Source organism: Nuphar pumila, chromosome 16, assembly GCF_984573655.1.
Source record: "Nuphar pumila chromosome 16, dmNupPumi1.hap1.1, whole genome shotgun sequence".
Taxonomy (NCBI): Eukaryota; Viridiplantae; Streptophyta; class Magnoliopsida; order Nymphaeales; family Nymphaeaceae; genus Nuphar; species Nuphar pumila.
Genome location: NC_143264.1, coordinates 25,411,935 through 25,484,023, shown reverse-complemented (window position 1 = coordinate 25,484,023; position 72,089 = coordinate 25,411,935). Strand labels below are relative to the sequence as shown.

The window sequence follows — 72,089 nt, the reverse complement described above, 5'->3', positions numbered from 1 at the left end:
TAGTTTGGACTTTACCTTGCAAACTGCCTACCATTCATTTCTATCTGACTTTTTTATACTCGGATATGAAGTATAATAAACCTGTTGAGCTTGCGAGGCTAATATGAATGGTTTATATGTTCCAAACCTTGATTTATGATTCACCTCCATAATGCCTGAGGCTTTGTCGAGTCTTGTTGCAGTTGGATCAAACCAATGACACTTGAATAAAGTTACCCTATTATTTATGCCTAAGTCAGTCAAGTCCATTATTTCCTCTATAACACCATAGTAATCATGTTCATTTTCACCGTAGCTGCTACCCTTGACACACACACCACTATTCATCGTTGATTTGTTTATACTGTAATCTTTTGTATGGAATCGATAACCATTTATGATATACCCATTGTAGCATTGCACAACTTTGGTCGGACCATTTTCTAAATCACATATTCCTTGATCTTTAACATCACCATGGCGGACCTACGCACAGACATAAACAATGATTGTGATCATGACCAATTAAGTAACTTAGTGTTGTTTACAAGTACAAAATTTATGTTAGCGTCCTTACCAACTATTTCAACCACTCCACAAACTTAGTTTCACGTTCTTTTTGTACTTTTGTATCAGTGAGATGTGAAACTTCTCTTCGCAACTCCAGATCAAATCGTCTGCAAACCACAAATACTTATATTACTGAACCATGTATGCACGTATAGAACATAAAAGGATTTATAATTGTGTTGCGTCTACATGATGTATGGGTCGATCGCTGAGCAATTAAAAAGAATATAGATGTGTGTTGCGTCTTGCTCTCGATCTGTCATGAGCCTTGATCGACAACTACCAAATGCATGCCCAAGTGGTTGAAATATCGACAGCTTGTCAGCTACAGTTACTTGTTCTCCATCATCGTTACGAGGCGGGCATGTGTAACGTGTTGGAATATGAGGTTCAAAGTACATAAATGAGAAATTCGAAATCTCTTCTAAAGTGTACGCCTCACAAATAGAGCCTTCTACTCTTGCTTTATTACGAACCTTTTTTTTGAGGTCAAACATGCATCTGTCAAAAATATACGTTTCAAATTTGAAATATCTGTCATTAAAGAGACAAATATAAAAAGACATACCTTTCAAATGGGTACATCCATCGATATTTCACAGGGACACCAATCCTTAGTTTATATGGCAAATGTATAATCAAATGTTCCATAACATCGAAAAATGATGGTGGAAAAATCTTTTCTAGCAGACAAACAGTGGTGATGACAGAGTCCTCGAGATTATTTATATCAGATACTACGACTTCCGATGCGTACAATGTTCTAAAAAATCCACTCAACTCAGACAATACCCCCCATATAGGTTTGTCTAACATATCATGGATTGCTAGGGGTATCAATCATTGCATAATGACATGACAATCATGACTCTTCAACCCATATAACTGTTCATTGTCAATCTTCACAGCTCGAGCAATGTTAGAGATATATCTATCTGGAAATCTCAATTGTCTCAACCATTGACATACATGTTTTATTTGATCAGGTCCAAGCACGTACTTTGCCTTAGGTTTCAGTACTTTGCCATTATACTCTTTGAGTTCCAATTCTGGTCTTTTACATATTACTTTTAAATCCATATAGGCCTTCGGATTATCCTTCATTTTTCCTTTAACATTCATTACTGTATTGAACACATTATCAAACACATTTTTCTCCACATGCATCACATCCAAATTATGTCGTATCAATAGGGTCGGCCAATATGGTAGTTCTCAAAAAATAGATTTTTTTGTCCAATTATGATCCTTCTCAAATCCACGGAAGGGTGTTGGACTGCGGGCATCTGTTAATACAACTGAAAAGTATCGCAATCTTCTTAGAATCTCTATGCTAGACAATCTTGTGGATGGACCTTCCATTTCAGTTGTGCCTGCTCTAAACGCATTCCTTTGTCATCGAAACGGATGGTCGCTGGGTAGAAATCGACGATGGCACTCAAACCAGCAAAGCTTCCTTCCACGCGTCAATCTAAAAGCTTTGGAATCCTCCATGCAGTACGGACATACCAACCTCCTATGTGTGCTCCAACCAGATAACATACCATATGTAGGGAAGTCACTGATTGTTCATAGAACAATGGCCTTCATATTGAAATTTTGTTTTTTGTGGGCATCATACATGGTAACACCGTCATCCCACAGTACTTTTAGTTCAACAATCAATGGCCTTAAATATACATCAAGATTTTGGCCAGGTGAGGTCGAACCAGGGATCAACAGAGACAAGAAAAGATTTGGACGTTTCATACACAAGCTTGGTGGAAGGTTGTATGGAGTTACAAATACTGGCCAGCATGAGTATGGAGTTGATTTACCCCCAAATGGATTAAATCCATCTGTACATAGACCGAGTCTAACATTTCGCACTTCCATTGTGAAGTTCTGATGAGTACGATCAAAGTGCTTCCAAGCTTCAGCGTCAATAAAATGCGTGATCTTGTTTTCATCGTGTCAAACTTTATTTGCATGGCATCTCATGTGTTTAGTTGTCCTTGAAGACATATACAATCGTTGCAATCTAGGAGTGATAGGAAAGTAGCGGAGCGACTTGTATGAAACTTCCTTTGATCTCGTGCTACCATTGCCTCTTGTCTTTGGCTTGAACTGAGGATGCTCACATGACGGGCATGATATGTTGTTTTCCTGATCCTTGAAATACAACATGCAGTGATTTGGACAAGCATCAATCTTTTTATACCCCATACCTAGAGCATTGACCATAACTTTTGCACGATAGAAATTTTGTGGCAATTTCTCATCTTTGAGCAACATACTCTTCACAATCATGCACAAACGGTCAAAACATGATTGACTCAAATTATACTCGGACTTCAAATTCATTAGTTGAAGAACTGCAGACAAGATAGTGTGACTCTCGCAACCATTCCAAAGTGGCGCATCAGCATCTCTAAGTAAATCATAAAATCTACTAGCTGCATCGTTTAATGATTCTTCATCTACTGCAGTTCTTACATCACTAGTGCTCATAGCAGAACCCAGTTCTGTTCCTGCGGCATCAAATATCAAATTCATATATGGATTATTGTGCACCACATTCACTCGTGCATCAAAATTGTTTCTAAATTCTTCTCTATGAAACATCCAATCTGATAATCACTCACAAAACCCTTCCTGTATAGGTGATGTCTAACGCCATGAGGTTCTACAAATCGATTATTCTTACAAATCTTACAAGGACACCTAATCCGACCTGTGGGATCCACTGTACTGACACTTGCCGTTGCAAATTCAATAAAACTTTCAACACCATCCATATATTCATGTGATAACTCATTGTCCACTATCCTACAGTACATCCATTCACGGTTTGCAGTCATTTTTGTATGATGTTACGAATAATAACCTAACCAGTTAAAGAGAACCATCAGAATACTATGATGAAGAAAATATCAAATTTATCATGCAATATATGATGTCATACAATAACAAGAATTATGATGCATGCATTGATAACTTAATATTTTCATGTGCAAACTATTAATGACACGATACATTCGATTGAAGCATGCTTTCATTATACAATTTCACATGGAAGCCATAATCAAATTGAAAGTAACTACATGCAAGCATGAATACAATTACATCAAACATTGCAATACATCGAAATCATTCATATCAAACAAATGTCAAACATGTACCTGCAACAAACACACTTAAATATTCCACTAACTACTACCATGCCTAGCATGGAATCCGTACTCCAAAAATAAGAACACTTCTATTCTCATACATTAAAATCATGCTCAGCATGATCTCCGAACTCCAACAAAGCAGCCTTTAGATATCAACAACTAAGTGAGTGTGTAAACAATAAAGTGTTACATCCAATAAATTAAATAACATGTGATGCGCTTGTATCACTTACTCACCACGGGTATTTACCCGATTTGCATTGTTTTTGTCACTTACTTACCACGGGTGGCTGAGCACAAGCGGGTTCCGTTAAGAAATCTGCAAAAAACACTATTTTAAAATAAAGTCACCACCTGCCGAAAAAAAAAACCGAGGCAAATGAAAACATCTTGCATAGGCCTTGAGAAGCCCAACACCCAATGGCCTACCGAAACGCATGGGGTCGACCCCCTGTCGGAAAACGCAGGGGGGTCGACCTCCTGCCGGAAACGCAGGGAGTCGACCCCCTGCCGGAAAATGTAGGGGGTCGACCCCCTGCCAAAAAACACAGGGGGTTGACCCCCTGCCGGAATGCAGGGAGTCGACCCCCTGCCGAAAAACGTAAGGGGTCGACCCCCTGCCAAAATTTTACAAATTACTTGCGCATCTACGGGCAGAAGGCTGATGGGGATCGGCAGCCGGCGAACGGTGGACGGTAGGGGCCAGAGAGAGGCCGACGGGACGGATAGGGCGGTGGGAGGGACAGGGCGGCGGGAGGGAGAGGGAGCAACGAAAGAAGAAAAGAAAAAGAGGGTTGGGATTAGGGGTTATGCGTCATTTAGCGATGACTTAGCGACAGATTAATTCCGTCGCTAAGCCACCGTAAATCAAAACATGAAAATGGCGACATAATATATTTCGTTGCTAAATCGCGACAAAATATTTTCTGTCGCAAAAGACGTCGCTAAATGGTGCATCCATTACGACAAAATATCCCCTCGCAAAATCCGTCGCTAATTAGAGACAGATTTTGCGACGGGATATATTCCATCGCTATTTTCATAAATTTCATTGATTATAGCAACAAAGGTGTTTCTCTCGTTGATCCGTCACTAACTAGCGATGGAATAATTCCATCGCTAAATTCCGTCGCTAATCACCTATTTTCTTGTAGTGTTTGGAGCCTCCCATTCACGCCTAATTCTAACTCTCTCTCTCCCTCTTGCTCTCTCAACCCCAGCAGCCTTCCCCTTTTGCTCCAGCCCTTCCATCCACATCAAGCCATAACATCACCACCTACCTTCAATCTCTTGGTGGCAGCTCTTCCAACTCCACAACACATCTTCAGCCACAACCATTGGCAGCCATTGCCACAGTTGCATCTCCCTCTATTGGTGCACCGTAGCAACAGGTTCAGCATCATCTCCAGCCATAGCCGACACTCCACCATCTTCTCCACCACTGGTTCATCACAGCAGCACCACCATCTCCAAGACGCCCAGCTATTTGCAGTCTTCTACACCAAGGCAACAAGCCTACTCTTCCAACAATGCAACCATTGCTCCAGCTACCTGCTACAATCACCTTCAACCAAGCACCTCTCCTAGCCATCTTCTTCAACTATCAAGACCTCCAGCTATTACCTCCAACCAACAAACCAGTAGTTGTCTCCCAGCTACAGCCTTTCTTCCACCATTTCCACAACGACAACCTATTTCACCAAGTCTTCAAGGTAAGAACCCTCACCTTTTATGTATGTGTTTTCTGTTTTTTTATGAAGTTACATGAGGATTATTCATGCCATACAATATGATGAGGTTTTCATTTTTTCTTTTAATGTGGAACCAGTTCAAGATTAGATTAGCATTGGTGAAAAATTTTCTTTCATAATTCGAAAAAAGAAGAAATGTGGATTTCCTATATTAAGGCTATGCAAACGAAGTGATTCATCCATTTAATGGATTGAATCTCTCGTTTAGAGAGTCAAATCAAATGTAGACCATGCCTCCTTGTGTATTTTCTTAGTTTTTATATTTTAGCATTGCATTTCATGGTTTAATTAGTTATTCTATTCATATAATATAGGTTTCATTAGTTTTTTCTAAAATCTTTGGGTTTTGATTTTAGGTGTAAAGTCTATTTGTTATTTCATGTAGGTATTTGCATTTATAAATCTTTAAAATATTATGGTGAATATGACTTTTTGTCTGTGAACTTCTGCCAAAAGTTTGATTCAGTTTAGGTTATGTAGCTCCCTTAAATAAATCAAGAAAAAAAATGGGTTTTATTCCTCTGAATATTCCAGATCTCCCTTTAGCAGGGTTATCGGTCTGAGATCTCCCCCATGGGAGATCCGATTCATTCCCAAAAAAATACAGTACATTCAGGGCAGGATCTACTATTTTCATGTATTTTCTTGGATTTTTATAAAAAATATCTACTACCCTTCAAAAATCGTATTTTCCAGACCCTTGTAAAAATCTGGTTTTCTGTTTGTCATGGTCTAAACCAACCCTAATTGGCTGTGGTGCTTCAATCCGTAGGTCAGATGTCAAAACCTTCAACAGTGGAGTTGTTTCTAGTGAAATCCTCTATCATTTCTCAGAATTTTAGGATTTTTAGGGTTCGGATTCTTAGTTTTCTAGATTTTATCAATTCACTAGCTAAATCCCTGTTAGTTAGGTTTTATTAGAATTAGAGGTCTGAAAAACCTCTGTGTCCATCCAATCCGTAGGTCCATTGTAGAAACAGTCAAAAGAGTAACTGTTCATCTGTGTGTCAGGGTCATCCTCCTAAAATTTCAGCCACTTAGGCTTCTATTTACTATTTTTCCCCAAATGTTTGTGAAAACCTGTCAGTCTGCTCCAAACTCCAGAGTCGCCAGATTCTGATCCGACTTGCCGGAGTTGTAAAGCTCCGACCATAGGTCAAATCCAAAATCTGTAAAAGGAAAAAATCTTTGCCTAACTGTACTATATCACCGCATAAAATTTGGTGAACTTCTATGGTAGTTTAGTACCCTAAATTTGATTTTCATTAGGTTAGGTTTAGAATTTTAGGTAAAAACCTTGATTTTAGGGTTTTAATTAATTTACATATTAACAAAATATCAAAAAATAAATTTTAGAGTTCCATTATATTTTTAGGGTTAGTATAGGTGTCCATGCCAAATTTGAGCCAATCCCAAACTCATTTGCTTTTTGTGTTAGTTAACTTTTCAAATTAAAGGCGAAACTCAAGCGAAAATCAGGCGAAATTCAGCAATTTTGTGATATTTTTACATTTTAGGGGTTTAAATATGTTTATCATCATTTTATATCATATTATAGTTGATTTACATGACATTTTCATTCATTTGAATTTCAAAGTTTGCATTTTTACAAAATTTATTTCAGAAAACCCTAATTTCAAGGCCATAGTCTTGCTATCAGGGGCATTTTGGTCATTTGACCTAAATTTTAAAATTCCAAACTTTGATTTTCTCATCTTCAATCATGTCATGTCATATTATGTTTGATTTATTTTTATTTAGGTTTCAAAATTCCATTTTTACAAAATATCTTTCTGAAAAACCCTGATTTCAAGGCCATGGTCTTATTATGAGGGGCATTTTTGTCATTTTGACCCCAATTTCGAATTTCCAAATATCATTTTCGTATTTCCAATCCAATTTCATCATTTATGTTTATATCAAGGAGGTATAAATTGGGTTTATATCTAAATAATATATGATATTTTCCAATATTTCTGGATAAATTCAGATAAACCTATATTTCTGTGCTAACATGTTTTATAGTTTTGCAGAAATATTCAAGAAGAAGACTTTCATTTATTTATTTTATTCAATTCAATGTAATATCAAAATATATTTAGAACAAGAGTTACATTTTCTGCTCAGAATAGGATGCATTGCATATAGTTTAATTTCTACAAATTTCAATATCTGATGTATCATCCATGCACATTTTTCCAAATCTACTATGGTTGACACGAATGACACATGCACAAGCTCTTAAGGAGTTCACAAACTCGGTGGAATTTGTATTTATGGCCATAGTCAGAATACAAATGAAACCCAGATTTATGATTTTCGTATTAGCCACATTTAGCACACACTCTTCAAAAATGCACTGCATTTTTCAAAATTTCAAAAGGATTTTCTCAATTTCTCAAAGAATTATCTTTCAAATTCATATTCATTCATTCAATTTGCATCATTTTCAAAATCATTTCCCAATTCCATTTCAAAAAAATTAATTTTCTCAGAATTTTCTAAGTCTTTCTCAGGATTTGATTTTCTCAAAAACACTGAGTTTTTCAATGATATTTCAAGCATTTCCTAAGTTCAAATCATGATTTCCCAAGGTTTTTAACATTCTCAATTTCACATTCAAATCCCAAAGTCGATTTTTTTAAAGTCACTGAATTACTTATGAAATTGATTTTTCTCAAAATTCTCAAATCTATTTTAAACACCGATTTCCTTAGAAAAGTAATCCAAATCTCAAAATCGATTTTCGCAAAGTCCAAGTTTTCTTGAGAATCTATTTTCCAATGCAATTTCTGTTTTTTAATAAAATTCAATGATTTTCCCAAGTACTTCTCAAGCATTTTCCAAGTACATCTCAATTTTCCAAAGCAAACATCATATTTCTCAAACTTGCATCTTTTCAAAATTTTATAGCACATGTTTGATTCTCTATGCATTCTAGATAAATAGATCATGATTTAGATAATTAAACTTAGTCAAAGCACACATTTGATCCTTGGTTCAATTACCCCTGGTAAAGGAACTAGGAACGGTTGAACCTCGTACCGACAGGTGGATCCCTTTCCATGGAATTTTCTCATAAATTTTCAAAACGGAGGTGAGTAATTTTCAAAACTTTGGTCGAGTTTGACTCACAAAATCGTCTCTCTCTCTTTCTCGCAGAAGGAGGGGAAATTTTTTGCGATGATAACAGAAGGATGCATTCGAAACGACCTGTTGGGGTCTCCCAGCATGAGCTTTGACTATCGCCCCACCATGGATAAGGTCATCAGGCCTCTGTGGTATATAAAATACATAGCATAATAACCCCCCATAATATTGTATTGATGTCGAAGTCATGCTTCTTCCGCGTACCAAGAGGTGAATGGTTAATATTGAAACAATGCATTAGTTATATGTTCAATGATGAATGAATGAATGAATATGCATTGCTATTATGACTCATGCATAACCTTGTGAAAGTTGTTGATATCAGTACACTACTCAACCGATAGGGCAAAAGATCCATGTTGTATCTGTATAACTAAACTAAGCTCGATGAGCTCTTACTTAGATTTGTGAGATACCGATATGCCAAGTCATGGAGACTTAAGCTATGATGTTCCAACTCTTGCCCTGAAGAGGATTTCATATTTATATGCTAAGTCATAGAGACTTGAGATATATTGTTTTCAACTACGGCCCTAAGAGGCTCCATGTTTTTTCCAACTTTATACTTATTTGAATTGGAATGCTTTCCTACTAGACCATCAATGGTTCTGACCTCGTTTTATGGAAGATAAAGGTATTGAACCTGCGATGTGATATGCAGAGAAGGGCGGCTTCAAGTTTTAGAGTTTCTCCATATTGTGTTGAACATTTCATTTATAAAACTAGTTTTATGGAATATTACTTTTCCAAGCAGTGATGTTTGTAATAGATAACTTATTTTGATAATGAATTACTTTGGTGGTCAATGAGTGCTTGGCCACATACCTGTAACTTGCCCGACATCTTCTAACAAAGATGACTCATTATCGTCTATTTTCGTTGCTAAAATCATTTTCTAAATTCCATTGCAAAGAAAAAAAAAGAAAAAATCCATTGTTTTAAAAATCTTGGGGCGTTACAAAATTGGTATAAGTGCCTAAGTCTGAGAAACCTGATTTGAGATTCATCATGTTCACGATATCGCACTGTAAGTATTACTTTCAAGTTTCTAACCTCAGAAAAATATTTTGTCAAATATTGATGAAAACTTATGACTCAAGGGGTCAACGTGATGTGGCAATAAACATGCCTATCTAAGGCAGTTTATGTAAAAAAAGAAATCCAGTTGTTAGAAACTAGTCATGTTTTAAGTTAGTTGACTCATGTGTGAGATTTTTGTCGCTTATATCTGCCAGTGAGGCGTGACCCTTGTAATTAAAGGCAATGTATGCTTGTTGTGCTGCAATGTGTAGATATACAAGTAAATTTTTACTTTCCTATATATGATCAAAAGACTAAATCACATTAATTGTATATGAATAAACAAATGACTCTCATGACGAGGAGAACCACACCGAGTGAAGAGTTCCACACTTAGGGGTTTATGTTGGAAACCCTCAACAACCTGGTTACTGCTATCCATGAGACAAGCCAAAAATTAGCCCCGCCTTACAACAAGAACACAAGAGGAATTACTTACGAGAAGTTCCTCAAGCCAGACCCATCGGTCTTCATCGGTAGAATTGATCCAGAACTCGCAGAAAGTTGGATCGAAGAAATAGAATATGTGTTAGTAGTGCTGGGAGTGCTAGAAGAAAGAAAAACAAAATTCGACACGTATCGATTAAAGGATAACACATGAATATGGTGGGACACCACCAAAATTATCTAGTTTTTAGAATATTAAGTCATCCCTTGGGGTGATTTTCAAAAGGCCTTCTTGGTAACTACTTCCCGATCCACTCCAGAAACCGAAAGAAGATGGAGTTCTTGGAACTTGAACATGGTGGTATGAGTCTTATCAACGATACTACCAATTTCTAAAACCTCGAGCGATACTACTTCAGGTTATTAGAGACTGACCAGGAAAGAGCTGATAAATACGTTAACGGGTTGAGGGAAGGGTTGTAGTCTCGTATGATAACTGGTATGCCCCAGACTTTTCAAGCTATTATGACGACAACTTCGAGGATTAAGACTAATTGAGAGCAATCCAAAGGGGTTGCAGGAATGAGGTCAATAGCAAGCAATGAGAACAATAAGCGGACATTCCCAGGTGGGTAGGAATCATGACCACTTTTCCATAAGAGGGAGTTCTGAGGAAAGAACTTTCCTCCACCAGCCGATGGGCTCCCGCAGATAGAGGAAGCCATTGAGCCTTACTAATAGTTCAATTTTCGTTGCCCGAGGTGTAGCACACATCACTTTGGAGAGGCCTGTTCCCGCAATATAGGGGTTTGCCTATATTACGGCAAATAAGGTCATCATATAAGAGAATGTCGCAAGAAGGCTTCAGACCATCAATAGAGAAATATGAGATCTATATGACCCTCCTAATAAACGCAGAAACGTCTCCCATTCCAATGACCGCCACTACCAAAGGCAAAGCAGAAACCCATGGTGGGTCATGTATACGCTATATCAATCGAACAACTCACAAATAACGACCTTATCAAGGAAATCGAGTACCCTTGATAGGTAGAAGTTATGTTGGGTAAAAAGCAACCGAAAAATAAAATAAGATCAAATGAATGCTTGAGCCTAGACAGGTGGCTCATGACCTTGTGTATATTCATCTGAATCGATATGTATTTGTTCCCAAATTAATAATCAGAAATCTTGGACTTGTCAGATTGAATTTGTATATGCTTGTGCCTAAATTGGTCGCTATTGAACCTATGAGTGTGATTTGATACTGAACTCAGATATGAAAATGATACCCTCATTGATTATAGATCATGATATGAGGTGATAATTGAAACGAATTTGATAACAAACTAGATGAATGATACACCATACCTACTTAGACACCTTGCAAATAATTGCATAGTAGTTTATTCGATATTTGACTGGGATAGATAAATTGATATACTAGTGAAAGAAATGTCATATCTACTTACTCTTGTTGTCGATAGCATTAATAATCCAATATGCAGGAGAAATATCACAAGCTATTCATGTGGTACTCGTAACAAAATTTTGAGGACAATTTTTTTTAAGGGTGTAATGATATAAGACCCATAAATTTTCAATAAAAATTCTGAATAAAACTAAAAGGTATTTTATGTAAAATTATCATATTGACTCAAAATGCAAAATAAACAAAATTCAACGATTCAATTATACTTAGGACGTATATATCCTCGATGATATATGGTTAAATAGTCAGGGAGCCATAACTCACTCCCTGGACAAAATTAGAAGATTTTGATAAGCCGATACGTTTCATCTCATCGATATGAAGAAAATGGTGTACTTATATTTTTTCATAAAAATGTCATCGAAACTCCAAAAATATACGGGCTCCACAAAAATATCTTATAGTCCCTACATAAATATCACATTGAATTATTAAGTGGGCCCCATAGGGACATAAATATCATTTAGTTACCTTGCCACTAAGTTTAGATCATGGATCAGGTAGGCTATCTAGATCAGACCTAGACCCCATGTTGATCCAAGATTCACAATTTTGCCTATAAATAAGAGGAGACCCCTCCTTTTAGAAAAAATAGTAGCCTCTCTCTCTCTCCTTTTTCTCTCTTCTCTCTCTCTCTCCTCTTTCTCTTGGTTCTAGACTATGTTAAGCCTAGTTGACTTAGATCAAGCCCACTGGTAGTGAGCTTGGACCTGCCTAGCCTAAGCTGAGCTCAGTTGGGTCGAACCACTTGACATACTAGGTTAGCTTTTCTCTCTCTCTTCCTTTATTTTGGTTTTAGCCTAGGTCAAGCCACTTGACCTAGACTGAGCCTACTTGAGGTGAGCTTGACCCACTGACCTAGACCGAACTCAGTTGGGACAAAACCCCTTAGTCCTGACTACTTGACCTACTCTACCATTTTCTTGACTAGGTCTATCCCATCTGACCTAGCCTAGCCCACTTGAGGTAGGTTCGAACCTAGTTGGACCTAAACTAGGTCCAATCTGGTTTTGGTTTAAACCTCATGGTATCGCTACACCATTGAGTTGAGCAAGAGACACTCTTGGTTGTGACCATAATGGACATAAAGGATGTGTTGACCATGACCTAGGAGTGCCTCAATGCCTCGTTGAGCCACCACCGCCAATCCTTGGTAGGTTTGCACACCAAACAATGCCAAAACCTTGCTTGTTTTGATATATACATATTTGCTTATGCATTTGATATTGCCATCACCGAACAGTGCCAAGGCTCCTGCTTTCTATAATATATATGTATTTGCTTATATATTTGAGATTGTTGTCGCGCCGAACATTGCTGAGGCTCCTATTTTCTGCAATATATTTGTATTTGTTTATGCATTAGAAATTGTCGTGCCGTCGAACGGTGCCAAGGCTCATGCATTTTGCAATATATACATATTTGCTTATGTATTTGAGATTGTTGTCGTGCCGAACGGTGCCAAGACTCAGGCTTTCCATAAGATATATGTATTTGCATATCTATTTGAGATTGTCGTTGCTTCGAACGGTGCCAAGGCTCTTATTTTTTTGTAATATATACGTATTTTCTTATGCATTTAAGATTATCATCGCGTTGAACGCTGCCAAGGCTCCTACTTTTTACAAGTTATTTAATCTGGTTTCACCCATCGGTTCTTACATATGCTTTTATATTTGCCAACGAGTTATATTATCCACAAGCTCCCACTTTTACTATATATAGTTGCACATAAGTAAGTGTACAAATGAAGATCCACTCCCTATCACCAAATGTGATTCTAAATACCCATCCTCATTCAAGACGTTGTTTGACAAAAAAAACCTATTGAAAAGGTTTCACTTTTTAAGCAAAATTGCTTTTACGTAAACATCTAAGTCACTTGCGTATGACCTAACTAAGGCCTAGGTTTCCAATAAACCATGGCAGATGCAAAGTATGCGCAACAGTGTGCATCTATCTTCGAATAAGCGTAGCGCTTTCTCCGTCAAAGAGAGGAGGTGCTTCCAAATTTTCTGAAAAGTTGTTCACCAAGCTTTAAAGAGCATTGCACTTTCTCTGTCAAAGAGAGGAGGTGCTGCCAATTTTTCAAAAAAGATGTTCACCGAGTTTAAAACAACGTAATGTTTTCTCCATTAAACTGAAGAGGTGCTGCCAAAATTCTGATAAGTCACCTTCTGTAATAAAAAGGAATGTCATGCTTCTTCCTTCAAATAGAAGAAGTGTTGTCAAAATTTTTGGCAAAATACTTGCTTGAGCTAGTATGAATGGCACGATGATGCCCCCATTGTTAGAACCCTGTCTGGATGGCTCATTTCACTTTTGCCTTGAAAGATACTGCACACGTAAGGGCCAATGCGCCAGAATACCCGTTGTGCCTTGATTAGGTCAGTGTTTATTGCGACTACATACGCCGAGCAGTCGATCCAGAGAGATCATTGTCTATGTATGCCCATGTAAAACATTGTATTACAATAAGACTCGTAAGGGTTGTTATGCTGGAGTTGGTTGTCCACTCGCAAGGGGTGAAGCACTCGTGAAGGCCGAGAGCAAGGTCCTGCAAGTATATGAATAAAACATAACGGTAGTCCCTAAACCACACAGGCAGCTCGTGCTTTGGAATATTAGGTGGGGTTTAGTACATATTCCCTTGGTGCAGAATGCATTGGATTGCTTGTGTGGCACTCAACATCCTAATAAGAAAGGTTATGTTGTCGAACCCCTTCAGAACTTGCGTTCACCATTGCATGACGGTGATGGTACCACCTCGAGTGACCTGTATTATGTTATGAACCAAAGAGTTTAAGCGACCTCCCGTCACTTGGAGGTTTGGAGGTCGGGTTATCCTTAAGATCTAGGGATTTAACCCCGCTACTACAGTAGAAGGATGCATCCGAAATTGCCTGGTGGGGGGTCTCCCAGCATGAGCTTTGACTGCCACCCCAGTATGGACAGGGTCATTAGGCCTCTGGGGTATATAAAATACATAACATAATAAACCCCTATAACATTGCATTGATGCAAAAGTCATACTTCTCCCATGTACCAGGGGGTGAACGATTAATATCTAAATAATGCATTAGTTATAGGTTTTGCGATGAATAAATAAATGAATGAACATGCATTGTTATTATGACTCATGCATAACCTTGTGAAAGGTGTTGATATCGATTAACTGTTGGACCGATAGGGAAAAGAACTCATCTTGTATCCGCGTGACTAAGCTAAGCTCGATGAGCTCTTGCTCAGATTTGTGGGATACCGATATGCCAAGTCATGGAGACTTAAGGTATGATGTTCCAACTGTGGCCCTGAAGAGGCTTCCGTATTTATATGCTAAGTCGTAGAGACTTGAACTATGTTGTTTTCAATTACGACCCTAAGAGGCTCCTTGTATTTTTCAGCTTTATACTTGTTTGAATTGGAATGCTTTCCTACTAGACCAACGATGGTTCTGACCCTATTTTATGGGAGATACAGGTACTTAACCTGCAATGTGAAATACGTAGCAGGGCGACATCAAGTTCCAGGGTTTCTCCAGACTGTGTTGAACATTTCATTTATAAAACTAGTTTTATGGAATAGTTCTTTTTCAAGCAGTGGTGTTTATAATAAATAACTTGTTTTGATAAATGGAATACTTTGCTGGTCAATGAGTGCTTGGTCATATACTTGTGACTTGCCTGACATCTTCTAAAACCAACAACTCATTATCGTCTATTTCTGTTGTTAAAAACCTTTTCTAAATTTTGCTACGAAGAAAAAAAATCCATGAATTTTTGACCAAGTTTTGTTTTGGAAATTCAAGGCATTACAGATGCGTTCTACATGCTTAATTTTATAGGAATCAAATCTTGGGTCATCGAATATGCAAGTAGGTTTTTTAACGTTTAAAAAATTGACAATCAAAATATCCAAGTCTTAAAAAATCATGTTTGTCATTGAAAAAACACGATCCAAGTGTCATTTTCTAGTAAATCGTATGTGTCGAACACATTTGTATGGTGAAATTTAAGTAATACATGGGGAAAACCGTTCGAAAGCTCGATTAGCGTGGTGGTTAGCTAGAAAATAGGTTAGCAGCTACCACCCTCTCTCTCTATATATATATATGTGTGTGTGTGTGTGTGTGTGTGTGTGTGTGTGTGTGTACTAACCAGTTTTTTTTTCTTAAATCTGAATGTACAGATGTGTTTGACATGGTCAATTTACTAGAAAATGACACTTGGATTGTGTTTTTTAATAAAAAACTTGATTTTTTAAGCTTTGAATATTTATAAAATTATTATATCGTTGATTTTTAAACCTTATAAAAACCTGCCTACATATCAGAATTAGATTATCCAAGAGTAAATTTATTTAAAGTCAAGCATGTAAAACACATTTGTATGGTCATATTTAAGGAAAACATAAAAAAAAACTTTAAAGGCCCGGTTAGTTGGCAGTTAGCCAAAAAAGTGATTAACAGCTACCAGCTTCTCTCTCTCCATATATATATATATGGGGGAATGAAAACCTCCCCAATGAAAACCCTCCCAAATGTCCCTAATGGATTTTTTTTGGTATTTAGTGATTTTTTTTTTTATCATACAGATGTGTTCAACATGATTGATTTACTATAAATCAACACTTGGATCATGAATTTTAGATTAAAAAATGGTATTTGGAGCCTCCAAAATTTACAAAAATTATACGCCGTTGATTTTAAAACTTATAAAAACCTATCCTTGTATCAGAATCAAATGTTGCAAGAGATAATTCCTATAAAAACAATTATATAGATCACATCTGTATGGTCAAAATAAAAAAAACACCAAAAATTCAATAAAATGTCCATTAAAGAGGTTTGGGACGATTTTCCACTAGGGAGGTTTTCATTTCCCTATATATAATACATATATAGGGTTTATATTTGATACATGTGATTGTACCTACAACCTAGTTTGAATCTCATGATACGAGTTATTTTGACACAATCTAACATCATAGATGTGTTCAGCGTGATCGATTTAGTAGGAATCGACTCTTGGATCATGTTTTTCCAATGAAAAAATATGTTTTTATGAGTTAAATAAAATTGATGCTTTCATAGCTGTTGTTTTTTGGATTGTTTGAAAAACTTGTATACAGGTTGGTGATCCAAATGCTATTTCCTACTTAAAAAAACATTTAGATCACATCTAACACTTGTGGATGTAGCAAATCTTAACCCATACATACCAAACAAGGGGATTTCACCTCATTTGCTAAGTTGTTTTCATATGCAAACGATTGTAGAAAATCTTAACCCATATTTATATATAGAAAAATTCATAGTTGTGTAATCCTTAGGTGTGCAGATACTAATGAAAACACGCTGGTCATCCATCACATGCGTAATGGATGGACAACATGCAAAATGGTGTAAAAACTATTATCTTTAGCATTTTTTACACAATTTTTGGCTTTAGCGGCGATTCTGGACCGCACTAAAGGTCCCAGTTCCGTTCTAAAGCCCCTAGGTGATGCATCTAGCATTAAACAAAAGGTTTTTTAGTGACAATCTAGAATTAAACTAAAGCCTAAAAGTGCATGATTTTGATGCTTTTTCAGTGTTTTTTATGGAAACAACATTGAGTGTCCATCACACGTGTGATGGACGCTAAGCACCATCCCGTTTTTCATTGAAGCAACATCCCATTTTCATTGCACACCTATGGATTGCACTACTATACATGTAAAACTCGAGATTTTTCTTTAGAAATTAAAATGAATAAATGATGAACTTTATCTACATCTATGACATGAGTGTAATTTCTTAGTTTTCTTGAAATTCTTGAAATTCTTGATTTTCTTAATTTTTTTAGTTTAAATTATTATGAAATTAAGTCCAAGTTATGAAGAACATTGCAAGAATAATTGTAAAATTTAAAATATATGGACTAAACAAGAAAGTAAATGATTTGTATATGTTTAGATTATAGATATTGGATTTGGATATAAATTCTGACATTCAGATTCAATATGGATTTAGACCTCAAATTAGATAGTGGATTTAACTAATGGTATTTGGATCTAACCCAATTAGGTTGGATATAATCCATGACATTTGGATTTAATTAGTGATGGATTGGGTTGAATATAACTCATGATATTTGGATTCAATCTCATTGGATTGAACTCTAAACAATGTTATTATTGTTTCAACAAAATTTTTGGCCGATCAGTGGCTCATCTATTAAATCAGAGTCAACCTTGATGTTCCTCATTTCAAGGGCATCAAAATCAACTATCTACATGCCCAAATTGATGTTAATTTGAACATTTTATCATTGACCAAAGTTCATGCCTAATTATAGGTCAAAAATCAATGTTTTTTAATGTCGACTAAATTTTCTTGTCAATCTGTGTGCGTATGGCTAAATCTGAAACTACTACGACAATCTACGTTTCAAGGACTATCGAATCAACTGTTTAAATGCTAAATTATGTTAAGTCTATGGGTCTGTAGGACTCTTGGAAGGTTACCATATTACTGGAGCTCAAGCCAGGATAAGAAGTCTCCACCTTTCTACTCTATCTCAAGTAATTTTGAAATTCAATGAATTAGGACTCATAATTTATTTTTTTATTTTATTAATAAAAAAATTAATAGATATTAACATCTTATATTAGAGATGTGACTCTTATCTAAGTCCATCTATAAATAAAGGCCTTCATGAGGAGGATTAACAAGGTTAATTCTCTCAGCCTCTTCCATTCTCATTAGAATTCTTCTTCTTCTTCTTCTTCTTCTTCTTCTTCTTCTTCCTTAAGGTTTTTCCAGCAGCCATTAAAGTTTTTCCAAGGTGCTAGGATGAGAGGCAAAGATGTTGGTGGTTCCAAAAATATGTTTTCGGTAGGATTCATCCTACGCGTAGCATAGATTGAATGCAAACTCATAAACCGTGTTTTAATTCAATATCATGGTAGATCCATAGTGGATCAGAACTGGAATAGGTTTGAAAAAGGTTTTGAAAGTATTTTTAATTCAATATCATGCTTTAAAACAAATCTACAAATTCGTGATTGTATAGATTTTTACCTTGAATCTTGTTCTTACTCCATTGATCTTGCATGAGTTTTAATCTTAGTTATTCTGTTAGCAATTTTTTATCTTGACCTATTTTAAAAAAAAATGATATCTCTGTAAAAACCAAACCAATAAATAAAAATACTAAAGTGTTTTACACATTCAGAGATTGAATTTAGAATCTTGGTTCATTTCGTTTGAAACAATTTTGAGGCCGAAACATCTATTGCAATAAATCACAGGTTTTTTGCTTTGTCTGCAGAACTGTTTTGACCAATGAATTTAATGATTGTAAAGACCCAACCAAGACTGATCAAAATAAATAAATAAAAAATATGGGTAAAAGGCAAGATATATAATAAGATCCTATAAAAAGGTTTTTGTTAAAAGATTTTTTCGTAGATCTGGAGAAAATTTTCAAACCGGGATGAATTTTTGCAGTTGACAAGATCTGTCTTATATTTTTCCTGAATAGGGTTTAGTCTCAAAGTTTTTTTTATTTTATTGTAACGAATTTTTTGGTTCTATTTCTTGGATTGTGTTCCTGAGATATGAGGGTAGTCTAAGTAAAATTAGGAGAGTGTGATTCAGTCCCTATGATTTTTGATAAGTTTTCCAATACCGGGTTAATAGGGATCCGAATTTGCACATTATGACATGTATGGATGCTTAATTGTATTTTACATTATGCAGCATGATCATGAATGTTTATCTTGAAATTTGAACTGATATGCATGCAAATCGAATCTATTTTATGTTATTCTTGATTTATAATCATTCATATGACACGCAAGTTAACGAACATCGAATATCATAAGGCATGATCAGTGTGAAGTAAATTATTATACATGTTGTTTCTTGTTTAAGCATGATCATGAATTGTATGTGGTTGCAGCCTTTATATATGCAAGCATATTGATTATTTATGCATGATGACATATGAGACTGCATGTTAGAACATGATATTTAAGTATGATGATTGTACTATGTAATGTGCATAGGCATACTTGTATAAATTATATATGTATGACTTGAATAACGAAGGTAGGAAATACATATGCTTGAGGTTTAGATATTTTATATTATAAAATGCATATGTTTTGAATTTTGAGATATAATTGATTCAATTAATCAAATACTCATGTTTCCAGGTTCAATTTATGAATGTATTGATTTAAAATAATATAAAATATAATGTTACATGTGGCTATGTTGCGATGTCAATGTATGTGATGATGTGATTCTATGTGATGTTGAAATACCACATGAGCTGAGGTTATGAATGCATGTGATAAAAGTTTAAGCTGAATGACGAATCTATTGGGTCGTAGAACCCTACTGATATGTTAACATGTGATTACATGTTGAATTGCCATATGATTATAACCTATGATGTGATACATGTTAAATGTATACCTGCTTGTACCCGAATTGGTGGCTATTGACCCAATGAGTGGTTAACTGTGTTTATACATGTATGACAATAGATCTATTGAGGAACTGTTCTAAATTAAATATCTGTGAGGGTATGCATGACCAAGATCAGGTGATCCAGCTAAGGCGGTAAATCTTCGTAAGGAGGTAAATTGTCCAAGATTATGTAACCAGCAAAAATGGTAAATTCCTATGAGGAAGTGTATTGTCCAAGACCAAGTAATCTGACTAGGGCGGAAACTACCTGTGAGGTTATATATTACCAAGACTAGGTGATCCAGAGTGAAACTTATTTTCAAGATATGGTGAATTTCTGAGGATGAACAAAGAAAGTAAATTCTAATATACCTGATTAAGGATGTAAGTTTGTGATTACCCATGTTGATTATGATATAATGTTTAGTACGAGATATTGCTGAGTAGGAATCGATTCCTTAGACCACTGTTAAGTTTCTCTCTCGGTTAAAAACTGCTTCAATGGATGTTTGGCCTGACTCTTCAAATCAATGGGTTAATTAAAATATATAGCATAATAAACCCCCATCTGATTGCTGAGTTAGGATTAGGTCCTGAGTATGTACCCTTCAGGAAAGAAAAGAAAAATAATGCATTAGATTAGGTTCACTAGTGGTTAAATGATTCGTTAAATATTGGCATAAATTTTTATGCATGTCATGTATAATTTCTAGTTCATGCATATGTTGGCATACATGGATCTTTTTCATTATCGTCTTAATTACTAATGATATATTGCATGTACGTTACTTGATGGTAAGAATAAATTATTGTGTAATCTTGTATACTTAAATTATTATTGTTGTGATCTTTAACTGTGTTGAGTTTATAGGTTATAACATGATATGATTTGGTTGTATTGAGAAAGATGTATGCTTTGTGTATTTGCGTTCTTTCCATACTTATGTATAGGGTGTTTTCTTACTGAGGCTGTGGCTAATGTCCTTACATTTTAATATTTTAGGTAACAAATAAGGTAGAGGGCAATGACATGAGGCTCGAGGCGGCGTCACGAGGGTCATAGTCCTTTAGGCTGTTGGATGGACTAAATTATTTTATTTACTTTATTTTTCTTTCTTTAGTCCTGTAAACTCTGATATTTGAAAGACTAGTATTTAATTTATTACAATTTAATTGATGATTTGAATCTATTATTCTAGTCTTTCAAGTGTGTGTTGGTAACCCACCCAAGGTTTGAACCGAATCTAAAAAGAGTTTTCATTGTGTTCTAAAAAAAATCGTGTAAAGTGATTTAAAAAAAAAATCCTAAAAATTTCAGTTTAAAAAATTGGGCCGTTACAACACATCACTATATATATATATGTGTGTGTGTGTGTGTGTGTGTGTGTGTGTGTGTGTGTGTGTGTGTGTGTGTGTGAAAAGGTAGTAGTTGCCTACCACTTTTCTAGCATATCGTTAGCCTATCGTGAGTGAATGAGTGTTTTCGGGTTACTTTTTGCAAATCTAACCTGGTTAATGTGTTTGACATGGTTGATTCGCTAGGAAACGACGCTTGGATCATGTTTTTTAGGTAAAAAAAATGCAATTTTTTAAGCCTTGAATATTTATGAAAATCTTAATCCATCAATTTTTAAACTTTATAAAAACCTTCAAAATTGGAAGATCCAAGAGTCGATTACTATAAAAATCAAACATATAGAATACATCTATATGAGCAGATTTAAAGAAAACATGGAAAAGACCTTGAAAAGCCTAGTAGGCTGACGGTAGGTTAGAAAGGTGGTCGGCGGATATCATCTCTCTATATATATATGGGTAAATATTAGGGGTGTCAACGGGTCAGATTTACCCAGACCTGACCTGGACCAAACCCTATAGGGTCCGAGTATGATGACAAATAAGAAGACCCGGGTTCAGACCTTAAGGTTTGATTATTACATGGTTCCAGGTATAGTTTGTGAAATTTTATACCAGACCTAGGCCCGACCCAAGTTTCGATTAAGACACATAATTTTTTAATGTAAAAATGATAAAAAAATATTATTTTATCGGGTATGGTCCAGGTCTGGTTCATGTAATTCTTATTGGGTTTGGGTATGGTTTCTCTTATGGTAGACCCGATTAGGCTTGGGACCGGACCCAAGCGATTAGGCTTGGGTCCGGTCCCAATTAGGCTTGGGTCCGGTCCCAATTAGGCCAGGGTTCGGACCTGATACCATACCGTAAAATCTGGTTCAAATCTGGTTCTACCTGGGTCTGAACCAAACCCGACCCGTTGACAACCCTAGTAAATATTGATTACTGATGAAGGTAAGGAACTAATGAGTAGAAATCACTCTTTTCTTAAAAAAATTTCTATTTTTTTGTAGATCAAATGTTATGGATGTGATCTACATGGTTTAGTAGGAAACTTACTTTGAATCATGTGATTATAACAAGTAATTAGGTTTTTAAAGGGGTCTAAAAATCAATGGACCACAATGCGCCAAAATTTTATAACTCAAAAGATCACATTTTTACATCAGAAAAGCATGATCCAAGGCTTGATCTTTAACAAACAAACCATGTTGAACACATCTATGTAGTTAGATTGAGTTGATACAACTTGCACCTATGATTTATAGCTCATTAATTCCTTACCTTTATTAGTAGCAAATATTTTTTATATACTGTGCCACCATAACTTATGACAGAACTCACTTGATTTATGTAGCCCTATGCTCCAAAGACAAAATCTGACCTTTGGATCATATTTAACGTGTTGTATTTACTATTATCATGTGTTAGAGTTGACTCTAACATGACGTTTTATATCTTTTTTGAACTACCTTTGTCTTCAGGTATTGTGAGCCATTGATTTCTCACCATCTCAAAAGTATAATCTTGTGGTGTGTTAGACATTATGAAACCTCCTAACATAGTAAATAATCATGCTAAACACATCTCTACGGTTAGATATAACATTTGGGTGGCAAGATCCTTACCAACATGGGTGGGTACTACCATTTGGTATCATGGTATAAAACCACCATATATTTTACCTATTATATAATTTACTTATTTATTTATTTGCAACTAATTACTATATTTACATTTTAATTAGACAATCATAGGTACAAGTAGTATTCGCACAATCTGACTTTATAGATGTGATCTGCACGGTTTGTTGCAATGGATTACATCTTAAATCATATTTTTTGATGCAAAACTGAGTTGTTGAGTCATGCAATTTGGATACATTGTAGACTATTGATTTTTTAATTCCTTAAAGAAACTAGTTACATATTGCAAAGACATGATCCAAAACCTTTTTTCCATGAAATAAACTATGTAAGTCACGTCCGTACAGTTAGATCTGCAAAAAAGTTGAGAAAATATGAAACAAATAGCGATTTCTACTAGATTATATGAACAAACAATTGTAGCATACATGTTTGTGTATTACCTTTTGATTTAAATGACTTCAATGTTCAAACTCATTTGCTGATCAAAGAGAGGAGATATTCAAATTTGGTTAGATTCTATACCCAATAAAGTGATTACATTTGGTAATAGCACCATGATGTTATGTTGCCTCAAAGTAATAGGTACATGTTGTTTTAAACCAATTAGGCCTCATGCATGTTCCAAATGATAGTCATTCGCTCTTGAATCATTTTTTGACTTTTTTCACAGAAAAAACATGATTTTATGAGTTGAGAAAACATCGCACATTGTGGACCACTGATTTTTAAAGCATTATAAAAAATTATGTATATATCATAATTGGACAATCAAAGAACTGATTCTTATTAAGCAAACATGCATGTTATGTCTGTAAGGTTAGTATCATGAAAAATAACAAAAAAATAAAAAGAAAATGAGGCATTTGTACCTCATTGCACCATGAGAGAATGTGATTCCCCAACAAAACCTTGACTCTCTCTCTCGCTCTCATAAAGTTTACATGTAATCAGGGTAGAATTTAGTTCATATCTAAATGTTATAAGATCCAATGTTGTCAGTATCGAATCAGACATGTATCGTTTGACCAATGATTCAGGTGAATCGGCCGATACCAATTCTCAAGTGAATCGTTATGAATCAGCCAAAAAAAATAAAAAATATTACATGTCAATCAGAACATGACAGCGTGTTAAATCTATTAAAATAATGTTAAAATTAATAATTTAAAGCTATTTTTTTACATTTATTAAAAATAATCTATTCAGGTCAATATCGTATCGAATTTTCTGGCTATACGATATGGGTGCACTGGCATCTTTTAGTGCTCGAAGTTTCTTGTCTTCCTCTAGCCATACAAACCCATAGTCACTACAATGTCATCATCAACGAGCATGAGCTCATATATTTTGACTCAAAAAGGAGAAAAGACACAGAATGTGCTTTGGCCAATACTTGGGTAGAACCTGCATATAAGTATCAATTATTGTTTCCACTTGCCAATTTTTTGCCTATATTCCACCTCCTCTTGAAAAGATGACACCAAATAACCTTCTTATTATCACATGCCCTCAGCATTTTAGGGTAGCACCAATCTTACCAAAAGCATGTCCTTGTTGAGATTTGCAAACCCATTTTCATATAAAAAGGTAGGCTCCTTTTCTTTTTTTTGTGTTTCCAAACCCCTTTATGAAGTTCCAAACATAAAGTTTTTGCTTTGCACAATGCTTTTATGCTTCGAGTGCACTTCAAAAGAATGTTTCTTGACTCAATCATGGAAGAATCTTTTTTGTGTCTTCTCTCTAATATGATAGTAGCATAGTACGGGTCGGGTGCAATATGATTGCACAAAAATTGTGAGTCTTGGGCTCCACACTCGACAGACCCTGTCCTCAAGATGGAGGGTGATCAGGTACTTAATGCACAAATACTTGTGCAATCATATTGCACCTTATCTTTTGATGTCTTCTCCTTGGCCCTCTTTTGATGTTTTTTGAAAAAATCTAAAAAAAACTTGTTAAATGTTTCACATATTTACAGATACAGTTCAATGACTGATGGATTACAAAGTAGGTATGAAAAGATCGCAGCTTAACTATGTTGATTTAACCCTATTCAGAGCGAAGCAATGTTCTCCTCTCGAAGAGGGCAGTTAGCTACATCTTGTGTTCGGGGGGTCCCAATGAGCACCACGTATTTAAGCATGTGTGTCTCGTATCCCCATGTTTGTCAACATTAATTAGCATTGGAGTTTGATGCGATTGCAAAGACTTAAGTGCCCTCTCCTCCATTGGTGCAAAAAAAAATGACAATTCTAAAAAAGGAGTGGTTGTAAAGACTGAAGTGCCCCAAAGATGATTATTTAAGACCCAGTCTCTGCACTGTAGGATTATCCGAGAAAGAAATCTCTCCCGGAGAAGAACATGAACATCAACCCTCTCACTCTCTCTCTTCTCTTTCTGCTTCTGTGCACATTCAGCAGAAGATCCTACATTGCTCCATCAAACACCGACTGACGTACACATTGACTGTTGTGGAGCCTGATTCAGAGTTTTTACCCTTACAAAAGAAGGGTTTGGGGGCTCCTCCCAACGTGGGTAGCATCATTCAACTAAATGAGTTGTGGATCTTGATTCAGAGTTTTTACCCTTACAGGAGAGGGATCTGGGGGCTCCTCCCAGCGTGGGTAGCAGCATTCAACTTGAAGAGTTGTGGAGCCTGATGCAGAGTTTTTACCCTTACAGAAGAGGGGTCTGAAGGCTTCTTCCTAGCGTGGGTAGCATCATTCAACTTAATGAGTTGTGGAGCTTGATTCAGAGTTTTTGCCCTTACAGGAGGAGGGTTTGGGGGCTCCTCCCAACGTGGATAGCATCATTCAACTTGATGAGTTGTGGAGCCTGATTCAGAGTTTTTGCCCTTACAGGAGGGGGGTTTGGGGGCTCCTCCCAACATGGGTAGCATTGTTCAACTTGAAGAATTGTGGAACTAGATTCAAAGTTTTTACCTTTACAGAAGAGGGGTCTGAAGGCTCCTCCTAGTGTGGGTAGCATCATTTAACTTGATGAGTTGTGGAGCCTGATTTAGAGATTTTGCCCATATAGAAGGGGGTTCGGGGTCTCCCCCAGCGCGGGTCCCGTATAATTTTTTGGGGGCCTTGTATAATTTTTTTATTTTCTTTCCCTCTTTTAACTATCGAAAAAGACCAATGAAGCATTTTGTTTAATCGTGGGGCTAATATTTCCTTCGGTTGTTTCTTGCTCGAGGTTTTCGTAACACCCCTTCCCACGATTTTTCTATTTTTCTTTTTCTGTTTCTTTCCCACGATTTTTCAATGACTCTCTTACAATGATTTTTAGTGTTGTCGGGTCTCCAACGAGCTCCACAACGATTTATAGTGTTGTTCAGTCTTTCAACAATAATTTGTAGTATTGTCGGGCCTTCCTACAGCGATTTGTAGTGCTTTCGGGTCTCCAACGAACCCCATAATGATTTATAGTGTTATCCGACCTTCCAACAACGATTTGAAGTAATGTCAGGCCTTCCTACAACGATTTGTAGGGTTGCACAACACAGAATAATAGAGGTCTGGTTTTTAGTTAAAATGGAGAATGAAATGACCATAGAAATCGCTGAAAATTTACAGGAATAAACTAAACTCAATAATGAAGACACTATTTTTTACGAATTTGGAATATGACCTCCGGCTAGAGAGATATGATCCTGACAAGTTGGTCCTAATTTGAGTAGCGATTTGCTTACTGAATAACACTACAAATCGCTATAGTGATTTGCAGAAGACACTACAAATCGTTGTTGGAAGACCAAATAACACTATAAATCGCTGTGGAGCTTGTAGGAAGGCCCGACAATGCTACAAATCGTTGTTAGAAGGCCAGATAACACTATAAATCGTTGTTGGGCTCGTTGGAGACCCGCGCCGGGGGGGAGCCCTCGGACCCCCTCCTGTAATGGCAAAAACTCTAAATCAGGCTCCACAACTCATCAAGTTGAATGATGCTACCCACGCTGGGAGGAGCCCTCAGACCCCTCTTCTGTAAGGGTAAAAACTCTGAATCAGGCTTCAGAACTCTTCAAGTTGAAAAATGCTACAGTCAGTGTGCAGGTCAGTCGGTGTTTGATGGAGCAACGTAAGATCGTCTGTTGGATGTGCACAAAAGTAGAAAGAGAAGGGAGAGAGAGTGAGATGGTTGATGTTCATGGCTTTCTCCAGGGGGAACTCTTTGTCTCCTTTGATTTCTTCTCTAGAGAGAGAGAAAGTGTTTTACAGTGTTTTACAGAGAAGGAAAAAGAAGAAGATGACGATGAAAAGTTCAAACAGACATTTTTGATGGCTCAGGTTCGTTTCGCCGGATGACCATCGGATTGCCGGCTCACCATCGGATCGTCGACTCACCATCGGATCGCCGGATCACCATCGGTGAAACGATTAAGGTTCGTTTCGCTGTGTAGACTTTTAAGAGTCAACATCATCCTCGAGTTTCTGGATGGAGGACATGTTTGTCCTTTTTTTGAACCGTTTGTTTTTTCTTTTTTGAATGAAAGGCATTTTTGTCATTTTCTCAAATCATCGTTTTATGAGAAGAATAGGAAGAAAAGGTACTTAAGTCTTTGCAACCACACCAGACTCCAATGCTAAGTGATGTCAACATACACGGGAATACGAGCCCCATGTGCATGTATATGTGGTGCTCATTCAGACCTCCGAACACATACGTGGGATTCAGTGAATCATCGGGGGAGAACATACATCACCCTCTCTATTCAGAGCATGGTTATTCATTGTAAAAAGGCTGAGGGGTTGGCGTAGTGGGATGGTGTCTTGTCCCTAAATGGGTGGTAAGGTTCGAATCCCATGGGCGTCACTCCTCTATGCAAGCCGACACCCAGCATAAACCCCAAGGGGTGGAGGTCCTAGCCTTGGAGTTTTACACTGCTAGCATGAAGAGCATAGTATGGTAGGCGGAGCCAGCGCTTCCAGATCTTTGTTCGAGTTATAAATAAAAAGAAAAGAAAAGATAAAAAAAACCTTTACTTTTTTTTTGTTATTTCTGCTTTTGTTTTCCTGGTTAAACGTTAGCCTTACTCCTTTTTTGCCGTTTAGACTCAACTCATGTTCAACTAACATGTATAATGAATGCTCTGCTCAGCTCAGCTCGTATAGGCTAGCTAACTACTAATAAATATATTTAATATATTGAAGTGTAGACAGTTGATAAGTTTGGCATACAAGTAACAAATTTAGAGTTTAAACATATTGCTTATGATTTCGAACAATGTATTCATTTCATAAATAAACTAATTTGAACTTGGCTCGGTAAGTTTATTGCATAGTAATCTTAGGGTGGGGGTCACAGACACCCAAGCTCTTTTGGAGCCCACCTGCACACCTAGTGGGAGTCGAACTTGGGACCAAGGGGTCCGTACAAATTCTATTATGTTTAAAATTGAAAAATGTACACATTTTATTTTTTTGTAACCAAGTCAGCTCGAGCTAGGCTCAATTAACTTTGGCTTGCCACCCAAGCGGGTCTTAGTAGGATAAAAAAGCTTATTGTCAATAATGGCAGATCTCAACAGGATATCGGGGTGTTTCCAAGGTGGGACCCATATACTAGGGGTCCCAATTTGCTCAGCCTTACAAACTAAGGGTGTCAACAGGTCGGGTTTGGTTTGGACCCAGGTGGAACCAGGCTTGGACCCAATTTTTGGGAATGGTATTGGGTCCGGACCCAGGTCTAATAACGTCCACTATAAGAGAAACCATATCTAGACCCGATAAGAACTACATGAACCAGATCCAGACCATACCCGGTAAAATAATATTTTTTATCATTTTTACATTGAAAAATTACGGGTCTTAATCGGAACTCGAGTTGGGCCTGGGTCTGGTATAAAATTTAACAAACTATACCCAGATCTATGTATTAATTGGGCCTTCAGGTCTGGACCTGAGTCTTAATCGGGTTTTCTTATTTATCATCATACCCAGACCGTATAGGGTTTGGTCTGAGTCGGGCCCGGGTCTGATATAAAATTTAACAAACTATACCTGGATCCATGTATTAATTGGGCCTTCAGGTCTAGACCTGAGTCTTAATCGGATTTTCTTATTTATCATCATACCCAGACCCTATAGGGTTTGGTCCTGGTAAACCAGACCAATTGACACCCCTAATCCAAACACTGGAACTGGTTCGGTATTTTGAAATTCCAATGCGGGTGGGAATCTGACTTGTACAAGAGAAAAATTGACAGCTTACCTGACCAATAAGATGGGAGTCAAGTCATATTCATGGGCCCGGACAACTATTGCTTCTACAACTCTACAGGATGTCACGGGGTTGGATGTAACCTGATATCAGACCCGAATCCGATTAGTTGGATTAGGAAGTAAAATACGGATCCAATTAAAAATGGATTAGGTATTAATTTTCATTGAAATCTGACTAAAATCCGAATCAGAGTAAGTGTAATTATCGGGTTTTGGACTAGTCAGATCTGGATTTGGTTCTATCTTTTTCCATCCGACTCTGAATCTGATTAAGTCAGATTCAGTAATGCATAGATCCGACCCCAATCAGACCCGTTGCCATCCCTATACAAGACTCCCTTAGCAGGATCTGGAAAGGGTTCACCAAGGTTGAACCTGGACCTATGTCCATATCATGGTTGATCCAAAACGAATCAGAACCTAAAATGGATTCGATGAAGTAGATTTATATCTGGATTCAGTTCTTATATGATGTTAATAGATCCAGTAAAAATAGGCTGAAAACATGTATCGGGTCGGATCCGGTATCCAAACCCATAGTCAATCTTGGCCTCGAAGGGCAATGCAGTACTGGGGCCCACCTAAAACGTATAGCCCCGGTGCACGTTACCGTCGCGGCCTTTTCCCCGTCTGAAATCGACTGAATTTAGTTGGCCGTATACAGCGGGGCAAGATAAACTCAAAAGATCGCCGATCAACTACAAAAAATCTCAAAGGCATTCCCGCCAACTAACGCAAATGCTGCGTGACGATAACGTGGCATCTTTAGTGTCAGAATCGAAAGTAGACACGATTCTTTGACACGTAGAGATATTATAACGGTGTAAAACGATATTCTGTATTTTAAAAATATTTCAACAAAAATACAACTTTATGAAGACATGTTTTTTTTTATTTTAAAATAAATTAAGTCCTCATGTCCACAGCTTTGACAAATTTTTTTAGTAAAAAAATCAGAATCCAAATTCTCATGACAAATTGAAAAAATTTTCTTGAATTATCTAGAAAAGGAAAAAATAAATTAAAAACAAAAAATCATGTTTATTATTTTATAAAAAGAAAATTTAAAAAAATAATAAAAATAATGTTTGGCATTTATATCAAAAATATTGGCTACCAATCTCTTTAACTCTTAAATTTTTTTTTTTTAAGCAACCCTGATTAGGGGTGGCAATTTCTGACACGACCCGCCAACCCGCCTCTTAGGCGGGTTCGGGTTGGGCTTAAGCCAACCCGTTTAATAAACGGGTCGACCCGCGTAACCCGTTTATTAAACAGGTCGGGTTCGGGTTGGGGGTATGCCAACCCGCCAACCCAGCTGACCCGTTTAATAAACGGGTTAGGCGGGTGGGTCAACCCGTCTGCCAACCCGCCAACCCGTCAACCCGACCCGCCAACCTGAAAACCCGTTTACCCGACCCAACCCATTTATTAAATGGGCTGGCGGGTCGTGTCGGGTTACCCGTTTATTAAACGGGTCGGGTTCGTGTTTGCCACAGCCGACCCGTTTAATAAACGGGTCGGGTTCGGATTGAGGTATGCTGACCCGCCAACCCGACCCGATTGCCACCCCTAACCCTGATATTCTTTACTATGCTGGTGTCCCATAGGGATGGCAGTGGACCAAGGCGGAGGACAAGGTCTCTACCCCTGCCTTATCTCAAAATCGAAACCTCCATCCTGGCCTTCATCTTTGCACGGGATGTATTTTAACTTTCACCCCCGTTTTGTGTCTTTCATCCTGGATCCAAACGGGGGTGACCCAAACGAGGGTGAGGCAGGTCAAAGGAAAGCGTAAGTCCATCCCCTTGTGGGGATATATTTTAATCTTCATCCCCGGTCCAAGGTGAGGTGGGGCGGGCCCCGGTGTCCCCCGTTCCAGTGCCATCCCTAGTGTCCCATTGTTTATATATATATAAAAAAAAGCATGGCTGAAGTTGCATTAAACTCGAGTCTCGTGTCGGGTCGTATTCATATCATTGTGACGAATCCCAAAAGATGGGGGGAGGGGGGATGACTGCCCGAAGACGGAAGACCACGGCGTTCCAAAGGATCGCCGAATTAATCGTCAACGGTCATACGACCCGGTCAGCGTCTTCCCTTCCCATTTTCGTTTGCAGCGCAGTACAGTACGTTTTTTCCGAAGGGTAGGGCGTAGTACAAAATCCACAAACTCTCCCTCGCAGATAAAAGCCCCATTTTTTGGCCATAATGATTTATTCAGAAGCCCTCGTTCCTCAAATGACCATGTCCTCTCTCTTGGCCCTCTTCCGCTCCTTCATCGCCGCCGTCCTCCTCTCGGCCGTCGCCGTTTCCGCCCACGGCGGCGGATCCCACGACGATGATGACGCCGGAGGGGGTGCGGCGGAGGCGCCGGATCTCAGGGCAAGGGGTCTGATCGTGGTGAAGATCCTGTGCCTCATCATCGTCTTCGTGGCGACGTTCGTCGGGGGGATCTCGCCCTACTTCTGCAAGTGGAATGAAGGGTTCCTGCTTCTGGGGACGCAGTTCGCTGGAGGAGTGTTCCTCGGGACGGCGATGATGCACTTCCTTTCGGACTCCAACGAGACGTTCGGGGACCTCACCAGCAAGGAGTACCCCTTCGCCTTCATGCTCGCTTGCGCCGGCTACCTCCTCACGATGCTCGCGGACTGCGTTATTCTGTCGGTCTACGAGAGGCCGGCAACCGGAAGGGGCGGGGACGTTGAGAACGGGAGCAAAAGTGAGGGTTTCTTTCTCTTACTTTTCTGGCGAATCCGTCTTTTTCTTCAGTCTTTCGAATCTCAATTTTTGTATAAAATTGTGGCTTTTGTTTCTCCTTCTCTTATCCTCTACTACTACTGGTACTACTACTGCTACGACTGCTTCTATTTCTGTCGATTATCATCTTCGTTTTGTACAGTAAATACGTCCTTGCCGTCTTTTTTAGAAATTAAAAACTTTATAGTTTATCGTGTAACCTTTTCTTTTATTTATTTTTGTGGATTTAAGTGCAAAAGCTGAATATATATTTGTGGAAGGTTTGGAGATGATAAAGTTTTTTTTCTTCTTTTTTTTTTAACTTTTTGGCATTAGACAATAAATGTGTTGATTTCTTCTTTTCAGATCCGAAGGATGAAATCTTTCCCTTTGTTGGCATTAGACAATAAAGGTTGTTCTTTTCTTTTTCTTTCTTTTTTAATCAGACAGGCATAAGCTTGATACGTGAAAAGTTTAATTCTTATTTATTCAATTTACTAATGAAAAATGGTACTCGGTGGACGTATGTTCTCAAAATTAACAAATTATTTAAATTAAATAATAAGACGCACATTTTTCTAGTGAGTGAAGACGGCCGTGTATTTTTAAATGTCGCCAGTTATTCTGTGCCTTGAGGTTTTCTCTAACAAATAAAGTATTCAACAGATTCTGAACATGACTGTTTTATTATTTAGAAACTCCATTTACCTTCGTCTCTCTCTCTCTCTCTCTCTCTCTCTCTCTCTCTCGATGCTTGTCGTTTTTACTGGCGCACATCAGATTGTCTTGAGTTATATATATTTGTTAAGGAGATTCTTAATTATTTACGTAAGGTGTGAGAGTATATCTGTAAGACCCGCAGCTCTAGCATGTATCTGGTTGGTGTGGTAATATGCAGTGCATTGCCTTTTGGAGGTTTCTTGGTTCGGAATTCTGAATTTTACAAATTTCGTGGTTCCCTTTCGCTAGTTCCATTCGTTCTGCGACTTTGGATCTGAAAGAACCTATATATTATATTTGATTTTTTAATGTGAATGGACTATGATGGGTGGTTGAAACCTCTGTTTTCAAAATATATAATTTTTGTAATTTCAGAATAGAATCAATAGATACATTAAAGCCATGAACAACTTCAGTAAGTAAATACTTACATGATTTCTTTAAGTGTCTTTTATGATGGGGAAATGTAACAAAGATGACTGCTGAATGCCTTTCAGTAGGATTTTCATGTCTCATGAATCTTGTGTTCTCTAGATTTGCTCTAAAGGGCAGAGTTCAAATGATTGGCGTATCAATTTGCGCTTGTTAGTCTGTGAAACTATGTTTCCATTACAAACTCCCTGATTTTTCCGTGTGTCGTCTTGTTATTTTAGAGAATGGCTCAATGGAAAAGCCCACAGTGGATGATGCATTGCTAATTAAGTAGTGATGCTGTAATGCAAAAGACCTTCTAGGGAATCTAGAATTTCCAGGCTTCCTGTGAATACTTTTGATATCTGTTTGTGTAATTGTGTTCTGTTTCTCTTGGAAGACCTTGTAGTGTCACCACCTTCTCTATATAATGATTGAGAGCATTATTGTTCCATCATGCATTTTCTTTGCTCTGTCATGGTTGAGAAAGTTATCTTGCATTAAGTTGTACTACTGATTATGAGATATAAATGAAACACATTCCATTTTCTCAAATAACTTTGTCTCTGTCTGCATGAAATGCTGCCCTTATCTGATCACAGTTTGGAACTGAAAGAGACTGAAGACAACACTTTTTTCCTTGTAGGGGCTACCGAACAACTGAAAGATGGCAGCCATGGTGGGCAAACTCATTCAGCCATTCAGGTTTGCCTTTTCGTCTTTGGTTGGTGATAGTTGGTAGATTAGCTTTCTGACTGTATTTCTAATTTTATATCTTATCAAGTGATTTTAATGAAAATTTTCTGTGAGAAAATTTTAACTGTAAATAACAAAGTCGTACTGGCAAGATCCAGTCAGCCAACCATGCATAGTAAACCTGGCAGTTAAACCATCTATATTTATGTCCTCCTTGACATCTCATTACTGGTACACATTTGATTGCATTTGATTTCTTATGGGCAATGACACGGTAACCAATAGCAGAACCTAAAGATCAAGCCTGCATTCTTGTGCTGCTGCGTGTACAAAAAACAAGAGTGTCTTTGGATCAATGAAAAGGATGGAGCTTTGGGGGAAATTTTAACATCACATGGCAGAAGATGGTCTTATTTTTCAAACTTAACATGTTGGTAAAAAAGAGGTTTTCCATTTTTATTGGTCTAACATGAGGCCTTTGGAACTCTTTTCCTGTGGATTATATGTGGATATCCAAAGTGCAAAAGGGGTATCTGTTAGAGAAATAGTTGAACAGAATTTTGCAAATTTTCATTATATTTTGGTGCAAGGTGAACATAAATGACCTATAGTGGCCTTTGACAGTGTTGAGGTTGACCAGAATGATTTTTTACCCTTCGAAGTCATTAATGATTCTCCTTGAGATTTTCTTTCTTGTATGATGTCTGGTATAATCGCTGATCCCTCTGTCTAAGTGAAAGTGGTCCTGGGGAAAAATTCTTTCGTGTCAAAAACTGAGCTGGGATACCTGCTCTGTCCATGCCCGTGTATATTCCTTGATATAGATGAGGATTTTTTTTTTGGTAATATTAAGAGGTTCTGGTTTCATGAATGCCAGTTCCAGGTGTTCTTTAACATTGGTTAATAAGATCTGAAGGTTTTATCATTTCCAAGGGATACAAATTCATAATAGGCATATAGAGATTATGGCATGACAAAATAACATCGAAAGTGTTGATTTTAGAAGATGAAATGTCCAACGTTCTTTCATTGGGAACTAATCGGATTGTTCTGAGCAGGCCGCACTTTGGAAGAGGTTATTTGTTACCAAGCCGTCTTATTGGGAATAAAAAGAGCATCTCTGAATACTCAGTTTCATATCATAAGCTAGTTTTCAGCAAATTGCTCAAGTTTTAGCAAGAGCTGTTCTGTGGGGCGGCACTGGGCCATATTGATTGGTTGTAAGGCCTGATAGAGAATGTTGTTTTTGGGGGATGATACCCGTTCGGACGGGGATTCAAACAATTCGTTCACTGTTCAAGGGAACACGGCATTTCACCTGGGGAAAGACAGAAAGACATGAAGTCAGCCTTCTTAAGAAACATTTGTGCCACTATAGTACCGATGGAAGTTTGAGATTGCCTTTTCTTTGCTGATTATGTGCCTATATAATTGTCGTAACCTTCAGGCTTTCATACCCTGTTTCAGTATTTAGCTCTATAGACTCTTTGTCTTCCGGTTTCTTTTATTTTCCTCTAATGGACAACTCTTTTGCCTTTTTGCCTCTCTGAAATTTGACATCACTAGGCAAACCTTACACCTGTCTAGCATCTGATTGCAATGTGCCTTCTAGTAATTAGGACTTGATTGACCACCGATTATTAAAGCTAGTCATTATGTTTTTTCAGGGATTTTATTCTTATTATTCTCTAAAAATATATTATCTGATGATGTAGCCGCAGGGTCAACATCCAGATTGCCCTTATTCATCTTTTTTATTTTGTTTCTTTCTTGAACAGATGAATGACAGTGTGGATGGGCAATTTCTAAGATCATCGGCCTTAGTCGGTGCGACTTCCCTTGGCGATAGCATCCTGTTGATTTTTGCCCTTTGCTTCCACTCAGTATTCGAAGGGATTGCAATTGGAGTTGCAGGCAAGTATTGGTTATGGTGCTTTTTTCTTTTGATATCGTGAAGTTTGAATATGCCAAACATATTTTGTTGATTTAGTGTATGGCTTGTGAAAGCATAGACTACAGAAGGTGACGAAGGTGATGGTTATGTATGGTCACGGTCATGATCATCTCTATAATCCTACATGTTTCAGATGGAACGACATAAATAATATTTTGAGAAGATAAAATCAATAGCCTAGATCTTACTGAAAAGATGCAGAAAAAATAGATGATCTTAAACATCCAAATGCCTAATTTCATGCATGTTAGTCTTAGAGTATAGAATGAGGAAATATTTACGAAGCCAAAAAATGGATCACCGATATTGCATCCTATTGTCAGATCTACTTTTAAATGGCAAGATTGATTACATCTGTTTGAAGTTTGTTCTCCTACAGCATGGCCAGCATAAAAGAGAGTAGAACTCTTTGAAGAACCAATTGGCAAATGTGCATCTATAATTCCTTGTAGAACCAATCGCTCTAGTCAGAACTAAATTGTTGATCCGTTTTCTGCTAATTTAATCTAATTTAGTTTTATTTTTGCATCTGGTGATTATGCTTTTCAAGTAGCTGATTCTTCTGTTTGTTCACTTTGTGCATTGTTGCTGGTTCCAGAAAACAAATCTGGCGCATGGAGAGCACTATGGACAGTCTCTTTGCACAAGGTATTTGCAGCCATTGCTATGGGTATAGCTCTACTGCGCATGATTCCAGATCGCCCCTTGTTATCCTGCGCTGCTTATGCCTTTGCTTTCGCTATCTCGAGTCCGATTGGTGTTGCCATCGGAATTGTGATAGATGCTACAACCCAAGGTGCGGTGGCGGACTGGATATATGCCATATCAATGGGTTTGGCATGTGGTGTATTTATCTATGTATCAATAAACCATCTGCTCGTCAAAGGGTACGTGCCACAGAGGCCAACTCACCTTAATTCTTCATTCAACAAGTTCTTGGCTGTGCTCCTGGGAGTTGGTGTGATAGCTGTGGTGATGATCTGGGACACATGAAAGAACAGTGTGCATTTGTTGGATCGAGCTCAGATCTGGCAGGCTAAGGTGCCAAAAAGCTAACAGTCAGGAATGTCCTATAGTTGATCCAGCCCTCTGCAGCTTATTTTTTGCTTTCATAATTGTATACAGTGAAGTATGTGGTAGATATCATCCAAAAAAGTATGTGGTAGCCTCTAGCATCTCCATATATTTACTGCTTGGGAGGTATTGAAATGTGGAAAGAAATAGAAGAAATTAGTGCCCATTTACATATTCTTTACAGCTTCATAAAAGCTACCGTCTCAGTGAGTGCTAATCTTGATTCTTGGCATAGACCAAGTTAGTGACCTGTAATCGTGCTTAGAATGTGTGGTTGAGCTGGTTGTAGGGTTGCACAATGAGTCAAGCTTCTCATGAGAAGCTATGGCTTGGCTTGATAAAGCACCTCTCAGGATCCTTTACCTGATTGATGCGCATCCAAATTCTGGGATTTATTGGTTTTAGAAAGGATCAGGTTTGGGATCGATTCCAAACATGATTGGGTTGGGTCGGTCTGTTCTTGAATGATTGGCTTGAGGGGGTGTTTTACTGCTTGTCTAAGCTTGGACAGAACAGTGTATCCAGTACAGTTATGACAGTGTTTTTGTTCAAGACAGTTCCCCAAGACCATTTTAATTATTATTATTTTTTAATACCATCCATCCAGTCCTCCGTCCACATTGTTTTAGGTGTCGGTTAAAAAAAAAGGCATATCCACCGACACGGATGCATGGAACAACGCATCTGCAGTTTGACGGAGGATAGAGGACATGCATTCAAACGATCCCTAAGAGTACAAAGCAGGTTATATGTTCCCCCCCTCCCTTGAACAGGGCAGTTAGCTACATCTCATGTTCGGGGTTCCAAAGAGCACTACGTATGTAAGCATGTGCGTCTCGTATCCCCATGTTTGTCAGCATTAATTAGCATTGGAGTTTAATGCGATTGCAAAGACTTAAGTACTCTCTCCTTCATTGGTGCCAAAAAAAATGACGATTTTTGAAAATGAGTGGTTGTAAAGACTTAAGTGCCCCGAAGATGACTCTGCACTGTAGGATTATCTGAGAAAGAAATCTCCCCTGGAGGAGGCCATGAACATCAACCCTCTCACTCTCTCTCTCCCCTTCTCTTTTTGCTTCTATGCACATCCAACAGAAAATCTTACATTGCTCCATCAAGCACCGGTTGACCTGCACATTGACTGTTGTGGAGCCTGATTCAGAGTTTTTACCCTTACAAGAGGAGGGTTTGGGGGCTCCTCCCAGCGTGGGTAGCATCATTCAACTAAATGAGTTGTAGATCCTGATTCAGAGTTTTTACCTTTACAGGATGAGGGTTTGGGGTCTCCTCCCAGCGTAGGTAGCATCATTCAACTTGATTCGTTGTGGAGTCTGATTCAGAGTTTTTGCCCTTACAGGAGAGGGGTCTGAGGGCTCCTCCCAACGTGGGTAGCATCATTCAACTTGAAGAGTTGTGGAGTCTGATTCAGAGTTTTTACCCTTACAGAAAGGGGGGGGGGTCTGAGGGCTCCTCCCAGTGTGGGTAGCATCATTCAACTTGATGAGTTGTGGAGTCTGATTCAGAGTTTTTGCCCTTATAGGAGGAGGGTTTGGGGGCTCATCCCAGCGTGAATAGCATCGTTCAACTTGATTCATTGTGGAACTTGATTTAGAGTTTTTGCCCTTATAGGAGGAGGGTTTGGGGGCTCCTCCCAGCGTGGGTAGCATCGTTCAACTTGATTCGTTGTGGAGCCTGATTTAGAGTTTTTGCCCTTATAGGAGGGGGGTCCGGGGGCTCCCCCCGGCACGGGTCCCGGGTGTCGTGGTAAAAAATGCACAGGGTATCGTGGTCAGAAAGACATATTTTTGTGCCCCGAAGATGATTATTTAAGACTCAGTCTTTGCACTGCAGGATTATCTGAGAAAGAAATCTCCTCTGGAGGAGACCATGAACATCAACCCTCCCACTCTCTCTCTCTCTCCCTTCTCTTTCTGCTTATATGCACATCCAACAGAAGATCTTACATTGCTCCATCAAGCACCGACTGACCTACACATTGACTGTTGTGGAGCCTGATTGGAAGAAATTAATGGAAAATCCAACAAGGAGCATGCCAGAATCAAGATGTGGATGTCAAGCGAGAATGGTGTTGTGCAACTCAAATAACACAAAATAATAGGGGTCTGGTTTTTAGTTAAAATGAGGAATGAAATGAGAATAGAAATCACTGAAAATTTACAGAAATAAACTAGACTCAATAACAAAGACACCACTTTTTACAGATTTGGAATATGACCTCCGATTAGGGAGATATGGCCTTGACAAGTTTGTCCTAATTCGGGTAGCGATTTACAGTGATTTGCTTACTGAACAACACTACAAATCGCTATAATGATTTGCGGAAGACACTACAAATCGCTATAGCGGTTTGCGAAAGAATCTACAAATCGCTATAGCGATTTGCTGAAGACACTACAAATCGCTATAGCGATTTACGGAAGACACTACAAATCGCTATAGAGATTTGCGATTTGTAGTGTCTTCCGCAAATCGCTATAGCGATTTGTAGTGTCTTCCGCAAATCACTATAGCGTTTCGTTGGAGACCCGAAAATGCTACAAATTGCTGTAGGAAAGTGTTCTCGTCGCGAAAATTTTCCCCGTCTTCCATTCCTTGCAGAAGAGAGAGGGAGAAAACGCTTTCGCGCTTCAAACTTGACCGGATTTTGGAAATTGTTTTGAAATACTCGCCTCCATTTTGAAAATTACGGGAAAATCCATGGGATGGGGCTCGACCTGTCGGTACGAGGTTCGACCGTTCCTGCCGCCTTTAACAGGGGTAATCGAACCAAGGACCAAAATTATGCTTGACTTAGTTAAATTATCGAAATTATGTTCTATCCTAAATGCACAGAGAATTCAGGCATGTGCTATGAGATTTTGGAAAATGTAAGTTGAGAAAACATGATGTATGCTTGGAAAACCTTTGGAGTTGAAAGATATTTCTCAGGGAAAATGGTGAAAGTCAATTTCTCAGGAAACTCAAATGAAAAGGGTTTTGAAATCATGAGAAAGTTCATAAAGATGTGGGAAAATCATGAATGAATGAAAATCCTGGGAAAATAGAAGTGATTCTTGAGAAAAAGGTGAACATTTGAAAAAGGAAACACTTCTCGGGAAAATTCGGACTTTGAGAATTTTCTTAGGAAAATGATGGAAAATTTATAGGAAAACTCTTTGGAGAAGAAAAACTGAACTTGGGAAATTGAAATCCTGGTAGTCTTAGCCTTAAAACCCTTGAAAATTGATTTTTGATTCTTGATAAAGATTGGAAAACTCCTTTTGAAGATCTTAAGGAAATAATATTTTCCAGGGAAAATCGAGGGAAACTTTGATCTTGGAAATCCAACTTAGAAGTTTCTTGAGAGACTAGTTTCCATGGAAAACTGTGAAAACTTAACTTGGGAAAACCGATTTTGGAAAATCCTCAGAGCTTCTTGAGAAATCGATTTTTTTGAGAATGAAGTTTTCTTGAGAAAATCATGGGAAAACCAATGATTTCATGATGCAAATGATATGAGTGAATGAATGCATTTTGGAAGATTTTCTAAGAAATTTGTTGGAAAATGTGTATTAAGTCAACATAAATCCTTCACATATTCTGACTGTGGCCATGAATATGTTCTGAGTTTAATCGATTTAATGCACAATGCTTTGAAAACATTGGAAATATGATGTGCATTTTAAGATAGCCTAAGAGTGTAGGCTCAATGTGACTAATAGAAAGATGATGGATTTGGGTCTCGTCCATATTCCGACTAGGGCCGTAAATATGGATTCCACCGAGTTCATCAACTCTCTAAGAGTTGGTGCACGTGTCATTCGTGTACATCCATAGTGCTTTTGAAATAAAATGCATGAATCACATAAGCAGGATATTGCATAAATTCAAACTATATGATATGCATCCTAGTCTAAGCAGAAGATTAAATCTCTTATTCCAAAATTTACATTATTACATCTCTAAATAAATGAAATAAAGGGGAATTGCAGACTTCAGCTCCTTCATTTGAATGTCCCTGCCAAACTTAGAATAAGGTTAGCTCAAATATGTGGGTTTTTCCAAAATTTTCTAATAATATCATGAAATTATTTGATTTAATTGGATATAAACCCTATTCTCATGCTTCCTTGATATTTGAAATGATGTAAATGCAAAAAATTCAGTGGAAAATAGTTTGAAATTCGGAATGGTGGTCAAAATGACCAAAATACCCCTAATTATAAAGTTATACCTTTAAAATCAGGGTTTTTTGAAGGAAAACTTGGTGAAATTGAGATTTTGAAATTCAAATTGAATCAAATGATGATGAAATGCAATATGAGGCATAATGACATGTTGCTAAACACATTAGAACTGTAAAATCAGAATTTGACATTTTGCAATTTATCTAAAATAATGAATTTTGCTTGTTTTTCGCTTGGATTTGGGTCCCGCGGGGCCCTGTTTTGATGATATGGCCAAACCGAACCTCAAATGGATTCTAAATTACACCAAATTCGGTATGAAGCATATTCCTACTCTGATAAACAGCCTAGAATGCTAAAATTCACGAAATAATATGATTTAAATGCTAAAATTTGAAGAAAATCCTAAAAATGGTGGATTTTGCCTATGGATCCGAACCAAATGCAATGCTTAATATGATAATGCAATATTTACACCATGAAAACTTCTTATAATTTTCAGACTGCTAAAGGACCCAAAATAGAACATTTTTTATTTTTACAACCTCGGGATTTGAGCCATGGTGAGTTCGGTAACATGGATTTGGTTTTGACGGAGGTAAAAATTGACCTAATCTAATATGAAATGCTAAATAAATAGAAAACAGCCATGGAAATTTCTAATATTTAACAGAGATGCGCACGACACCTATATGAATAACTTTCATGTTTATGACTTTGGCATTTGATCAACAAAAACACAGATAAAAATATAACTTTTTCTGCCTAAATCAACAGGACAGACAAATGTGACAAAACAGAGGACTGACAAGAAAAATCCGAAACAGGTATCACAGCTGTTCTAAAAATCACAGCCTTCCAGATGCAAACAGAGGACATCTCGGGCATAACTTTCACTTTTTACAGTTTTAGATTTGGAGCAACACACAAAGAGAACTCGTAGCCCTAAGTTGATCCAAAATCTTAGAAGCCCAAATCAGGCTCTGACACGTGTCCCGAGCTCTCGGATTTTGTCAGGTATTAAAAAAAATCAGAGAAAATCATGTTAAACACTAGACATTCTCCCGCGTTCATAACATCTTTTGGATCGAAAATCGGATCTCTCATGAAGGAGATCTTCATTTTAAAAGTCGGAAAAAAGTTTTTAAAACGCATCCTGGGTAACAAAACCCGACTTGCCATTTTGCATGTTTACTGCAGTAAACAAATTTACATGCTTCCGAATTTTTGGCACCCTTTTAGAGACACCTAAGGGAGCATTTCCTGATTTTTTTGGAATTTTTAACAAAATTTACACGCATGAAATGACGTGTGGACTGACTGACAAAAACAGAGAGTTATTGAAACTAAGCAGAATTGAAATAAATGCTAAATTAATCCTAATTAATTCATGAAGCATGCTAAATTAACGAAATAAAATGCAAATTAAATCTAGATAAATGCGTGAATGCTAAAAATCATCAAGGAAGCATAATCATGTAGTTTTATATATGTCGTTTTATGAGAATAGCTCAATCCATCTCTCGGATGAGCTCTTTCTTCAAACGACGCGTGAACCGAATTATGAGATGAAATCAAGAGGAAAAGAGGTGCATCTTGCTTCGTTGGGCAGCGTTGAAGCTCTGGAAATGGATTGCTACCAATGGTTTCGTTTGTCCTTCGCTCCGGGCTTCGGATGGTTCACCAAAATTGACCTATGCTTGAATCGAATTGGCCACTGCACGAACTTCACTGCACCTTCTCCAATGAGCCAAAGGGGGCGTGAATTCCAAAGTTCAAAATCAGATTTTCAAGAAGGCTAGGTTGAATTTTCAAGTTCACAAGAGCTAAAAAAAATGGTCCCCCTATGTTGGGCGTGGAGCCTTGTTTTTATAGATTTTCTAAAAAAAATTGAATTTCAAACAGGCTCAATCTGAGCCCTCCATGTGGCGCCATCTCAAGGGTGCTATTTTGATTTTTTGAGAAAATAAAATGAGAAATTTTGTGGGTGAGACACCTCAGCAGAATTTGAAAATTTTCAAAATTGGGTTTGCTTGATTTTCTCTGCAGGAGGCTCCCAGATGGCGCCACCTCAGAGGGTGCTCTCTTGGAGTTTGAAATTCAAAATTGCCTTTTGTAGGGAGCCCTCAGGTGGCGCCACCTCATGGGGCTATTTTTATTAAAAGAATAAAATAAATAAAAGAGAGGAAGCCAAGTGGGGCTCTGGATTGGGGCCACCTCAAAAGGTGTTCTGAGGTGTAAAGCTGAAAACAATAGGAGCATGCCATGTGGCGCTATCTCTGGAGGCTTTTGACATGTGTTAGAAAGACAGGAGTGGAAGAAGCAGATTGTGCCACCTCAGAGGAATTCAAATCCTACTTTTTCTGCAAGAAAGGAGAGGCTGACATGTGGCACCGCCTCAGAAGGAGATTTGAATTTCAAATGGCGGTTGGCCCTGGAGGAATGGAGGGTGGACATGTGGCGCCACCTCAGGGCGGCTCCTACAATGCCATGTGGCAGGAGAACAGGACTGGAATAAGCAGAATGCGCCACCTCAGAGGGGGGGGGGGGTTTCCTACTTTTTCTGATGCAAGGAGGTCTGGACATGTGGCGGACAAGTGTCAGCTGTCTGGAGAAGTTGTCTCAAATGGTGCCACCTCAGAGGAGAATTTGAATTTAAAATGGAGGTTGGCCCTGGAGGAATGAAGGATGAACATGTGGCGCCACCTCAGGGTGGCTCCTACAATGCCATGTGGCAAGAGGGAGGAAAAGGAGGGAAAGGGACACGTGGCACCATCTCAAAAAATGAATTTAGGGAGGAGACTTCAGGATTTGCGCCACCTCAGCCTGGAGTTTGAATATTTGAATTGTTGTTTTTTTCTGAAGGAGGCAGAAAGTGACATGTGTCACTTGCTTTTTCTGAAGAAAGCAGAGAGAGACACGTGTCCCTTGCTTTTTCTTAGAAGAGCAGAGGGTGACATGTGTCACTTGCTTTTTCTGAAGAAAGCAGGGAGTGACATGTGTCTTCTACTTTTTTTGAAGGAAGCTGGAGATGACATGTGTCATCTACTTTTCTGAGAAAAATAGGTGGGAGACATGTGTCATCTGCTTTTTCTGAAAGGAGCAGAGATTGACACGTGTTGCTTGCTTTTCCTGAGGAAAGGAGAGAGTGACATGTGTCACTTGCAGGAGACATAATTCAAATGGTGCCACCTCAGTGAAAAATAGTTTAAAATTCGGAATGGTGGTCAAAATGACCAAAATACCCCTAATTATAAAGTTATACCTTTAAAATCAGGGTTTTTTGAAGGAAAACTTGGTGAAATTGAGATTTTGAAATTCAAATTGAATCAAATGATGATGAAATGCAATATGAGGCATATTGACATGCTGCTAAACACATTAGGACTGTAAAATCAGAATCTGACATTTTGCAATTTATCCAAAATAATGAATTTCGCTTGTTTTTCGCTTAGATTCGGGTCCCGCGGGGCCCTGTTTTGATGATATGGCCAAACCGAACCTCAAATGGATTCTAAATTATACTAAATTCGGTATTAAGCATATTCCTACTCTGATAAACAGCCTAGAATGCTAAAATTTATGAAATGATATGATTTAAATGCTAAAATTTGAAGAAAATCATAAAAATGGTGGATTTTGCCTATAGATCCGAACCAAATGCAATGCTTAATATGATAATGAAATATTTACATCATGAAAACTTCTGATATTTTTCATACTGATAAAGGACCCAAAATGGAACATTTTTGGTTTTTACAGCCTCGGGATTTGAGCCATGGTGAGTTCGGTAACATGGATTTGGTTCTGACGGAGTTAAAAATCAACCTAATCTAATATGAAATGCTAAATAAATATAAAAAAGCCATGGAAATTTCTAATATTTAATAGAGATGCTCACGACACCTATATGGACAACTTTCGTGTTCATGACTTTGGCATTTGATCAACAGAAACACAGATAAAAATATAACTTTTTCTGCCTAAATCAACAGAACAGACAAATGTGACAAAACAGAGGACTGACAAGAAAAATCCGAAACAGGTATCACAGCTGTTCTAAAACTCACAGGCTTCCATATAAAAACAGAGGACATCTCGGGAATAACTTTCACTTTTTACAGTTTCGGATTTGGAGCAATACACAAAGAGAACTTGTAGCCCTAAGTTGATCTAAAATCTCAGAGGCCCAAATCAGGCTCTGACATGTGTCCCGAGCTCTCGGATTTTTTCAGATATTAAAAAAAATTAGAAAAATTTGAGAAAATCATGTGAAACACTAGACATTCTCCCTCGTTCAGAACATCTTTTGGATCAAAAATCGGATCTCCCATGAGGGAGATCTGGATTTTACAAGTCGGAAAAGAGTTTTTAAAACGCATCCCCGGTAACAAAACCCGACTTGCCATTTTTCATGTTTACCGCAGTAAACAAATTCACATGCTTCCGAATTTTTGGCACATTTCTAGGGACACCTAAGGGAGCATTTCCTGATTTATTTAAAATTTTTAACAAAATTTACACGCATGAAATGACGTGTGGACTGACTCACAAAAACAGAGAGTTACTGAAACTAAGCAGAATTGAAATAAATGCTAAATTAATCCTAATTAATTCATGAAGCATGCTAAATTAACGAAATAAAATGCAAATTAAATCTAGATAAATGCGTGAATGCTAAGAAACATCAAGGAAGCATAATCATGTAGTTTTATATATGTCGTTTTATGAGAATAGCTCAATCCATCTCTCGGATGAGCTCTTTCTTCAAACGACGCGTGAACCGAATTATGAGATGAAATCAAGAGGAAAAGAGGTGCATCTTGCTTCGTTGGGCAGCGTTGAAGCTCTGGAAAGGGATTGCTACCAATGGTTTCGTTTGTCCTTCGCTCCGAGCTTCGGATGGTTCACCAAAATTGACCTATGCTTGAATCGAATTGGCCACTGCACGAACTTCACTGCACCTTCTCCAATGAGCCAAAGGGGGCGTGAATTCCAAAGTTCAAAATCAGATTTTCAGGAAGGCTAGGTCGAATTTCCAAGTTCACAAGAGCTAAAAAAAATGGTCCCCCGATGCTGGGCGTGGAGCCTTGTTTTTATAGATTTTCTAAAAAAAATTGAATTTCAAATAGGCTCAATCTGAGCCCTCCATGTGGCGCCATCTCAGGGGTGCTATTTTGATTTTTTGAGAAAATAAAATCGGAAATTTTGTAGGTGAGACACCTCAGCAGAATTTGAAAATTTTCAAAATTGGGTTTGCTTGATTTTCTCTGCAGGAGGCTCCCAGATGGCGCCACCTCAGAGGGTGCTCTCTTGGAGTTTGAAATTCAAAATTGCCTTTTGTAGGGAGCCCTCAGGTGACGCCACCTCATGGGGCTATTTTTATTAAAAGAATAAAATAAATAAAAGAGAGGAAGCCAAGTGGGGCTCAGGATTGGGGCCACCTCAAAAGGTGTTCTGAGGTGTAAAGCTGGAAACAATAGGAGCATGCCACGTGGCGCTATCTTTAGAGGCTTTTGACATGTGTCAGAAAGACAGGAGTGGAAGAAGCAGATTGTGCCACCTCAGAGGAATTCAAATCCTACTTTTTCTGCAAGAAAGGTGAGGCTGACATGTGGCGCCGCCTCAGAAGGAGATTTGAATTTCAAATGGCGGTTGGCCCTGGAGGAATGGAGGGTGGACATGTGGCGCCACCTCAGGGCGGCTCCTACAATGCCATGTGGCAGGAGAACAGGACTGGAATAAGCAGAATGCGCCACCTCAGAGGGGGGGGGGGTTTCCTACTTTTTCTGATGCAAGGAGGTCTGGACATGTGGCGGACAAGTGTCAGCTGTCTGGAGAAGTTCTCTCAAATGGTGCCACCTTAGAGGAGAATTTGAATTTAAAATGGAGGTTGGCCCTGGAGGAATGAAGGATGAACATGTGGCACCACCTCAGGGTGGCTCCTACAATGCCATGTGGCAAGAGGGAGGAAAAGGAGGGAAAGGGACACGTGGCACCATCTCAAAAAATGAATTTAGGGAGGAGACTTCAGGGTTTGCGCCACCTCAGCCTGGAGTTTGAATATTTGAATTGTTGCTTTTTTCTGAAGGAGGCAGAAAGTGACATGTGTCACTTGCTTTTTCTGAAGAAAGCAGAGAGAGACACGTGTCCCTTGTTTTTTCTGAGAAGAGCAGAGGGTGACATGTGTCACTTGCTTTTTCTGAAGAAAGCAGGGAGTGACATGTGTCTTCTACTTTTTCTGAAGGAAGCTGGAGATGACATGTGTCATCTACTTTTCTGAGAAAAATAGGAGGGAGACATGTGTCATCTGCTTTTTCTGAAAAGGGCAGAGATTGACACGTGTCGCTTGCTTTTCCTGAGGAAAGGAGAGAGTGACATGTGTCACTTGCAGGAGACATAATTCAAATGGTGCCACCTCAGGGGAGACAAGCCTACCTTTTTCTGGAGGGAGCTAGGAGTGACACGTGTCTCCTACTTTTCTGAGAAAAGTAGGGAGAGACATGTGTCAGGCTACTTTTCTGAAGGAGGGAGAGGTTAACACGTGTCCTCTGCAGGAGACACACTTCAAGTGGCGCCACCTCAGAGGAGACAAGCTCCACTTTTCCTGGACAGGACAACCTATGACACTTGGCATCTCTTGGTGATCTTTGGAATGACACATGGCGCAGGATGGATATGGTGGATACTGACACATGGCAGATAAATGGGAGGAGAGAGAAAAGACACTTGGCATCGAAATGGGAGGAGAGAGAAAAGACAAGTGGCACCAATCCAGGGGACAAGGCTGTTATATTTTTGGGTTTTTCAAAATTCAAAATTTTTAAAAGAAAAGCCTGTGTGACACCACCTCAATGTGGGTCCCACATTGCTTCTTTATTTCAATAAGGATAAAACAACAAAACCTCTTTTTGGAATTTTTATAAAATCTGAACTAATTGGTAAAACATAAATTTTTGAAAAGAGTTGGCCTCTGTAGGGCGATTTTGTAAAAGAAGGATTTTGGAAATTGCTGACAAGGCGGCAAAATCTGAGATAAAGTCGATGAAATCCATATTGAAACTATCCAGATCGTTTTCTTGAGAAAATATTTTGAAATTCAGAGTCCTGGGGGTAGAATGGGAAGAATTGATAATTTTGAAGACCCAGGGTTTTGAAATCGATTTTGAAAAAAGTTGAAATTCGAATCTAGATTGAAAATTTTGAAATCGAGAGTTCTGGATCTCGAAATGACATGTTGTGCAGTAAAGTGATATGAAATGCTCACGCAATGCTATGTAATGACATGTCTTATGAAATGTAATCCTGAATAGGGATTTGGAGATTCTCGTCTCCTGTTAGGAGTAGAATTTTGAACATCTGAGCTAAAAATAGAGAAATTTTGAGAGTTGCAGATGTAATTTAGACTTCTGTAAGGTCCGGGCTCAGAAAATGAGCATTTTGCCCTCCGGCGATTTCAGAGGCTGGAAGCTGATGCTTGGTGGAAGTGTTGGAGAGGTGAATGAAAATTTGGGGTGTTTAAAGATGCCCCTCTTTGCTACTAAGCCGGCTTGTGGCCGAGCTTAGTGGCAAAGAAAAACACACCAAATTTGGGCTATATAAAAAAAAAACGGCCCTGTTAGAAGGATCTGACTCGGTATGAAGAAATTAGCCCGAGGAAGATGGTAGATATGAAGCGAAGAATAAAGAGGAAACGATTGGCTTTATGAGAGTGAAATTCAGGTTTTGCCCTTAACCTGGATGAGACAGAAATATCTCGCATGGAACGAAGCTCAGGTTTGAACCCTTGACCTGATTGAGGAATGAAATATCTCATCGAAATGAGACTCAGGTTTGTACCCTTAACCTGATCGGGCAGAGAATGAAATACCTCTTTGAGTGAGGCTCAGGTTTATACCCTTATTCTGATTGGGCGGAAACTGGAATATTTGGAAGGTGAATAAGACAACTTTTCTTGAAGAGGAACGAGGCGACGAAAATGGAATTATAAGAGGCAATTTTGGAAGATGATCAAAACGATCATTGTGAAATATGAATAAGGTAAGTATTAAGACGACTCATTCGACAACGTGAAAGATGGACATGGCAATCTTTTGACAAGAATAAGGTAACTCTTTTGGCAACGCGAAAGACAGATAAGGCAAACTCTTTTAGAGAAGAGTAAGGCAACTCTTTTGACAACGCAAAAGATGAATAAGGCAATTTTTTCCAACAAAGAATAAGGCAACTCTTTCGGCAATGCGAAAGACAGACAAGGCAAACTCTTTCAGAGAAGAGTAAGGCAACTCTTTTGACAATGCAAAAGATGAACGCTGGCGATCTAAAGGAACAAGGCGATTCTTTCAACAACGCGAAAGATGACAAAGGCACTCCCTAAGGAACAATGTGATTCTTTCAACAACGCGAAAGATGACAAAGGTAATCCAAAGGAACAAGGCGATTCTTTCGACAACACGAAAGATGACAAAGGGTAATCCAAAGGAATAAGGCGATTCTTTCGACAACGCGAAAGATGACAAAGGTAATCCAAAGGAACAAGGCGATTCTTTCGACAACGCGAAAGATGATAAAGGCAATCCAAAGGAATAAGGCTAGTCTTTCGACAACGCGAAAGATGATAAGGCGATCCAAAGGGGTAAGGCGATTCTTTCGACAACGCGAAAGATGATAAGGCGATCCAAAGGAGTAAGGCGATTCTTTCGACAACGCGAAAGATGATAAGGCGATCCAAAGGAGAAAGGCGATTCTTTCGACAATGCGAAAGACGAATAAGGTGATCCTTTTAGAAAGGAGAAGACGAATCTCTCGACAAAGCGAAAGACGAGTAAGGCGATCCTTTCAGAAAGGCGAAGGCGAATCTCTCGACAAAGCGAAAGACGAGTAAGGTGATCCTTTTAGAAAGGCGAAGGCAAATCTCTCTACAAAGCGAAAGACGAGTAAGGTGATCCTTTTAGAAAGGAGAAGGCGTGTCTCTCAACAAAGCGAAAGATGCTAAAGGCTATCCTTTCGGAGAGAATGCTAATCTTTCAACAACGTGAAAGACAATAAAGGCTATCCTTTCGGAGATAAGGCTGATCTTTCAACAATGTGAAAGGCGACAAAGGAAAATCTCTCGAAGGGGTCAAGATACATCAATATGGACATCAAGCTCTCACTTAACGTCAGGATAGCTAGAAAATATTGTCAAAATGTTGAAAATTTTGTTGATTCAAAGTAATTGAAAATGATGCTCATTGTCGTGAAAATATTCCTTCTTTTCTACCTGAAGTATTACCTCCAAACAGGGTTGACTTAATAGAGTCAAGATTTTGAATCCAAATTGCTTGCGATTGACCTTCTTCAAAGAAGTTATCAATTTCCTTGATATGAACAGGAAAGATAATTTGATATTATGAAAGCAATTGATGAAAGAGTATTGATAATAGAATTTCACAAATTTAAAGAAGATTCTTGATAGATTTGGCAGTTTGATATTCTGGGAGCTTCTCTCATGATAATCTTTCTACACTCTTTCGGGCTCTTTTGGGCTTTGGCTACATTCTCCTTCATTTTGAAGGTGTTCCGACTTTTCCTCTCTTGCTCTCTTTTTGAAAAGGGTACGTCACAAACTCTGTCAACTTGAAGATGTTTCGATCCTTCTTTGACGGTATTGGCTTATTGGCTAGAGATTTTTGAAGGATAGCTGAAATTAAATATCTTTTAGGGATTGTCGGTAGGTTCATCGCATCTGCCTTCATCTCGACAGTGCTTTGGACTTTCCCTGGAAGGATCTATCACAAACTCCGTCATCTTGGAGATGTTTTAAATCTTCTTTGGCCCCGGGGGTCTACTCGCTTAATTCGCCTTCATCTTGACGACAAGTGAGAGATCCCTTTTGCGGATATTTAATTGCAGCTTAAGTGATTTTGAGGAGACAGTGCTTGGATGAATTCTCTCTTTTTCTAGCGCTCAGGATATTTCCACTGCCTCATTTTCACAAGAATGGTCTTTAAAAATGTGCCATTGACTGCGATCAATATCAATCATCTATGGCTTTACAAAACATTGAATCTTCTTTTCTAGCCATATCGAGGATTTATCCTTCATCCTTTTGGTTTGCCAATAGAAAGAATTTGGATTTTGAATCCTTCTTCACAAAAGTTTTGCCTTTTTGGAAGTAATATTGTAGGTAAACTGAGGTAAAACTTTATGGAATAAAATTCTGAAATCAACAGGTAATTGATTGACAAATTGACAAAGTGTTCTTGAAATCCTTAGTAAAAGAGATCGCTTGACATCCGAGTTGACACATCCCTGACGATGGTACTCAATTTTGAAGGTAAGTCCTGGCATAAGGCTGGATTTTGAAGGTAAGCCTAACTCAAAAGTTCGTTTTGAAAGACCATCTGAATCAGGACTCAGGTTTTACAGGGAAAGCTGAAAGAATCGAGTCGAAACTCGAGTCTTCGAAGGAAAGCTAGGAAGTTTGGTTTCTAAGGAGATAAAGTTCGGGTCGAAACCCAAATCTTCAAAGGAAAAACTAGGCCAATTCAGATTTTTGAGTCGAAACTCAGATATTCAAAGGAAAGTTCGAGTCGGGGCTCGAATCTCAAAGGAAAACTGAGAAGTTCAGATTTTGAAGGAAAGAAAACTTGAGTTAAAACTCAAATCTTCAAAGGAAAGCTGTAAAGTTCGAGTCAGAGCTCGAATCTCAAAAGGAAACTGGAAAGTTTAGATCTTGAAGGAAAGAAGACTTGAGTTAAAACTCAAATCTTCAAAGGAAAGATGGAAAGTTCGAGTCAGGGCTCGAATCTCAAAAGGAAACTGGAAAGTTTAGATTTTGAAGGAAAGAAAACTTGAGTTAAAACTCAAATCTTCGAAGGAAAGCAGGAAAGTTCGAGTCAAGGCTCGAATCTCAAAGGAAAATCTTTAATCAGAAGATTGAATTTTTGAAAATCGATAGTGCGAGAGCTGGGATTGAAAGTTTTGGGAATGGCCAGTTCGAGGACTGGATTACTTGACTTGCAATGAAAAAGACCATCATATTTAGATGTATGTGGTCTGATTTTCAAGATTAACCCCTTATCCTGAACGGGGATATGGATAGAAATTGGAAAATCATGGAAAATGATTCAGGTTTATCCCTTAACCTAAAGGGGAAAAAAATGGATGCAGAATTAATGCAAAATGGAATGCAAATGCACATGAAATGTAAATGAATGCAAAATTAATGTGAGTGGGTGCATATACATGCAAAATGAGAGATTGGTTTATCCTGCCTGCATACAGAATGTTTGAAAACAAATTTTCAAAAGATGCCCCAGTGTAACTGGGAAGAGGGAATAAAATTTAAAGAAGGCTCTCTACAGGACTCTGCAGGGCAAAGACAGGATCAAATTTTGAGGAAACTTTTTGGATTTTTGGAGGAAAAATATTAAGGAAAATATGGTAGACCATTGGAAGAGTATCCCATTACTAGGGATTGAGTCGTCATAAGGATTACGACAATTGTGTTGTCATCCTTTTGCAAGGGAAATGAACAATGGAAAATGTGCCTTGTTACCTAGGCGAGGTCGTCAACCACGAGAAAAACACTATTTTTGAAGGAAAGAGATATTTCTTGGAAAAACAATCCGCAAATAGATTTAGAATAAGGAGAAGGCAAAAGAGAAGATGGATAAACATTTTTCATTGCAATAATCAAGGTATGCCTGAGAAAAATAAGATGAAGAATTTTGCAAATAGACAAAAGAATTGAAAATCCAATGAGAGAAGACATGATTTTTTGAAAAATTGCAGGCAGGATAAAAATGCAACTGAAAATTCAAGATCCAGTAGAACGGGAGAATAGAAAATCACCTGGAGTTTTGAAAGAAATTGGATATTTGAGAAAATCATCCAGGGTTTGAGAAAATAAAGGGAAAAGATGAGAATATGGATATTTGAAAATATTTTTGGGAAAATATGAGGGAAATAAAGGTAACATACAAGCAATCACACCCTGCACAAACATTTATGCACATTCAACACTCCCTAAAAGGCTAACTCTAGATGCATTATTTTGAAAACAACTGTAGGACCCTAATCCTAACTCTAGGTTCAAATCATCTTTGTCCAATCCAGTTACGTTGATATACCCGAATTGAAATCCGAGGTACGTGGCATATAATTTCAACTCCGGTTCTAAGGTAAGGTTTTCCAACATCCTTGAGCGCCTACCGATATACTTCGGACTGTGGCCCGCGGTACGTGGTAGGGGGGCGTTAACCCAAATAATTGGCCCAGTTGTGAGGCTCTGTCCCGAACTAGGGTTCTGGAAGAGAGCCCAGCAACGTGAAGATCGGGTAATGATAGGTAAGGGAGATTTTGAAAAATGATCACATGCAAGAAATAGAGGGTTCTAAATCCTAGAGAGATAGATTTTTGAAAATCTTTGAAGAAGCACACATTGTTGCATTCAGATCCTAAATTGAGGAGAGTTGTATTTAGACCTAAGTCTATGTGAGCATGAAAATATCTCCTCAATATAGTCCTACCAAACCATGCCTAGTCTATATGCAGTCAATGTCAGCTAGGTCAGAATCTAGGCTCCTAGGTTCGCATGATATCAAAAGTAAAGAGCTGACATTTTGTGAACATAATTTCGATAATTGAACTAAGTCAAGCATAATTTTAATCAGACAATGACAGGTCCCATCTCGGTCGCCAAACCTGTTATCGTCGCAAAATTTTTCCCCGTCTTCCCTTCCTTGCGGAAGAGAGAGAGAGGGAAGCGCTTTCGCGATTCAAACTTGACCGGATTTTGGAAATTGTTTTGAAATACTCGCCTCCGTTTTGAAAATTGCGGGAAAATCCATGGGATGTGGCTCGACCTGTCGATACGAGGTTCGACCGTTCCAGCCGCCTTTAACAGGGGTAATCGAACCAAGGACCAAAATTGTGCTTGACTTAGTTAAATTATCGAAATTATGTTCTATCCTAAATGCACAGAGAATTCAGACATATGCTATGCGATCTTGGAAAATGTAAGTTGAGAAAACATGATGTATGCTTGGAAAACCTTTGGAGTTGAAAGATATTTCTCAGGGAAAATGGTGAAAGTTAATTTCTCAGGAAACTCAGATGAAAAGGGTTTTGAAATCATGAGAAAGTTCATAAAGATGTGGAAAAATCATGAATGGATGAAAATCCTGGGAAAATAGAAGTGATTCTTGAGAAAAATGTGAACATTTGAAAAAGGAAACACTTCTCGGGAAAATTCGGACTTTGAGAATTTTCTTAGGAAAATGATGGAAAATTTATAGGAAAACTCTTTGGAGAAGAAAAACTGAACTTGGGAAATTGAAATCCTGGGAGTCTTAGCCTTAAAACCCTTGAAAATTGATTTTTGATTCTTGATAAAGATTGGAAAACTCCTTTTGAAGATCTTAAGGAAATAATATTTTCCACGGAAAATCGAGGGAAACTTTGATCTTGGAAATCCAACTTAGAAGTTTCTTGAGAGACTAGTTTCCATGGAAAACTGTGAAAACTTAACTTGAGAAAACCGATTTTGGAAAATCCTCAGAGTTTCTTGAGAAATCGATTTTTTTGAGAATGAAGTTTTCTTGAGAAAATCATGGGAAAACCAATGATTTCATGATGCAAATGATATGAGTGAATGAATGCATTTTAGAAGATTTTCTAAGAAATTTGTTGGAAAATGTGTATTAAGTCAACATAAATCCTTCACATATTCTGACTGTGGCCATGAATATGTTCCGAGTTTAATCGATTTAATGCACAATGCTTTGAAAACATTGAAAATATGATGTGCATTTTAAGATAGCCTAAGAGTGTAGGCTCAATGTGACTAGTAGAAAGATGATGGATTTGGGTCTCGTTCATATTCCGACTAGGGCCAGTAAATATGGATTCCACCGAGTTCATCAACTCCCTAAGAGTTGGTGCACGTGCCATTCGTGTACATCCATAGTGCTTTTGAAATAAAATGCAGTAATCACATAAGCAGGATATTGCATAAATTCAAACTATATGATATGCATCCTAGTCTAAGCAGAAGATTAAATCTCTTATTCCAAAATTTACATTATTACATCACTAAATAAATGAAATAAAGGGGAATTGCAGACTTCATCTCCTTCATTTGAATGTCCTTGCCAAACTTAGAATAAGGTTAGCTCAAATATGTGGGTTTTTCCAAGATTTTCCAATAATATCATGAAATTATTTGATTTAATTGGATATAAACCCTATTCTCATGCTTCCTTGATATTTGAAATGATGTAAATGCAAAAAATTCAGTGGAAAATAGTTTGAAATTCGGAATGGTGGTCAAAATGACCAAAATACCCCTAATTATAAAGTTATACCTTTAAAATCAGGGTTTTTTGAAGGAAAACTTGGTGAAATTGAGAATTTGAAATTCAAATTGAATCAAATGATGATGAAATGCAATATGAGGCATAATGACATGCTGCTAAACACATTAGGACTGTAAAATCAGAATTTGACATTTTGCAATTTATCCAAAATAATGAATTTTGCTTGTTTTTCGCTTAGATTCGGGTCCCGCGGGGCCCTGTTTTGATGATATGGCCAAACCAAACCTCAAATGGATTCTAAATTACACCAAATTCGGTATGAAGCATATTCCTACTCTGATAAACAGCCTAGAATGCTAAAATTTATGAAATGATATGATTTAAATGTTAAAATTTGAAGAAAATCCTAAAAATGGTGGATTTTGCCTATGGATCCGAACCAAATGCAATGCTTAATATGATAATGCAATATTTACACCATGAAAACTTCTGATATTTTGCATACTGATAAAGGACCCGAAATGAAACATTTTTGGTTTTTATAGCCTCGGGATTTGAGCCATGGTGAGTTCGGTAACATGGATTTGGTTCTGACGGAGGTAAAAATCGACCTAATCTAATATGAAATGCTAAATAAATAGAAAACAGCTATGGAAATTTCTAATATTTAACAAAAATTCTCACGACACCTATATGAACAACTTTTTTGTTCATGACTTTGGCATTTGATCTACAGAAACACAGATAAAAATATAACTTTTTCTGCCTAAATCAACAGGATAGACAAATGTGACAAAACAGAGGACTGACAAGAAAAATCCGAAACAGGTATCACAGCTGTTCTAAAACTCACAGGCTTCCAGATGCAAACAGAAGACATTTCGGGCATAACTTTCACTTTTCACAGTTTTGGATTTGGAGCAACACACAAAGAGTACCCGTAGCCCTAAGTTGATCCAAAATCTCAATGGCCCAAATCAGGCTCTGACACGTGTCCCGAGCTCTCGGATTTTGTCAGATATTAAAAAAAATCGGAAACATCTGAGAAAATCATGTGAAACACTAGACATTCTCCCGCGTTCAGAACATCTTTCAGATCGAAAATCGGATCTCCCATTAGGGATATCTTGATTTTACAATTCGGAAAAGAGTTTTTAAAATGCATCCCAGGTAACAAAACCCGACTTTCCATTTTGCATGTTTACCACAGTAAACAAATTGACATGCTTCCGAATTTTTATAACATTTCTAGGGACACCTAAGGGAGAATTTTCTGATTTTTTTGGAATTTTTAACAAAATTTACATGCATGAAATGACGTGTGGACTGACTGACAAAAACAGAGAGTTACTGAAACTAAGCAGAATTGAAATAAATGCTAAATTAATCGTAATTAATTCATGAAGCATGCTAAATTAACGAAATAAAATGCAAATTAAATCTAGATAAATGCGTGAATGCTAAAAATCATCAAGGAAGCATAATCATGTAGTTTTATATATGTCATTTTATGAGAATAGCTCAATCCATCTCTCGGATGAGCTCTTTCTTCAAACGACGCGTGAACCGAATTATGAGATGAAATCAAGAGGAAAAGAGGTGCATCTTGCTTCGTTGGGCAGTGTTGAAGCTCTGGAAAGGGATTGCTACCAATGGTTTCGTTTGTCCTTCGCTCCGGGCTTCGGATGGTTCACCAAAATCGACCTATGCTTGAATCGAATTGGCCACTGCACGAACTTTACTGCACCTTCTCCAATGAGCCAAAGGGGGCGTGAATTCCAAAGTTCAAAATCAGATTTTCAGGAAGGCTAGGTCGAATTTCCAAGTTCACAAGAGCTAAAAAAAAATGGTCCCCCTATGCTGGGCGTGGAACATTGTTTTTATAGATTTTCTAAAAAAATTTGAATTTCAAACAGGCTCAATCTGAGCCCTCCATGTGGTGCCATCTCAGGGGTGCTATTTTGATTTTTTGAGAAAATAAAATGGGAAATTTTGTGGGTGAGACACCTCAGCAGAATTTGAAAATTTTCAAAATTGGGTTTGCTTGATTTTCTCTGCAGGAGGCTCCCAGATGGTGCCACCTCAGAGGGTGCTCTCTTGGAGTTTGAAATTCAAAATTGCCTTTTGTAGGGAGCCCTCAGGTGGTGCTACCTCATGGGGCTATTTTTATTAAAAGAATAAAATAAATAAAAGAGAGGAAGCCAAGTGGGGCTCTGGATTGGCGCCACCTCAAAAGGTGTTCTGAGGTGTAAAGCTGGAAACAATAGGAGCATGCCACGTGGCGCTATCTCTGGAGGCTTTTGACATGTGTCAGAAGGACAGGAGTGGAAGAAGCAGATTGTGCCACCTTAGAGGAATTCAAATCCTACTTTTTCTGCAGGAAAGGAGAGGCTGACATGTGGCGCCGCCTCAGAAGGAGATTTGAATTTCAAATGGCGGTTGGCCCTGGAGGAATGGAGGGTGAACATGTGGCGCCACCTCAGGGCGGCTCCTACAATGCCATGTGGCAGGAGAACCAGACTGGAATAAGCAGAATGCGCCACCTCAGAGGGGGGTTTTCCTACTTTTTCTGATGCAAGGAGGTCTGGACATGTGGCGGACAAGTGTCAGCTGTCTGGAGAAGTTCTCTCAAATGGCGCCACCTCAGAGGAGAATTTGAATTTCAAATGGAGGTTGGCCCTGGAGGAATGAAGGATGAACATGTGGCACCACCTCAGGGTGGCTCCTACAATGCCATGTGGCAAGAGGGAGGAAAAGGAGGGAAAGGGACACGTGGCACCATCTCAAAAAATGAATTTAGGGAGGAGACTTCAGGATTTGCGCCACCTCAGCCTGGAGTTTGAATATTTGAATTGTTGCTTTTTTCTGAAGGAGGCAGAAAGTGACATGTGTCATTTGCTTTTTCTGAAGAAAGCAGAAAGAGACACGTGTCCCTTGCTTTTTCTAAGAAGAGCAGAGGGTGACATGTGTCACTTGCTTTTTCTGAAGAAAGCAGGGAGTGACATGTGTCTTCTACTTTTTCTGAAGGAAGCTGGAGATGACATGTGTCATCTACTTTTCTGAGAAAAATAGGAGGGAGACATGTGTCATCTGCTTTTTCTGAAAGGAGCAGAGATTGACACGTGTCGCTTGCTTTTCCTGAGGAAAGGAGAGAGTGACATGTGTCACTTGCAGGAGACATAATTTAAATGGTGCCACCTCAGGGGAGACAAGCCTACCTTTTTCTGGAGGGAGCTAGGAGTGACACGTGTCTCCTACTTTTCTGAGAAAAGTAGGGAGAGACATGTGTCAGGCTACTTTTCTGAAGGAGGGAGAGGTTGACACGTGTCCTCTGCAGGAGACACACTTCAAGTGGTGCCACCTCAGAGGAGACAAGCTCCACTTTTCCTGGACAGGACAACCTATGACACTTGGCATCTCCTTGTGATCTTTGGAATGACACATGGCACAAGATGGATATGGTGGATACTGACACATGGCAGATAAATGGGATGACATGTGGCGGCTTCTTAAGGTAGCCCCACACTGACACTTGGCATGGAAATGGGAGGAGAGAGAAAAGGCAAGTGATACCAATCCAGGGGACAAGGCTCCTATATTTTTGGGTTTTTCAAAATTCAATTTTTTCAAAAGAAAAGCCTGTGTGACACCACCTCAATGTGGGTCCCACATTGCTTCTTTATTTCAATAAGGATAAAACAACAAAACCTCTTTTTGGAATTTTTATAAAATCTGGACTAATTGGTAAAACATAAATTTTTGAAAAGAGTTGGCCTCTGTAGGGCGATTTTGTAAAAGAAGGATATTGGAAATTGCTGACAAGAGGGCAAAATCTGAGATAAAGTTGATGAAATCCATATTGAAACTATCCAGATCGTTTTCCTGAGAAAATATTTTGAAATTCAGAGTCCTGGGGGTAGAATGGGAAGAATTGATAATTTTGAAGACCCAGGGTTTTGAAATCGATTTTGAAAATAGTTGAAATTCGAATCTAGATTGAAAATTTTGAAATCGAGAGTTCTGGATCTCGAAATGACATGTTGTGCAGTAAAGTGATATGAAATGCTCACGCAATGCTATGTAATGACATGTCTTATGAAATGTAATCCTGAATAGGGCTTTGGAGATTTCTGTCTCCTGTTAGGAGTAGAATTTTGAACATCTGAGCTAAAAATAGAGAAATTTTGAGAGTTGCAGATACAATTTATTCTTCTGTAAGGTCCAGGCTCAGAAAATGACCATTTTGCCCTCCAGCGATTTCAGAGGTTGGATGCTGATGCTTGGTGGAAGTGTTGGAGAGGTGAATGAAAATTTGGGGTGTTTACAGAAAGCCCAATAATACTACAAATCGTTGTTGGAAGGCCCAAAAAAAATTTGGTCCGGAGGGCGCTGCCCCCCAAGCCAGGGGCGGACCCCCTGGACCCCCCCCGCCCACTGACCGCGCAGCGGGATCCGCGTCGCGGGGAGCCCCCAGACCCCCCTCCTGTAAGGGCAAAAAACTCTAAATCAGGCACAGAACTAGAGAGAGAAGGGAGAGAGAGTGAGAGGGTTGATGTTCATAGCCTTTTCTAGGGAGAACTCTTTGCCTCCCTTGATTTCTTCTCTAGAGAGAGAGGGGGTTTTACAGTGTTTTACGGAAAAAGAAGAAGAAGAAGATGACGATGGAGCAATGTAGGATCGTCTGTTGGATGTGCACAGAAGTAGAGAGAGAAGAGAGAGAGAGTGAGAGGGTTGATGTTCATGGCCTTCTCGAGGGAGAACTCTTTGTCTCCCTTGATTTTTTCTCTCTCTAGAGAGAGAGAGAGAGTTTTACAGTGTTTTACGGAGAAAGAAGAAGAAGACTTTGAAGAGTCAACATCATCCTCGACTTTCTTGATGGAGGACATGTTTATCCTTTTTTTGAATGGAGAAAGAAGAAGAAGACTTTGAAGAGTCAACATCATCATCGACTTTTTGGATGGATGACATGTTTGTCCTTTTTTTGAACTGTTTGTTTTTTCTTTTTTGAATGAAGGGCATTTTTATCATTTTCTCAAACCATCACTTTATGAGAAGAATAGCAAAAAAAAGTACTTAAGTCTTTGCAACAACACCAGAGTCCGATGCAAAGTTATGTTAACATACACGGGAATACGAGCCCCATGTGCTTGTATACGTGGTGCTCATTCCCTCTCCTAAGAGTATGTTTGATGGCTCGTCCCCTGCATCGCACGAGACGAAAAAGACGTTGAGAACACAATTTTTAACGGATGCGGTGGATGGCATTTCGCGCGTCTGCTGCGTTCATTATCGCTTGTAATTTTTGATCCACCTCTCCTCCTTTATAAAAAGAACAGGACGGAAGGAACAATTAAAAAAAACAAAAAAAAAAAAAAGCGACCGAAGGAGCGGCAAGCTGTTCTCCTTCCCTGGTGTTGGGGAATCGGGAAGCTTCTCCTCCAGCTGTCTCCGGCCATCGGATGATGCAAGTTGTTGTGGTGGTGGTCGGGCCACTGCTGCTTCTGCTGCATGGGGGGATGGCGACACTGTCGTGCATGGTGACGCTGTGGGGGTTCTCCACTGACGGGAAGAGGAACAGGGGTCGCAGCAGAGGAGAGTGACTGCGGTGCAAGAACTGTCGCCCCTACTGGCAGAGCCAGGGCTAGGGTTTTGAGAGGGGGGTTCGGCAAGGATGTGGTCGAGATTGGTGACCATATGCCATGAGTCTGCGACGGTATAGGGTAGGTCAGAACTCTCCGTTGATTCACACGGATTGCTGGTGGCAACGACGATGGCACTCTCGAAGCAAGACCTCAAGCTCGCGCCACCACCACTTTCGACCTCGTTGAAGTCGTTGATCAACCCTTCCATCCATTTGTAACCATCGTTGAACCCAGAGCTACTCAGAGCCACCTACGGATCCGGCACTCTTAATCCTCCTTTGTCCTTCTTAGTCAGACCCTCCAAGGCCGTCCTCATCGTTGTCGTCATCTCCATCCAAATGCTGGTGGGGGTCCTCTCTGCTTCTAGTTCTATGGACGGATACAACAAACTAGGTTCATCGGCATACATGTTCGCCGAGAAATCGCTTGCAAGTGGTGGGTGGGGAGGCAACCGCGGCTGCGGAGAGGCGGGTGTGCTTGGACGAGCGGAGGACGAGTGCCGACGATGATGATGAGGGGTGAGAGGACGCTGCTGAGAAGGCCTCTGCCCGCTTTCGGCTTTGCGTTTCCATACAAAACCGCTCGACCACCAGGAATCTGATCACCGGTAATTGAGATTCCGATCATACCGATTACTCCAAATCCACACCTAATTCCCCGATTTCACTCGATCAGATGAATGAGGGACCGGAAAGAACCTTAGATTTATATGAAAATTAAGAAATTTCATAGATTTCTCATAGGGAAAGGAAGAAATTGAAAAAAATAAAGCGAAGAAAGTGTGAAAATTGGGGTTTTGTGGAGTCTGGCCCCTTCTTTTTCTTTCTTTTGAGTAGCCCCGACGAGGAACGACAGTGCCATATGAACGTCCGCGATCGACCAACATCCCTAATCACCACCACCGGTGATCAGAGGGATGCCAAAACATATAGGAAAAAGAAGAAGGGTTCCGGCTGAAATGGCCCCGAAAAGCGACAGATTCCGGCACAGTTGGCGCACGAGCTGCACTACGCGGTGAAGAGGGCACGAGCAGAGGAAATGAGAAAGATGTTTTTGTCATACCGGACATCAAACAACACACATTTGAAACATAGCATCTGGGTACGTTCCAAATAAACATTGAACTTGAAACAGTTGTATTGTTCTATCTTTTTTTTGTTTATTTTGTTTAACCCTGAACCAGCCATCAAACGTACCCTAAAGGACAATAACAAAGAATTTGATATTTGAAAGATGTGATCATTACTCAGTTGAACACGCTTACCTGCTGTGACCAAATATAAGGTTACATAATAAGAGGAGATCAGGTGATACCGTCCATTGCTCCATCAAACAAGAGCCTCGATCTGTCAAATCATTTTAAGAAAGTGATTTGACATCTTTACTTTTCATTGCTTCTTCCCACGAGGGCCTCATGGTCCTTATGTATATTGTGGATGGTGAGATGATAAATTTAAAAAGCTATTTTTCTGTAGAAATCTCAAAGCATCACGTGAATAATGCAATAAAATATAATATTTTAAAATAAGAGATATTTGGTAAATCACATTTTTTTTCTCAGGATTATATTGTTTTTTGAGATTCTCTGCAAAACTTGGCCAATATCTGTGACTGGTTTAAAACAAGAATTTCAATATTTAGAAATTACTAGGTAAAATCCATATAATAAAAGGAAGAACCACGTTTTTTATCCCTGAAATTGTTTAAACAAAAAACCGTGATTTCTTTTTCAACATCAAATGTAAGGATGCCAATCTGTCGGATCTGTGTGTGGGGGCACCCAACCAACTCGGAGCCAAATGATCAGATTTGGAAGGAGACTCAGATAAAAGAAGAGCAGCGATTAGGATCATCTTTTCAAGCCTGGTTATGTTGGAGTTTGGATTTGGAATTAATTAATTGGATCTTTTTTTTTACATGAGGTATCCTGCCCAATCTGGATTTTCATTTAAGGCTATGCTTTGGAGCTTGCAATGGGATGGAAACCCGGTTCCAGTGTGTTGCCAAAATATCATTATGCCAATGTGTGCCACCACCAGTCCCAAGCATTGTTTCAGCAAGGCCACTGCTCCCCAATAGCAAGAGAGTACAAGAGCATGGCGGAAACCACAAGACAACCTCCAGTTTAAGGGTCCCAAGCATAGCCTAAATAAAAATGCCAATGTTGAGAGAGTCACCTCTAAACATTACTATAATGCCCAATTTTTTTAATTTTTCTTAAAGTATACATTTTTTTTTTCGAAAGCAGTGAACACTACTTTTTTTGAAACACGAGTTCCAAAAACAGGACCAAAATTATTTAAACACTTTGCACATCTTTGCTAAAACCATTATTTTCTTTACGTATCATTACAACACCGGCTACATGTCAACATTACCATGCTTACAGGTATCATTTCGACACCGACCTTAAGCTAATCTTAACGTACCATTCTGGCATCATGTCAAAATGCAAAACATTTTCATAAAATATCGTACGAATACAACACCGGCCTTAAGCCAAATCCTAACGTACAATTCTGGCACGGGTCAACACCCAAAACATTTCAAATTAAATACACAAGGTTTTGACACAAAAATACTTTTCATTCATTTCACAATTTAAGAGTTTACAGAACACAAGAGTACCAAAAACCAAAACGACTCATAAAAACAGTCTCAGGTCCAGTGCCGTTGAAACCATCGAGTCCTCCAAAACAATTCAAGTAGTGAGGTGAAACAAACCACAAGTCTAAACATGTTTCAACACTCAACATGAATCACAAGATTAACATAACAAGCATCTACCATTGAAAAGTACATTATTGCCAAAACTCATATCCTAACAAAGGAAGAATCGACCCTACACTCTCAGGAGTCGACCTTCAGGGTGAACAAATCTCTAACCATGTAAGGAGGAGTTGACTCTGCAAACCTAGGGGTTGATTCTTGGGCCAAATTATAAACTAAAACACAAAGGAGTCAACTCACCCAACACAGGAGTTGACTCACAGGCTACAAAACACAAGTTGGGAGTCGACTCTCACATACTCGTGTCAACCCGAGATCCCACAAATCTCAAATCAAAGGATAATCTGAACATAGACTTCCAACTCAAATCATATATAGGCGAGTAAAACTCATCCCAATTCAGGAAAAGATGAACCAACAATGTCTTACTGGTATCTAATGGCATAATTCAATTGTCATAAGCTTACAACTATAGCATAACATACATCTACACCTCATATTCTTGTGGATAAGGCAACCCAAGCTAATGCTTCACGTATCGTACCATCATGATACCAATATTTTGGCCAAGACACAACTACTACCACACAACTGGTATACAACCAAGAGAACAATGTACCCTCTAGGTATTGGCACCCAAGGCTAAAACTCATAGTGCCACTCTGGTATGAGCCACAAGAACAAAAGGTTCAACGTTCACGTATATGCAAGTACAAAAAACAAAAAACAAAAAACCATAAAGTACCATCCCAGTACTTGGGTCTAGGATAAGATGTGGCACACACGACGACACTCAATACAAAGAACAACTCAATATACTTGCTCGGTATCACGGATCAACATCCAACACATATCATATACATACGGGTCAACACCTAACAACATGAGTTCATACTCAATAATGCCAACATCCCTCATGCATTATTTATCTCAATCTCATATTGTCACTCTTGCAATATCTAACATTGGAGTAACCAAGATCCAAGCATCACATAAGTGGAACACCATATTCAATCATGCTCATATGCAAACAATGCTATCTTGCATGAACCGAGTTCCTCTTATTCCAACACATCTCAAATCAATTTCACTTAGCTAAAAAACAACATATCTCAGCAAAGATTGATCTCACTGTCCATCAATACCTCATTCCTGGGCTCGTTTCATCGGATCTCTGGCTCAACTGCCCATATCTGAACCAAAATCACCATAGAAATGCACACATGCTACTCAAGAGTCGACCCTCCCCCTACAGAGTCTACCCTCCCCTCACTCTGCAGGAATCGACCCTAGCATAACAAGTGTCAACTCACCAACTGCAAGAGTCATAATAGACTGCAAAAAGTGGTGTCACTCCTACGTATGCTAATGTTTTTCTTTCAAATTTTTTTAAGGAATTATTAGAAAAATCAACTCAGTACAAAAGTATTATGGGAGCTCTTCAATATGACATGTTTACTCATCCAAACATTGCCTTTGTGGTAAACAAAACATGTCAATTTATGCATAAACCCATGCAAGACCATTGGACTCATGTCAAATGAATAATGCGATACTTTAAAGGAACTCTCAACTATAGCTTACATGTCAACTAGTCTAACAGTCGCAGGCTTGCCAGATTCTCTGATGTTGATTGGGAAAGTTTCTCAAAAGATTACTTATCTGAAACCCAATCCATTGTCATGGAGTTCTTCCAAACAACATACATGTGCATCTTTGGGGGTCCGAATGAGCACCATGTATATAAGCACGTGGGTCTCGTATCCCCGTGTATGTCGGCATCACTTAGAGTCAGAGTTCAATGCAGTTGCAAAGACTTAAGTACCCTTTCCCGCCATTCCCACCATGAAATGATGGTTCAAAAAAAGGACAAAAATGTCCTCTATCCAGAAAAGGGAAACGACGGTTCAAGAAAGGACAAAAATATCCTCCATCCAGAAAAGGGAGGATGATGTTAACTCTTCAAAGTCCAAACGTTCTGTTTTCACCCTAAGCAGTAAACTTTTGCACCATCTGATGTAACAGAAGCTCCCTTTCTGCCGCTGGATCACCCTTTGCCATCGTTTACACAGTGAGAGCATCGTTGCCACTATCGACTACATCTACCTTCTGGGTGTTTCTCCTCTACTATCGGATTACCAAAACTCATGTCGTTTTGATGAGTTTCGTGTAAGGTTTCGTTATGTAAACAAATCGATTTGTAAATCTAAATGTTAAATCTTACAACTAGTTGTACTATTCATGCTAAATAATACCTATTTTCATACTGAAACAAATTAATTTGTACCTATCCACCTTCTGGGCATCGAAAAATAGTTATCACGATTTGTTCTTATGAAGGCCAAACATTACGATGATATGATGTACTTATGAAGGCTAAATTCCTATAATGATTTATACATTGGAATGCAACAATGATTTATACATTTAATGCAGTAGCGATGTGTACGTTTGATGCAGCAATGATTTATACGTTTAAAGTAGTAGCGATGTGTATTTATAATTTATGAAGTTACCACGATTTATACTTAAGTTTGCTAAATCGTACAACAATGTTTATTTATGAAGCCCAAATGTTACAACGATATGTACTTATGAAGGGTGCGATTTCTACAATGATTTGTAAGTTTGAAGCATGAACGATTTATACATTTAAATCAATAGTGATGTGTATGTTTGAAGCAGCAATGATTTATATGTTTGATGTAGTAGCGATGTGTATTTATGAAGTTACCTCGATTTGTACTTAAGTTTTCTAAATCTTACAACGATGTTTACTTATGAAGCTAAATATTACAACGATTTGTAATGTTGGTGATTGTGTAACGAATGTGATAATTTGTAATAATATATACTTGGGGAGGCGATTGTAACATATAATGATACGGTTAAATTTATGTGTTATGCAGGTTAGCAATAACTAAAATTTATAAGATAAAAAAGCTCTCGTCGTTCGATGGGATGACTATTGGAGAAATTATCCGCCAGTCCGATATATATGAGCGTTATGAAACATACCAAAATATAATGAAGATTGAAAATGCTAAAGACAGGGACAAAGCGTTGGAATTGTATAATGCAGAACACTATCCATCAGATATTGAAGATGAAGAGCAAAGAAAGAAGGATGAGAAAGAACTAAAGATGAAGAAGAAGAAGGATGACGAAGAAAAGAAAAAGCAAAGGAAGGAGGAGGAGAATGAAAAGCAAAAGAAGAAAAGGCAAATGAAGAATAAGGAGAAGGATGAAGAGAAGGAAAGACAATTGAAGAAGGAGAGGGAGGAAGAGGAGAGGGAAAGGCAAAGAAAGAATAAGGAGAAGGAGAAAGAGAAGGAAAGGCAATTGAAGAAAAAAAAGAAGAATGAGGAAGAGAATGAAAGGCAAATGTTGAAGATGGAAGAGGAAAGGCAAAGGCAAATGAAAAAGCATCAGAATGAGAAAGAGAAGGAAAGGCAAAAAAAAGAGAAGGAGGACAAGGAAGTGAATGAAAGGCAAATGAAGAAGAAAGAGGACGAGGAAGAGAAGGAAAGGCAAAGAAAGGAGAAGGAGGACGAGGAAGATAAGGAAAGGAAAAGGAAAAAGTAGGAGGAGGAAGAGAAGGAAAGGGAAATGAAGGAAGAAGTAGAAAAACAAAGGAGGGAGGCAAATGAGCGAATGAAGAAAGAAGTAGAAAAATAAAGGAGGGAGGCGAATGAGCGAATAAAGAAAGAAGTAGAAAAACAGAGGGAGGCGGTGGAACAAAGGAGCAACAAGAAGGGCAGAGAAGGAGAGAAGGAAGAGAGAATGAATGGGGAACAAAAAAGGCAGAGGAGGGAGGATGAGGAGCAAATGATGGAGTAACAAGAAAGGTAGATGATGGAGGGAGGGGATAAAGAGGAGAAAAGTGTGACCAAGGTACATAAATTGCTCCTGTCTATCATGATTTATTATGATATGTATTATTATGTATAGCGATTACTATGTATAGCGATTAATGTGACATCGATTACTATGTATAACGATTACTGTGATAGTGATTACTACATATAACGATTATTGTGATAACGATTACTATGTATAGTGATTATTGTGACCTATGTATAGCGATTACTTTGATATCGATTATTGTGTATACAATTACAGTGATATCGAGTATGCAATGATTATTATATATAGCAATTACTATGTACATCGATGTGTAGAAGTATAAATATGACTAATTATAATTTGATACGAATAATATGCTATTTTGTGTTACAGGGAGGTCAGAAGAGAAGTAGAGCACCAGGTGAAAAGCTCAGAGGGTGGTGTCAATGGCCTGTATTTCTGTCATGGTAGAGACAACTGAGTGAATATCAGAAGGATCGATTACGAAATATGCACTTCGACAACCTTCTAGACCAGCATTATTTTGAAACGTATTGGAACACCATGACCCACCTAGTCAATAAGTAGAATCATAAGACAAACACATTTTAGTTTGATCATTTTGAGATCACCATGACCCTAGAAGATGTGGTACGGATTACGGGTCTTAAGTGCCATGAAAGTGTTGTCCTAGCACGAGATTCAAACTATAACGCAAGGGACAAGTGCACGACCCTTCTAGGAATGTTGATGGAGGACTGAGATCAATGTATTTCTGGTAGAAGCAATTCCACATCGATGAAAGTTTCTTCTTTCCATATTAAATGAGGTCGGTCTGCTACATGTGCATCTAAATGAGCTGACCAAGAGTTGTGCACCTTCCTTCTTTATTTTTTTGGACTTACTTTATTTTCGGATTTGTCTGGTTCGAGGTTAAGTTACTTGTGGCTGCAGTTCTTGAAAGACTTAGATGAAGTCAACAACTATGCATGGGGTGCTGCTATGCTCGCACACTTATATAGTCAACTTTATCGTGCGACTAAGGGTAAAAAAACTGTCAGAGGGTTTTGGCCATTTGTCCAGGTAATTGTTTATTACATATTTACTAGTTATAGACTAAGATCGTTGAAGGTTATAGTCTTACTGATATATTATTTTTGTAGACGTGAGAGCATATTGTCGCTTTGCGCCCTCAGTATGGCCCTGCAATTTATGGTTTTTCCAAGATCGGCCGATGGACTATAATAAATGTCAAGGAGGATAATGCTAAGTTTATTTTAGATGGTCTGCAACTAAATAGGGTAGATGGTTTAAAATCATTTTAGCATTTATCATTTATTAGTATAAATCGTTGAAATGTTTAACATTCTTAAGTAATCATCAGTGCAGGATTTTGTCTTTGTTAGTATAAATCGTTATCGCATTAGCATTTAGCATTCATTAGTATAAATTGTTCTAACATTTAACATTCTTAAGTAATGATCGTTGCAAGATTTTGTATTCCTTAGTACAAATCGTGATCGCTTTAGCATTTAACTTTCATTAGTGTAAATCGTTGTAATGTTTAGCATTCTTAAGTAATCATCGTTGTAAGATTTTGTCTTTGTTAGTACAAATCATTATTGCATTAACATTTAACATTCATTAGTATAAATCGTTGTAATGTTTAGCAGTCTTAAGTAATGATCGTTGCAGGATTTTATCTTTGTTAGTATAAAGCGTTATCGCTTTAGCATTTAACATTCATTATTGTAAATCATTGAGATGTTTATCATTCTTAAGTAATCATCGTTGCAGGATTTTGTCTTCGTTAGTATAAATCGTTATCATGTTAGCATTTATCATTCATTAGTATAAATCATTCTAATGGTTAACATTCTTAAGTAATGATCATTGCAGGATTTTGTATTCCTTAATACAAATTATTATCGCTTTAGTATTTAACTTTCATTAGTGTAAATCATTGTAATATTTAGCATTCTAAAGTAATGATCATTGCAGGATTTTTCTTCGTTAGTACAAAGCGTTATTGCTTTAGCATTTAGCTTTCATTATTGTAAATCATTGTAATATGTAGCATTCATTAGTGTAAATCATTTTAATACAAAGCACTCATTAGTAACAATCATTGTAATATATTTAGCACTTGTTATTATAAATTATTTTAATATTTAGCATTCATTAGCATGAATAATTATGTCTATACCTAAACCACAATCTCCAATGTACAAGTTATGTGGAGACCGTATGGAGATGGGGGGATGAGGACCAATATGTTGTTGCTGAGGCTGCGAGACTGTCTGACGGCGATATTTGACTGTTTAACAAATCTGAAGCCGAGTTGTAGCATGGTAGTCAAGTTTTCCTACAAGCTGTCTTGGGACAGTCTACCCCAAAGCAGCCTGTGGAAGTGAGAAGGAAGATGAATAATGGTGGGGTCAGGAACGTGAATTGACATGAACACTTCAAGAAACAATTGGATAGCTGGAACAAAGGAGGTGTTCGTGTCATAGCATATGATTATAAAGAACGACAATATGACCCCAACTATTTCAAAAAATATTGGGAACCCATGTGTCGAAATCTGGAGATTGAGAATAAGCAACGTAGAAATATTGGGAACTCATGCGTCCCTCTTGTCCCTTAGCATGTCGTCTCTCGGCATAGAAAAAATTTTCATCGTGTCCCTCTGGCTACAACTACGATTCTCTTAGTTGCAATACACGATGAGGAGCCAACATAGCTCATAAAAAAGAAAGTAGTCTCTGCCACAAGGTTAGAGATATTGGAGAGGGAGAATAAGGAGTTATGGAAGCAGGTGCAGAATTTAGGGAGACAAATGCTGTCACAATATAGTATACTGGTAGAGATGATTACCAGTGGTTTTAATAAGATCGAGGAAACCAAGAGGCCATCGAGGAAAGAGAGTCCACCAAGGAAAATAAAGAGATGATTTGTATATCATAGTTCATCTGAGTTGTCAAGTGCCACTGAATAAACATTATGTGATTTTTGTATCTCGATAATTATTTATTATAATTCTATAATTCTTTGTTGTAATTCTATAATTCTTTTTTGTAACGTGACATTCTATAAATGTATAATTCTTTTTTTAATAAGTGTAACACATAAGTGCCATTGAATAAATCGTTGTAATGTTCGACCTTCATAAAAAAAAATCAAAGAAGCGTTTAGCATTGTGTACTGTGAAAATTATGATTTATTTTTATGAGTTATCTTTCTATTGTGATTTACACAATGATTGATAAAAGGCTGAAACGATTTGTACGTATGAAGGCTACGTGCTATCGCGATTTGCTTGATACCGATTGGCTTGCAACCAGTTATAATTCTTTATTATAATGTAACATTCAATAATTATATAGTTCTTTCTATAAGAGATCGTGATTTATTTTTTATATAAGAAGTGTTCTATCACGATCTGTAAAGCTATAGACATAAAGCAAAAATGATTTGTCCTATCGCAATTTGAGTTTACGAGCTTTGTCTATGTGAACGATATGTCCAATCGCGATTTACATAATGACTGATTCATAAAAGACGAAAAGGAAAAACAATTAACAAATCAAAACGATGTTTAGACATAGTAAAGTACAAATCAAGGTAACTTCAATGATACAAATCAAGGTAACTTCATAAATACAAATTGATTTTGTTCATAAAGACAAACAAAGACATAGCGTTGTCGTGGTAACTTCATAACTACAAATCGACGTGATTTACAACCATATTCATTTACAAAAAAGATGAGTATTTAGTTATAATACATCATGACTAATGGTTTGGCTTAGATACAATACATGACCATCATCATCAAAGAAAATAGACATCATCATCAGCATCACCCTCACGTCCAAATAGTGATGTGTTTCGAATGCAATCCAGGTCCACATGAAATCTAGCTTGCTAGTACAGAAAGCTTTGAGGCAGAGCTGACGAAGCTGCAGAAGGTATGGGATCCCAACATGCAGAAAATATGGAGCCTGCACGACTGTAGCATATTTGTCATGAAGTATATCGAAGATTAGGCAAATATTTTTTCAACTGCGAAAGATGGTTTGCGAACGATGGAGGGTTCGACAGTAGGAATAGATCAAATAGATGGTCATCAGCATCACCCCATTTCTATCATGCAGAATATATGTGCTTGCTCCGGTATGGCGGCAGCGATTGAGGATGATTATGGTCATTATATTCTGCATAAACTTCGATATACTTCACGATAAATATGTCACAATCGTATATGTCATGAATACATCGATGTATACACAGAAGATAACCACCATAATCATCATCGAAGATTATCCAGATCTTTCCTCACGGCGTGAAACAACTAGGTTATCAACATCAAAACCCATCTATCAAGCATAGGTAGAAGGAACATAGAAGAACAAAGAAGAAAGAAAAATACAAGGAAGAAGAAAGAAGAGAAGAAGAAGAAGAAGAAGAAGAAGAAGAAGATAAAGGCGGAGGAAAAAAAAGAAATTGTGTTGTCGTAGAAAAGAG

The 72,089-nt window shown here is 38.2% G+C and overlaps 1 protein-coding gene across 1 annotated transcript; it reads left to right on the top strand.

Annotated features, from left to right (window-relative positions):
* The first annotated feature begins 31,484 nt into the window (after nucleotides 1-31,484).
* On the top strand, nucleotides 31,485-37,015 carry LOC149813107 (zinc transporter 11-like). The gene is made up of 4 exons (XM_089991993.1): nucleotides 31,485-31,982; nucleotides 33,777-33,835; nucleotides 35,605-35,740; nucleotides 36,379-37,015. The coding sequence occupies exons 1-4, from the start codon at nucleotides 31,502-31,504 to the stop codon at nucleotides 36,771-36,773; spliced, it is 1,071 nt and encodes a 356-aa protein (XP_089848119.1). The 5' UTR covers nucleotides 31,485-31,501; the 3' UTR covers nucleotides 36,774-37,015.
* Nucleotides 37,016-72,089: the final 35,074 nt, after the last annotated feature.

Excerpts from the sequence above, each read along its gene's own strand:
- LOC149813107 (XM_089991993.1), top strand. The coding sequence starts at position 31,502 with ATGACCATGTCCTCTCTCTTGGCCCTCTTCCGCTCCTTCATCGCCGCC. Across the intron at positions 31,983-33,776 it reads CGTTGAGAACGGGAGCAAAA|GGGCTACCGAACAACTGAAA; the intron begins GTGAGGGTTTCT and ends TTTTCCTTGTAG. Across the intron at positions 33,836-35,604 it reads AAACTCATTCAGCCATTCAG|ATGAATGACAGTGTGGATGG; the intron begins GTTTGCCTTTTC and ends TTTCTTGAACAG.